At 43.9% G+C, this 72,089-nt stretch overlaps 1 pseudogene; it reads right to left on the bottom strand.

Moving 5' to 3' along the window:
* Positions 1 to 49,260: 49,260 nt before the first annotated feature.
* Positions 49,261 to 49,355, bottom strand: LOC120094527 (U2 spliceosomal RNA; annotated as a pseudogene).
* Between the last annotated feature and the right edge of the window lie 22,734 nt (positions 49,356 to 72,089).

The following is a 72,089-nucleotide window of genomic DNA, read 5'->3' as shown; positions in this document are numbered from 1 at the left end:
GACACACAGAAGAGGGCATCGGATCCCATTACAGATGGTTGTGAGTCACCATGTGGTTGCTGGGAATTGAACTCAGGACCTCTGGAAGAGCAGTCAGTGATCTTAACCTCTGAGCCATCTCTCCAGCCCACAACGTTTTAATAGAGAGCAGAAATTCCTCAGTCTTTTCTTACCCAGAAATGAAGAGGATGTGACTTCACAGGGGTGCAAGTCACTGGTCATTGGAAAGAAGAAGATAAACTCAGCAGACATTATCAAGCATGTACTACCCTCAATGCTCTGTTCCCAAGCCAGCCATATTTTCAGAGCCTGGGAGTGTCTTAAAAATTGGGACAGTCAGCTGACCTTTAATCCTAGCACTCAGGAGGCAGAAACAGGCAGATCTCTGAGTTAGAAACCAGCCTGGTTTACAGATCAAGTTCCAAGATAGCCAAGGCCACACAGAGAAATTCTATCTTGAAATAAACAAAAATTGAAATCTACTACAGGTATAGTAGATTGGTTTGTGAAGCAATTCCTACACTGCCGTTCGAGGAGAGTTCTGTGGGATAGTGTGCTAGGTGTTCACATTTAGTCTTCATTTTGTGACTTATGAATGTAAGTATCTAGAGTTGGGAATGCAGCTCGGTAGATAGAGAGTTTGCCTAGCATACACAAAAACCTGTGTTGGAAGCCCCAGCATAAACCGGGTAACCCCAGAACTCAGGAGGCGGAGGCAGGATGATCAGAAATTCAAGATATGAGTTTGAGGCTAGCCTGGGGTATGTAAGTTGTCATGCTACAATTTAAAATACACTCCTACACTCGTTCCAAAGTACACTACACAAGCAATTACAGTGATGTGAACCAGACATGGGTTATTTCCATAAAGTCCCCGTGGGCCAAGCTGACATAAAGCCTTCCTTCAAAGCAACCAAGGGTGTTTCTTTCACTAACAGAGATCTCCTGTTTAAATTTAGGTTCTTAAAGATTTCTTGAACAACCTCCAGCAAATGCAGCCGTTCTTAACTGACTTGCACCTGGTGAAGAGAGGGGTTAAAAGGAAAATTATCCAATTCATTTAGCTCCCTAATTTATTTAGGTCTTTCTGGTGAGAGTCCCTTTGCATAAGAGACATCACACAAGACAGATCAACATCGGGGATGGGATGTCTCCACTGATGTCACTGAACCATTGTCCAACATTTTATCTTCATTTTCTGCTCTGATAGATGCTGGCGATACCCCTTGATTGGTTGTGAGAGCCACAGATTTCCCAAAGCCAAATGGAAGCGTCTTTAAAGATATTGTAGAAATCAATGAGCCATGTGCCTTGGTCTGTGAACTTTTACCTAGCCTCCCTGGAGCTTCTTTTGGGTCAGTCTTTATTAATGTATCTATTTCCCTGAATCCTATTGTCACATTAAATTGTTTTGAATTGCATTTAAAATTCAAATAGCATAAAATGTATGAAGAAGTGAAAATTTCTCTTTTTCTCTATTTATTAATCACTGCCAACATTGGGATGTGTTTTTCCAAACTGTGTTTTATGAATTATATATACTGTATAGAAGTACACCAAGAGTCAGGCTGCCCACTAGGCACCAAGATGGTCGAATGGAGTAAGAACTTGGTCGCTCTTTGAATTGTATAGACCTGTTAGAGGCATGATACGCAACTTCAGATCCAGTGAAGTCTATCTGCTGTCTGAATCTGTGGTTAGGACCATAGGCTCCTCAAAAGGCTCAAAATAACCTCTGACACCACAGCAGTGTGGACTCTGTGTTCTGTGAACTTTTACTAGCCTCCCTCAAGTTTCTTTCAGGTCAATCTTTATCAACATGTCTATTTCCCATGTCTTATTGTCACATTAAATTGTGACAACTGGATCACCAGGGATCAGAACTCCCCACCCATAGAGGCCTTAGATCAAAAACTCCAGTCTCTCAGAGGCACAGAGCACATTAGAACAAAGCTTGGGTCCTGCATTCACCTCTGAAACCATTTGGCTGGAGTTGGTTGCAGGTGCCCTCTGATCCTACAGAAGTTGGAGGCCTGGTCAGTCAAATGAAAAGGCTGCAGGTCAACTGCAGTAGTTTGAATGAGAGTGACTCCCATAGGTTCATATACTTGAATACTTGGTCATCGGCTGGTAGAAATGTATAGAAATAATTCTAAGCATGGCCTTGTTGGAGGGGGTGTGTCACTAGAAGCAGCCTTTGAAGTTTTAAAGGGTTCATGCAATTGCCAGTGCTGTCTCTCTTTGCCTCAAGGTTCTAGATCAAGATATGAGCTCTCAGCTGTCCCCTTACTCTACTGTCATGGACTATAACCCCCTGAGCCTGTCAGCCAAATAGAACACCTTTGGTCATGGTTCATTATCACAGTCATAGAAAAGTAATGAAGATAGAGCTGGCACCAGGGGAAAGGGATATTGGCTGACAGACCTGACCAGCAGGTTCTGGTTTGGGGGTGTTTTGTTTGTTTGGTTTTGTTTTGTTTTGGAATGTAGAAGAGTGTGGTTTAGGAAAGTGGTTGGTTGCAAAGTGGTAATGGTGGTAAGCAAAGTGTAATGAGCCATTGCAGCAGGAGCATGGCCACCAACAGTGCTGAGAGCTCTGTGGATTGTAGAGGCCCAGCTCATGAGGGTTCAGAGAACAATATTAGCAACCGGGCTAGAGACCATTCTTGGGATATTTTAGCAAAGAGTTTGGCTGCTTTTTTTTTTTTTTTTGTCCTTCTCCTAAGACTCTGCCTAAGGCTAAATTGAAGAGTTTGGGACTAATTTTGTTGACAGAAGAGATTTGAATAGAGCCTAATACTGACTGTTGTGTGGTTATTAGTCGTCATTCCTATGTAGGTCTACAATGAAAAAGGGCAAAGAAGTCAAACAATCAGTTTGAGGAGAAAAAGAGAAATTTTAACCCCTCTCTTCACCAAAGAGGAGAATCAAGAACACTATACCCTGAAACACTTTCATTCAAAAATAGATGGGAAAGTAACAGTATTTTAACACAAACACAAATCAAGAAAATTCATGACAACCAAGGAAACATGGCAGAAAGTTCTTAGTGGGAAAGTTTTTAGTTAGGGTTTCCATTACTACGATGAAACACACTGGCCAAAAGCAAGTTGGGGAAGAAAGGGTCTATTTTGCTTTTGTATTCACATCACTTTTCATCATCAAATGAAGTCAGGACATGAACTCAAACAGGGTAGGAACCTGGAAGCAGGAACTGAGGCAGAGGCCATGAAGTACTGCTGGCTGGCTTTCTCCTCATGGCTTGCTCAGCTTGCTTTCTCATTTCACCCAGGACCACTCCCCCAGGGCTGGCACTACTCACAATGGGCTGGGCTCCCCCCATCAATAACTAATTTAAAAATGCCCTACAGGCTTGCCTGCAGCCCGATGTTATGAAGTCAATTTCTCAATTGAGGTCCCTTCCTCTCAGATGACTCTAGCTGGTGTCAAGTTGACATAAAACCAACCAGCACAAGGGAAGAAGATGAAAAATAGTCTTCTTAGTCGTATACATAAAAGAGCACACTTTATCAAAACTACAGATGAATAAACTAAACGGGAAAGAAGTGCATCAAAATTTTGTTTTACATATTAAATTTATGATACTATTAAAGTCCCACAATTTTCTTTTTTAAAGTTTACTTGCCCTGCCTCCTGGTCTACATAATATTTTTAAAAGTTACAAAATGTTCCATTGAGCAAATTTACTATAGTTAACTGTTGAGTACTCTGTGCATAAAAATTCTATTATCGTATGAGCTTTCAAGGTGACCAGACATAAGACTATAAGAAAATCAAAGATATTAACACATATCATCAACTTAAGAAAAGTAATATAAAAAAATCCCAATTCATAGTCCAAGGTGTACAAGACAAATATGAAAGAAAATCTGTAAACTTTATCTGACTGATATAAAGACAAGACAGGCCTATACGTTATTTCTAGGCAAAAAGAAACCTAAATATTGTGAATTAGTTGCGATGGTTTTCTATAGGAGAGATTTTCTTCCTAAGGAGATGAAACACATACATTATCACTTTAGAGGCAGTGGGACCTGGGAGGATGAAGCTGATATATAAGGTGGACTAAAGTCTCATACAACAGCCAACTTTATTCAGAGCATCAGACAATTTATATTCTGAGGGTTAAGAAAGATCATCTGAGTAAAGTTCTCATGACTTCAAGCTGTCTACAATCACAAGGACAAGCCACACATGGCAAGAACATGTGTGTCCATAAAGGTATATAAAGGGTAGTTAAAACGTTTAATTGAATAAGAGCAGTAAGTAATAATGAGTAATCTGAAGTAAACTCACTCCCTATCTGCTAAATTATAAAAACACATTCCAAGAGCAATTCTGTATTTTGAAGAAACGGAGGGCACAAGACGCTTGTCTTGGTTTTTTAGAGTATTCTTGAAAGCACTGAGAATTCTCCTCGCATGACTCCATTCTTGGACCAGGTCTTGTCTACCGCTCCCCACTGTACAGTCCATGTCTACTCACTCCAGACAGGGAACCCATGACAGGCCAAAGTAGTGACTTTACCAAAATTACAACTTAATGAATTGTTGAGTTTTTACTGGGGTTACTAACAGATATACGGGCAAGGTATCACTTAGAGATGACTCAAACACACACACACACACACACACACACACACACACACACACACCCCAAAAATGGGCAAGGAGGATCTAGCAAAGCTGCAACCCCCAGTGCTCTCTGTGTAGCTTGCAGGCAGCTCCTCAGGTTTGAGATCTTGAACTGTTAAAATGGTCAGAGTCTCCCTCAACCCTGCACCCTCGTCAGTTGCTTGCTCCTTCTATAAAACTAGGGAAGAGACTTCAAGAAACTTCCACATTTCTCCTTTTACCAGACACATCAATTTTGTTGACCTTCCGAGTGTCATGAGCCAATCCCTCCTCCCTGGAGAGAATGTCTCCAATTGGAGGAAGCTGCCCTACCATATAGTAAATCTTCATTTCACCTTGACTAGATTTAGAATCTTATAGGAGCTAGCACCATAGGGCGTGTGTCAGTGAGGTAAACGTGTTAAAGTGTTAAGGTGAAGGAGTGAATGTAGGTGGCCTCATCCATGAGCATGTCAACCTGTTGTCAGTATAGACGGCTCGTTTTAGGCAGCCATATTGTTTTAGGCAGCCATATTGTCGAGATGTTGTGGGTGCAGCTTACCTCTTTTTTTTTTTTTTCCTTTTCTTTTTTTTTGGAGCTGGGGACCGAACCCAGGGCTTTGCGCTTGCTGGGCAAGTGCTCTACCACTACCACTGAGCCAAATCCCCAACCCCTGCAGCTTACCTCTTGTATATAGAAAACACGATCACACAGCAGACTCCTGGTCCTCTGGTTCTTACATTCTTTCTGCTTCTTCTTCCTCAATGCACCCTGACGATTAGGTACAGGGATTTTAGTTCTATCAACTGGGGCTGGGTACATCATGGCTCTGCTTTTAATTAAAATATTTATTTTATTTTCCTATAATATAATTTCTGGTGTTTTGGGCTTTAACTTTTCTCATTGTTTTAATGGTTTAACCACCTGATTGTGTGGCTTTTTCTGTCTCCTGTCATTTGCTGGATGGATTTTTTCCTGTGGTTATTAACAATTTCTCTTCACCTAACGGTATTCATGGTCTTTCATTATTCTTTTTTACTCGTTTCCCTAAGTGTGTGCAGTGAATTCGTGACTTTTCAAATTCCAAAACAGCTTAGTTTTTTTAAAAAGGTACATGCTACAGTAGACAAGACTTTGGAACCCTTTACTTATTACATTTTTGACCGCTGAACTATCACCTCACCTTCATTCCGTATGAATCTGGTATACGAAAAACAACTCCCAGTGTTTCCGTTAGGTTCAAATTATCGGCTTATGTTTTACTTGAAAATATTTTCATTTTAGTCTCATCTTCCTTTTAAAGGATATTTTTGTTGGCTATAGAAGTCTACATTGGCAGTATTTGGGGAAATCTCTCAAAGACTGGGCTTGCTTTCTTCCTGCTTAACTTTCTCTTTGAGATAGGAGGAATGCCTTTAAAATTCAGGGATCCTCAGGCTGGAGAGATGGCTCAGTGATTAAGAGCACTGACTGCTCTTCCAGAGGCCCTGAGTTCAATTCCCAGCAACCACATGGTGGCTCACAATCTATAATGGGATCTGATGCCCTTTTCTGGTATATCTGAAGTTATTTACATTAAATAAATAATCCCTTTTAAAAAAATCAGGGATCCTCAAACTAGAAGACTCAAAGAATGATGGTGCTTATAATTAGTGGATTAACAAAATCTTATCATTTATTATGTAATAATCTGTAGTAGATATTTGAATTATCACATTCTGTGGAAATTCTTAGTTGAACATAGATGAAAATGAATGAAGTATTAAGATTCACCTCTGTAATTTATTTTCAATAATATATCATAAATACTCTCTACATATTTTGCAAAAACATTTACCCCTATTTGATCAAATATTTTCCTGGCCTCTAATTAAATCTGAGCATGCTGTTTTACACTGAAATAATGTCACTTCCTATCTCCTCCCTGAAGTTGGGAGATCACTTGGCTGTCTGAGTAGGTCAAGGTGACCATGACAACTCCAAGGAAACGAGTTCAGATGGTTCAGAATGACTGCCTTTGGGGAAAATTCCAGAGCTGTGCTTAAGTTGGAGGGGAACTGAGCAGAAGCACCAAGGGTTCAACCTCATGTTCTGATGTTCGGGTATTACACTTTGCCCAGTGTGTCCCATACAGCTAGGAGATCTAATTTTAAAACCCGTTATTTCTATGCTTTTCTTTGTAGATGCAATTAGCATTCTTATGAGTGGAACCAGCAAATGCTAAATTCTTAAACTGCTAATGACTTCCCCAGGCTTCTGATCCCTTTGCCATGCAAAACTTCTGAAATACAAAATTATCCTGATGTGTGCTCATCAGTTCCCAATCCCAATGCTTTTCCACTACTGCAAACAACTTCTGGAGTGGGGAGCCAGCCACTGGGGTTCACTTCTGTTACTGTGACAACTATCCTGGCCAAAGCCACATTTGGAAGATACAGGCTCACAATTCCTGATTATGTCACTGAAGGAAGTCATGCAAGTGGGATAGAAATCACGAGGAATACCACTTGCTTGTTGGCAGGCAGGCTTATGCTCAACTACCTCTCTGATACAGTCTAAGGCCATCTGCCTAGGGAATGTGGCTTCCCATGGTGGACTGGTCCTTAATAATGAAGACAAGCCCCCCTACACCTGCCCACCAGCCAATCTGATCTAGGCAACTCCTTGTGATTCTCTTCCCAAATGATTTTAGGTATCAAGTTGTCAGTTAAAGCTACACAGGACAACTTTATGGGAACCTTGAAAATTTCCCAAGAAACATTTCATATTGTAGATGCTTGAACTTACCTTACAACAGAATAAAATGTGGACAAGGAAGATATATTCAAGTTCTGGGATGGTGGATACCTCTAGATATGGGAATAGGTTGTAAGGGCCATTAAACTATATTTATAATATTTGATTTCCAACTATAAAGCAGACATAACCAATGGTATGCTTTGGAGTCTGTTATTTTACTTATCTCTGACTTTTTTATAAATATAAATAAAATTATTTACATATATAAAGAACAATGGGTTTCAACTTTATATAATATATATTGTATGTATATATTATATACATGCCACCTTGTTTTTAACACCACTCAGTGGAAGAAAGGGGGAAGTGACTGAATGAAATGCAGCTCAGTGTATACATGTGCTACAGCAGGAATGTCTGCCTCTGGCTGTCAAACCTCATCAGACAGCAAAGAACACCCTCCCCGGATGTGTTTCTTCCCAGTGGAGCCCTTGGTGAGCCACAGCCTTGGCTTTACCAGTTTTGTGCCTTATCAAGCACTAACTTTACCTGTTAGGTGCGGTGGCTGGAATGTACTCCCAGAGGACCACGGAGCCCCATCAGGTCTGAAATAAGATAACATTCAGATCTCATCTCTCTCTCAAACAAGAAATTTAATCAATCCTCGCTTAAACTCACGGTCGGTTTTCTTTAAATGATGTGTTTGTGTGTGGCCATATGGGATGCAGGCTCCTTTCCTCCTGAATTGCCCAGAAGAAAGTGTCAGATCCCCTTGGGCTGGAGTTATAGGTTGTAAGCTCACCTTAATGGGTTCTTGGAACTGAATGCAAGTCTTCGGCAAGAGCAGTATCTGCTCTCAACCGCTGAACCATCTCTCCAGCCCCAACGTGTGAGTGTTTGTATGAAGCTTCATAAATGCATCAACCAAAGGAAGCTGTTTGGGCAACTCTATGAAATTCTACACAGCCGAGAATACCATAAAGCTTTATGGTACTCTTTTTTTGCTATGTTATCCTCATTGCACTTCATCACCAAATAAACAAGCTTTGGATACCTCAAAGCAGGTGGATAGAATCAAACTGCTCTCTTGCTCATTAACAGAATAACTTTGAAAAACATTCCAGACTCGTAGTAATAGGTCTGGATCTTTCCATGCAGATAGCCCTCCTGTGGCACCGCCCCAATCCCCACCAGGAAGACTAAACTATGCTGTCCTGACCCTCTCATCCATCTGCTCTTCTCTGCCCATGTCCAGACTTCCTGTGATGAGCTAACGAATTACACCTGAACAGTGGTCAGAGCCCGCTGGTGATTCAAGCCCTTGTGATCTAGAACACCTGCCCATAGGACGCTTGAGGGGACGCAATGAACTCTTTCAATGATCCTTCGCTGCTGTTGTTAGGTTCCACTCACTACCCAGGAAACAGCTCCTCCAAAGGGAAGACCCAAGCCTAAGTCTGCCTGAAGCAAACCCTCTTCACCATTCTGAACCTCTGTAATCTCACCTGTGAAGTGGATCACTATACCCAAACAATTTATACCACTGAGCTGGGGCAGGGAAAAATGTAAATATATTTAAGAACAAGGCAGCTAGCCACACTCATGGGCTTGGTGGCATGAGGCTCCCCCATTAATTGTGATGTGGACACAATGAACCATGTCTTTGACGTTCCTTCCACCAGCAGCTTCTCCAATCTGTTCCGTAAAGAGCACCCAATTCATACTGAAAGCATCGGTCAGTGTCCCACTGGTTATTTTAGTGTCTTGGGTAGTACTGCTTTCAATATCAAATATTCTTTTCCTTCATGGAGATATCATTCTCACTAAATACTTGTTTTGTTTTGTTTTGTTTTCACAGTGGTTTCCATCTGAGTTAAAAATATGCCAGTTATCTGCCTTGTGGTTGCCCTACAGTCTGTAGACTGATTACACTAAAGATAGACAACAATAATAGCTATTCATCCAGAAACTCTTGAGAACAAAAGACTCTGAAAAGACTCCACATAATCTCACTTCACTGGTTTCTCGGAATTACCCACCGAGCAAGAACTTCATATGTCAATCTTACAAATAGGGAAGGCAGGTATGAGGGGCTAAGGGATTTGACCTAAGCTTTCCAGCAATAAAAGTAATTGTAATGTAAAGATGTTCCATGTGGAGTCATTTCTTTATTCTTTGCACTTTGCATGAAAGCATACTCGTTGTGCCAGGAGTACTTTTCTAGCACTTTGAAAACTGACCCTATAAAGATAGAAATGGAAATGAATCCATTAGAACACCTCAGGAGCTCCTCAACAGGACAACTGTCATTCAGTTATGGTTTGACCATGAAGAGTCCAAAGAGCTCAAGGACTGGCAGTCGTGCTGGTGAAATTTGGAGAGCTTCTAGAAACTTTGGGAAACAAGGCCTAAGGGAAGGGGTCTGTCACTGGGTGAATGACCTACAAGCCTCCATCTTTTGCTAGGTCCTTTTTCCGTTTCCTTTCTACATTCTGTCTTCCATGAGGTGGGAACTTGGCTCTGCCAGCATTTCCACCCTGATGGACAAAGACTCTGAAGCAGGGAGATGAACAAAGTCCTTCTTCCCTAAATTCTTTTGCTCAGGTATTTTGTTGGAGTGACAAAAAGACCAAACAAGCAAATGGCACAAACACCCCAGGAACAGAGAGAAAAATAACCAATGTGAGTATAAATGAGAAATCTAGAACTGGATAAACTTATGTGGAGTCAGGCATTTTAACAAACCTCCTGAACTTGGTATCCTCTCTAGAGGCTGTGGGAGATTTGCAGACAGTGGGCCAACCAGAAGGACCAAGACTCGAAGCCCAGTCTTCTGTAAGTGGGTATTTTTATTTTGTCTCATCATAGTGTTTTGAAGTATGTATGGATGTGCCCATGGGAGGTGGAGATAGACACCAGCTACTGCCCCCATGGTTGCCACAAGATACCTGCCTCACAGTTCAGGGGTAGAGTCCATTATGGTGGGGGAAGTCACGACGTCAGGAGAAGCAGCTGGCACAGTGTGAATGTGGTCAGGACCCAGACAAGGATGAATACCATTGTTCTCCTTAGTATGTAGAATAAAATTCGGGGCCAACGGAAGGGTGTTCTCACACGAGTGGTGGGTCTTCCTATCTCAGTTTACCTAACCTAGAAAATCCATCCATGTGCAGAGATTCAGCTCCAAGGTGATTCTAGATCTTGCCAAATTGACAAAACATATAAACTTTCAGTGGGAGAAAATGTCTGTCATTTCCCAAGCACATGAACTGGAGAATTGCTCCCCAGATATATCTGAATAAATTAACTTGCTAACTCAACTGTAAGTGCATTGTAATTCTGTGGAGCCCTTCATTTCGGGCATGAGTTCTGTAAGATTCAGAAGCATTAGCTTCCTTCGACTTTGGGAGGAGATCCTGTATCATTCATTCCTCAGCTGTCGTCCATGGACGATGTGAATTTATGGAGTGTTGGTCTGAACAAAAACAGCACTACAACATAAAATGCATCATTAATACCTTAAGACCCAGTATGATTTATATTTATATAAATAACATAAAAGAAGCCAATTAAACCAAAGTCACTGGAGTGTAAATAACATAAAAACTTATTGTTCTGTAAGCTACTGAGAATAAACTAATAATGAATGTATTTATCATATGTCTAAGAACCAAGCAGGTACGAGTGGGTTAAGCAGGGAAATATGCTCTTCTTAAAACAGTTTAAGGTTCTTAAAACACTTTCATCTAATCCAGATCCACTTAAAATGTGACATTTTCTCCGAATGTTACCTTTTGTCCATTTGAGTAATTAATAATTTAAGTGTAACAAAGATGCCTAGATTCAAACACTTTGTAATCTAACTAGGAGGATATTTAAAATTCATTACAGTACATTAAACTTGCAGGGAACAGTTAGCTTCGTTACAAAATAAATAAATAGCCAATTTGCTTTGATCAGCAGAAATTCTGATAAAATCAGCAAAACACCAATTAAAATGTGAAAAATGTCACCTACTGTAGTTATTCTAATGGAACATGGACTCAAAGGAAGAAACTGATTCAATGTTTATTTTCATACCGGCTGTGGCTTTCAAGTGTAAATCATTTCCCTTTGCTAGGGTGTCTAGCTTTTCCACAGCCCAGCCTGAGCCTATGCACAATTACAAAGGCAGCTTTCAGGCTGAGGTTGAATTCTCTTCACTCTTAGCATTGGGGTGTGTGTGTGTGTGTGTGTGTGTGTGTGTGTGTGTGTGTGTGTTGAGACAAGGTTTTACTAGGTATCCCTGTCTACCTTGGAACTAGCTATGTAGACCAGGCTAGCCTCAATCATATAGAGAACCCTTGTCTCTACCTCCCAAGAACTGGGATTAAAGGCAGACCACACCCAACATGTTTGTGTATTTTGATATAGGGTCTCATATAGTCTTATCTAGAACTCAATATGTAGTTGATGATGATCTTGAACTCCTGATCTGCTTGCCCCAGCCTCCCAAGCACTGGGTTTATAGGTGAGATTTATCTGGTGCTGGGCTTCAAACCCATGATCCTTGTGCATTCAAGGTAAGCATTCTACCAACTCAGCCACATCGCCAACACACACCATTTTCTTATTTCAGTAGTCTTAGTTTTCCTTTTGGGAAGTGCTGTTACCTGACTGAATGTGGAAGGAGTGGCCAACAGTCCTTCCATATGACAACCATCCTCTTAGAGGGATCACAAGGCTTTGATCTCAAGTCTTATCATGCCAGTTGTTTTTTAGTTTACTGCCACCACAGTATATCTACCATAAGAAACCCTATAGAATCAACTGACCTGAGCCCATAGGGACTCAGAGATGGAACTGCCGACCAGAGGGCATGCGTGGGATAGACCTAGCCTTTTGTTCGTATGTAACATTTGTGCAGCTTGATCTTCACGTGGGACTCCTAAAGCAGGGAACAGGGGCTGTCTCTGACTACATTGCCTGCCTTTGAATCCCTTTCTTCTAACTGGGCTACTTTTTCTATCTTCAATAGAAGAAGATGTGCCTAGTCTTACAGCAACTTGATATCCCAAGGTTGTTTGATATCCATGGAGACCTTCCCTTTTCTGCCGAGAGGGGGAAGAGGGATGGATGTGGGGAGAGAGTGTGAGAGGGTGGAACGGGGAGGAGGGAGTACAATTGGGATGTAAAGTAAATTAACTTAAACAACAACAACAACAATAATAATAGATTTTCAGGACAAGTTTAAGTTCTCCTAACTCCAGAATGGGATGAATCAATTCCCTATTCCCCAGTGGTTTGGGAACCAAAGAGAGTAATTATAGCATAAGACAAGGTCACTAGGCACCCCACTGTAACACCTTGCTTATTGAGTTAAGAAGAAAACAAAAGGTGGAATTACTTTGAATTGCAAGATGGGTGTCCTTCCCTCAGCTGCCTTTTCTTCAGGGTAGGCAGTTTCTCCCTGACAGAAACCATGAATTCATTTCTAACAAGCCTTGTGGAATGTCTGCCAGTTCTGGCCACTTCAGAGATCAGTAACAGGAAAGAAATGTGCAAGCAGCATGACGGGTGGGTGCTCTGCTTTTGAGTCTTCTCAAAATGCTGTGCCATCATCTTTCAATCCTTAAATACACTGGTCTTTTAAAAAAGTGTTTCCAGTGAGATCCCCTTCCTGGGCCCTGTGCTACCCACAGTTTGCTCATTACCCAACTAGGAACAGCCTAGACTCTTCAGCAAATCCACAATTCCAAAACCCAAACAAACCACAGTTGAGTCTGAAACCTAGGCAACCCATGATGAACTTTAAATGTCAGTTGTAATGAATTTGAAACTACCAAGTGCCTGGGATGGGCTGTCGCTCATTCTATGTGTTGTTGAGCTATTCATTTTGTGGCCCACACCTTGCATTCATTTGTATTTCTAATGTAGTTGAGAGTTTCCTTTTCATAACAAGTCCTTTTGAAACTATGAGCGCTGCGTCTACCTAGGCACATGCTGCCAAACCTCACCATGATTTCATGTCTACATGTGGATCATTCATTCATTCACTCATTTAGAGGCAGAGCCTAGTGTAGCCCAGGCTGGCCTTGAGGTCACCCTACAGCCAAGGACGATCCTGAACTTCTGATCCTCCTGCCTCCACCTCCCAAAAATACCAGGATTATACATTTGCACCACCGTTTTGGTTTTTTTGCATTGCTGAGGATGCAGTCAAGGGTTCCAGCATTCCTTCTGCCAACAGGAGTGTATCCCCGGTCCCTTTATTATGACAGATCTGAAAGAGGACCATGCATAACCTTTTCCTGCAGCTGGCTGTCTCTTCACACTTCCTTAGAAATCATAACTGTGATAGAATCGCAAAAACTTTTGTACGCACCAACACTCATCAGCGTATGATGGCTGATAAGGGCCCTTGAAACGTCACTTCCCTGCGTTTGCGAGGTGAGCAGATAGAACACCCAAGGGACAGGTTGTCGTGAAGCTTGAATGATTGTAAATGGGAATCGTGTAGAACAATGGCCAGTTCACGGGATCACTTGGCACATTCGTGTCCCATTTGGTCATGGTCTTAGAAGTATGAAGAATAGCATGAGGCTCAACAGGAATGCAGAGGTGCTCCCCAAAGGTGCTCCTCAAAGGGTTAAATATGTAGGATACAAGTGTATAAGCCATAACTTGTACTACAAAGATTGTGTGTGTGTGTGTGTGTGTGTGTGTGTGTGTGTGTGTGTGTGTGTGTGTGTGTGTGGTGGGGTATGGTGTGGTGCGTGGCATGCAGACATGTGTGGTCTAGCGCTCATACCTGTAAGTGCGCACAAAGGAGGACCTTGGGTGTCCCACTCTATCCTTGTGCCCCAGAGACAGAGTCTCTTGATAAATCTGGAGCTTGACTGGTGTCCATCAAGCCCAGTGACCATCCCGTTTCTACCTCCCACAGTGCTGTGGTTAAGGGGCACCTAGGCAGCTCAGCTTTTTGACAGGGACAGGAGATTCAAATTCAGGTAGTCATGCTTGGAAAGCAGGCACTAGCACCCGCTGAGGTGTCTCCCAGCCTGATGACTCAGCTACCATCTGAAATTCAAACGTATGGGAACTCACTGTTTAGTGCTGTGTTAGGCTGGACCTTCCGGCCCCGATCTTTTTCAAAGTCTTCCGGAATTCACACCACGGGAAGATCTGGAGTGGAATGTTAAAGTGCCGGTCTCACTGTTGCCCTTCACTTTGGAGAGAGACAGAAAGTTTGCGCTCTCGCTCTGGGTGCCCTTGAGATGCTGTGACATGACATCTGTGCCACCCGCATCGGCTGATAATTCAGGGGTTATGATGCTCTTGTTTATGGCTCCTCCACCTCCACCGACATTTTTACTTGAGTGATTCACTGTTTCAAACCAGCCTGAGGTGGGGGTGGGGGTGGGGGTAGGAAATCATTCAAACTCAATGCTACTTTGAAGTCCGGTTACTTGGCTGGAAAACTGCAGATAAATTGATGGCTGCAAATGGTGTGAGATTTGAATGATTCTTCTTCCACTTCAACTAAATCTATTGAGCACACCCAAATAATTTAAAAGCACTGAAAATAAGCAGCATCGGGATTAATGAAAGCAATATGCTCAGCCCGCTGCGTTTATTATTTTTAAATTATAGGGCTCCCACTTGAAGAAACGCAACGAGGTCGAAACGAAGCAATTTTGTTGTTAAATATTGTCGTTTAGAACAAAATGCCTGGGACCCTGGAACTGAAACTGTCCAGGCCGCTGCTGTTTTCTGTTGATCCCTCGTTATTTTTCAAGTGAAAGAAGAGTGGGAGGGATAGGGAAACTCCCTGGGACCCCCGTGGGCACCTTGGGAGCAAAGCCGTGTGGACCTTGGGGCTCAGGAAAGCTGAGATGAGCTTGTAACTCCATGGCAACCCCTTCAGGGCTCTGTTTATCAGTATGTGAGCTTGAATTTAATACCTCGGAGATGGCAACTCCGATGAAAACTCTAGCTGTGAAACCAAGAAGCCCCAGGCATCTGGAGCTTCCCTGGGACTTAACGTCTAGATTTTTTTGTTGGGGAGATGCTGTAGTTCCATCATTTTACCAAGATGGAAAGCAAATGAGGCGGGGGAAAGGGTGTGGGTGAGCTTACAGGTCACACAGTCCATCACCGGAAGAAGTCAGGGCAAGGAACTCAAGCAGAAATTTGAAGCAGAAACCATGGAGGGACCATGTTTGCTGGCCCACGGACCCATGCTGAGCTAGCTCTCAAAGACATGTCAGGAACCCCTGCTCAGGGAATGGTGCTGCCCACAGTGGGATTCCCCCCCCCCCGCATGCCCCTCCCTGGAATCGCCTGCCACACACATCAGTTGACAATCAAGATAATTATCCCACAAGGAGACATGTCCACAGGCCAATTTGATCTAGACAATTCCTCTCTTAGATAATTCTAAAATAGTGGTTCTCATCCTTCCTAATGCTGTGACCACTTAATATAGTTCTGCATGCTGTGGTGACTCTCAACCATAAAATTCTTTCTTGTTGCTACTTTCTAACTGTCCTTTGGCTACTGTTATGAATCATAATGTAAATAGCTTATATGCAGTGTGTCTGATGGGTGAGCCATGTGAAGGAGTTGTTTGACCCCCTTCCCCTCAAAAGGAGTTGCTACCAACAGGTTGGAAACCATTGTTCTGGGCTGTGTTGAATAGAAGGGTTGGAATTAACCAGAATAGGAAGGTTTAAAGTTTTAAAATAGTTTCTGCCAGATGTTGACAAGGCTGTGGAAGAAGCATGGGCTTTAGAGCTGTGAATTTAAGTCTCGCTAATCCTGATGTTGGGGTCTCCCTCTTCAAACTCAGTGAACAAGAGAGGGCAGGATGCAGCTACTAAGAATGTGTGCAAATGACACCCGGTTCCTGAGGGCAGAGAACACAACTGTAACCTTTGGGGTGATGAGGGGTTCAAGACTGGGTTTTTCTGTGTAACAGCCCTGGCTGTCCTGGAACTCACAGAGATCTGCCTACTGCTACCTCCTAAGTGCTGGGATTCACGTCACGGCATAAGCCACAATCAACGGGCCAACTGTAACAATTTTTTCATTCTTTATTTCATTGTCATTTTCCGCTCTACGTTTTTCTTTAAAGAAATAAAATGAGCAAGTTGAGAGTTGGCATATAGAGTAAAGGATTCCTACTTACATTTCTGGTAAAACCAGTAAGTGTTTTAGGCCTGGGGCAGAGGCTCAGTTGGTAAAGTGCTTGCCAGGCAGGCCTGAGGACCTGAGTTCGATCCCCCACACCCACAGGAGGAAGAGGGGGAAAGCTGTGCACAATGGGGCGAGCCTGTAATCCTCAGACTGGGAAAATAGAGACAAGAGGATCCAAGGGGCTCACTATCCGGGCAGCCTCGTCTAAGCCTCAGCCATGAGAGACCCCATTCCATAAAAGCAAGGCGGGGCCAGCTCACTGAGTAAAGGCAGTTGCAGTCAAGCCTGACAACCTGAGTTCAATCCCCAAGACCCACATTCTGGGCATGGAGGGCAGACTCCCCAAAGTTGTCCTTTGACCTCCACACGTGTGCCATGGCATCTAATAAAATAATAAAAGGTAGATGGTCCCTGAGGAATGACACCAAAGGTTGAATTCTGGTCTCCAAATACACACACACACACACACACACACACACACACACACACACACACACAAACATCTACACAAACATACGTATTCATACATACACACACATACATTCATATACAGACATCAGAAATAGATTTTTGTCACTTATATTTCGCTGATAAATAAGTAATTTTAAGCGTATATTCTATACATTGGGACATACATACACTAATAGTCCTTGTTGCTTAGTTGAAATCCAGTGTTAACTGAGCATCAGCCACAAATGAGTATTCTCCTTGTGACAGACAGCTTTGACTGTCATCTGGCTACAACCTAGATTCACCTGTGAAGAGAGTCTCGGGGAAGGTTTATCTAGATCAGGTTGGCCCATGGGCTTGTCATCTGTGTGGGATTGTGTTCCTTGCCTTAACTGATGTGGGAGGCCCTAGCCTGAGGTGGGCAGCACCATTGGTTTGGAGTCCTGGACTGTGTGAGAGTAGAGAAGCTAGCTGAGCACTAAACATGCATATATTTATTCAATCTCCTCCTGACTGAGGGTCTGATGTGAGCCATGGTCTCAGGCTCCTGCAACTATGACTTCCCTACAATGATGTACTACGGATTGGAATTGAGAGCTAAAATGAGTCCTTTGGTCCCCTAAGCTGTGTATTGTCAAGACAGTCAGTCACAGCCACAGAACTGGAACTAGGTGATGACTAACAAGAACGTTCAGTGTACGTGTGGTGGGAAGAGAAAGGGGAGAGGGTGGAGTATGAGAGTCACTCCCAGCACGGCCCAGCTCATTTGCTCCAACTCTGCTGCTTCATAGGCTCCTGGGTCTCTCAGTCAGGTTTAGCTCCTGCTCTGGCCTGTAGTAAACAGCCACCACAGAATTCCCTCCAAGTGGCTAGGTAGGAGCCGATCGCAGGCACAGATCTGTATTTCCTGTCACCAGGCAGCTCCTGTAACTTGATAAGATGACCTTGAAGAGAAGTGGCAGTTGTTGAAAATGTGTTTAAAATGCAGCTTCACTGATTTTCTTTTAAAATTTCCTTCCCATAGACCTCCTGAAAGTGATCTCAGGAATACAGCAGACTTTTTTTTTTTTTGTTGTTTTTTGAATTATTTGTTCATAGGCCAGCACAATATTATAGCAGTACTTGGTAACTGTATCACACTTTTAGGTAGGGTAACATCTCTTAATTTATCTCTCTCTCTCCCCCTTTCCTGTCCATCTCTTTCTCTCTCTCTCCCTTCCTTCCCTCCTTCCTTCCTTCTGACAGATTCTGACAACCCCCAGGCTGGCTTTGAACTCATTACATAGCTAAGGATGACTTTGAATTTACTATGTAGTCAAGTTGTCCTGACCCCTTTGCCTCTGCCTCCTGAACGCTGGAGCCACAGATGCACAACACCACGCCCGTTTTTCTACTCAGGACGAAACCCGGGCAAGCACTCTACCAACTGAGTCACAGCCCCAAGCCAAGTTTGCATGATTTCCTTTGGTATAAAATAGAAATATTAACTGTAGTATTAATGCATTAGTGTCTATATATTCAATGCTCTACAGGTTCCTGAATTTTTTAAAGTTATCAGTCCAGATAATATTTCATCACCGTGGAGATGAATATAACATATCTGAGGAAGTTGTTCCTGCTTCTGTCTCTACCAGAAGTATCTGCGGTGTCCCCAAGATCCTGGGGTATAACAACTTCTCTGTCACAGAGTTTCTGAAAGTTTGCAGTAACGAGCAAAGAGCTAGAAACAAAGGTTCCTGGAACTTGCTAACCAAGACTTGAGAGTTCCATGTTGATGACTTTTAAGAAGTTCCCAAGCCATTTTTCCAAACTACTAGACAAGCAAGAGTCCGCAAATGGGAGAGACTCATGAAAGTTCCTCACGCTGATCTGCTGAGCGTCGAGATCAGAAAGGTTGTCCTTCAGTTTTGGTCACTAGCTAAGAGCTATGTATGCTTGGATCATAAATGTCCCCTAAAGGCCTGAGGGCCAAAAGCAGGTTGCTAGGACGACACTACCTGAAGAAGAGCTGAGATTTGGGACAGGTCTTCAGGGCGTTGAGAGCTTTCCTTTAAAGGGAACTAGAGGAGCCTGAAACTCCTGATTTTGCTTCCTGACCATGGGCTCCTTTGTGAGCTTCTTCCTGCTGTGTGCCTGAAGCAGCATGGTCAGTCATGGGGGCTAGACCTGAATCTATGAGCCACAAGAAACCTGCTCTCTCTGTGAGTTAATCCCCTTGGGTAATGTGAGAGGAGGTAATCAACACAGGCAGGTAGGCCTGCTTTTCATCTAAGAGCTGCACTTTTACCTCCATTCCATTGGATCCTTGGCTCCGGCTTCTGTCATCCCTGGAGGAGTAAAACCTGCGTTATAGACATCTTCATTCAAAGGAACAATGGAACTTGTAGGTCTAATCTAGCAGGCCAGAGACTCAGCTCAGCAAAAAACAAACAAACAAACAAACAAACAAACAAAAAACAACAAACAACAACAAAAACAAAAACACAAACACAAAAAAACAAAAACCATACCTTCAACTGCTCTACAGAACCACTATATTAAATATCCAACGATTTCTCATTGTAATTATCTACGTTAAATTTTCTGATGGTAAAACTCCCACCAAATGCTACACTTATATGATATTGAGAAGAAACCCCAACGTCTCAGAAGTCTTGGGGGAAAGCAACATCAACAAGAAAAAAAAAAAAAACAGTAATGGTCACATTGGCCCCAAGAAAACTAACTCAGAATTTTAAAAGGGTAATTTCCTAAGAACGAACACCTCGAAAGAAAAATTCTTCATTGGTAAAGAAAAATCAGCTTCCTCTCTGCGCCGTTCAGTTATCCTTCCCTTTCTTAATAGTCCTACATTCAAAAGAGGCCAAAGGACTCCGACCTTGCCAAGCTAACTGAGCAGGAAAAGGCGATCATGTGTATAAGGTTGTCACCCAGCCCACAAATTATGATAAAATACGCCTCGGCACTGGGGGAAAGACTCACATTTCTCCGGGTGACATCCACAGTGGTACGTTTAAGGATTTGAATAGAACAGCAATTTATTTCACACTAACGTGTTTTATGGTTATCATCAAGCATGATGTCTTCAGAGACTGAAGGCTGATGTTTTTATGAACTCGGGGCTCCTGGATGCATTGTCTCGGTGGCTCAGAACTGATCTTTCCATCTCTTTAAAACGTCCCCTCCTCAGCCCCTGCCTCTGCTCATTTTTTTAAGTAAAAGGAAAATTGGGGAGGGGTGTTAATAAAACGATTCCACACCAGACAAAGGGCACCCGAACAGCTCTCCAGCCCCGCATAGTTTCAGAATGAATGATTATCTGGCTAATTAGTGAAATAAATAATAATAATTGCCTGTCCCTCCTCATTAGAGTCCTTAATGGCAAATGGAACCCCAGTGCAGAGCTCCAGAGCGCTGGTTTAAAACACAGGACTTGATTCTGAGTTGAGAAAAAGAGACACAACTCTATATTGCAGAAATTCACGTGGGAATGTCAAACTTGGGGTTGGGGCGGGGGGCAGAAATATCCGAGACCTTCCAGATCTGCAAGGCTTGGCTACAGAGGGAGTGTCGCCGTGCTCCTTCCCAATAAGAATTCCACTATGTTCTGAACCTGCAGGAAGTGACGGACCACAATCTGTCATCCCGGCAGAATGTGAGCAGACTCTCGGTCGTCTAAGATACAACCTACAAAGTCTGTGCTCTTAGAGTCTGGTTTAGCATTTCCAGCATTTCCTTCCCTTGAACTTCCAGAGCCGATGACATACACATCTGGATTCTCTGGGACAGCTCCAAGTACCGACTACCAAAGACATTCTGCTGTGCCTAAGAACATGTAAGGCTGAGCAATTCCATGCAGCAAGCCTACCTTTGCTCAGCGGAGAAGATGCAAAAAAAAAAAAAAAAAAAATCATCATCACATCAACACATATACCCATAACCAAAATGTAAAACTTTAAAATACCAGGACAACCAGGGCTAAAACAGAGAACCTCTGCTTAACAAAAAACAAACAAACAAACAAACAAAAAAACCATTCAAAATAGTTACTAATGTTCCTTTGGAACTAAAGACCAGTTTCAACTCAGGACCAGGACCTACTTGATTAAAAGGACGTGTGTACACCCAGACACTTGTTTTCAGAACAAAGTTTTCAAAGTTGTAGGAGTTTCAAATAAGAATGCAGGGTGCATAGGGAGAGGACAGCTGTACACAGACAGGTACAGCAAGGACAACGGAGGTGACTCTAAAAGAAGAAATTCAGAGAGGGTGAAAGGCTGGACAGCGGCCCGCATCTTCTGAAAAAGTAATGGATGGTGTTGGTAGATCCAGTGGCATACCGTCTCCCCTTCCATTGAAGTCATGAATGAAGATTTATGGGAAGCTCCGTCCACTCACAGTCCCATGTGGGCCTCAGCGTACCTTCATTTTCTCTTGTCACGCACTTGAGAAAGATGGGAAAGGGAAGATATTTTTCTACCTTGGTTTGCCTTGACGTGGTCCCTTGGGAGGGAAAGCAAGACAGCTCGCTAGGAAGAAAGACCTGACAGCGGCCTAAAGCTTTGGTATAGGCTGGGCAAAGGTGTGAGAGACAGAGTGGGTTGAAGACCTTTTTCTTTTTTGTACTTCTAAAGTCTGTGAGGTCCAAGATGCAGGTGCTGGAAGGATCTGGTGCCTGGTGAGGACTGTTCTCGGCTCCAGGGATGGTGCCTTGTCTCTGGTTGCCCTGTTCTCACACTGTGAAGGAACAAAAAGCTCTTTTCAACTCCGAGTGTGTACACCTGTGTGCATATGTGTGTGCAAGTGTGTGTGAGCATGTGTGCAGATGTTGTAAATGTGTGTGCAAGTTTGTGTGAGAGTGTGTGCATGTGTGTGCACATGCATTTATGTGTGTGTATGTGCAAGTGTGTACACATGTATGTGAGTGTGTGTGTGTGTGTGTGTGTGTGTGTGCACTCATGCATGTGCCACGGCTTACAGGACAATTTTCAGGAGTTGGCTCTTCTTGCTTGAAGCAAGCTCTCTTGTTTCTTGCTAGTGCACGGCATACTCAAAGCAAGCAGCTGGTTCTCCTGTCTCTGTTCCCATCTTGCTATTAGAGTGTTGAAATTACAGGTACATGCCACTGCCTCTGACTTTTTATGGGGGGTGGAAGCATGGAACTCCAGTTCATCAGCCTTACATGACAAGAGGTCTTACCTACTGAGCTATATCTTTCTCTCCTGCCCTACCAGAAGGTTTTATTCTTGGTATTCTCTCTGGTCTCTGCCTCTGAGATCCACCTCCCTCTGAGTGGAACTGCTTCCTTTTCTGACTTGACCTTTGGCCTTGGCCAGACCTCCAACTTCTCATCTGCCCTGGCATTGGTTTGGAGTTCCTCCCACCTGCAACAATTTCTTTGGGGGTTTGCCCCAGCTCTGGGCTAGCCCAGCCATGGATCAAGTTTAAGTTTTCTGCAGCTTGAGCAATTAAAACATTGTCTCCCCCCTTCCCAACCAGTATTAGAAATTTAGCCATGGTGAATTTATGAACCAAAATGCAAACAAGTTTGAGGAAAGACCTTCCAACCTTAAGGGAGTGAAGAGGAGCTCCTGCCTTTGCACGACATGCTAATTACTGACTCAGGAACATCTATTTAGAGAGAAAGCAAGATACTACATTGATTATATTAAGCATGAATTTTATGAATATTAAGGACATCTAGGGACTGGGGCTGCAGCTCAGTTGATAAAATGCCTGTCTAGCATGCTTTCAGCCATGAGTTGGATCCCCAGAACACATAAATCAGGCATGGAAATGCACGTCTGCTTTCCCAGTACTCAGGATCAGAAGTCTAAGGTAATTCTGAGCTACTCAGTAAATAGGAGGCTAGCCTGGGGTACATTACATCATACCTATAATTAATTAACTTATTGATTAATTTAAGACGCTGAAATTGGGGCTGGAGAGATGGTCAGTTGTCAAGGGATTGGCTACTCTTCCAGAGGACCCATGTTTGATTCCCAACACCCACCTGATGACTCCCGACCATCTGTAACTTCAGCTCCGGGGATCTGACGCCCTCTCCTGGCCTCCTCATGTACCAGGAACACAAGCAGTGCACAGACATGCAGGCAAAGAACATAAAATAAAATAAAATAAAATAATGTTTTTAATTTTTTTAAAAAAATTGAATCATTTTACTTTGTTGTATAAGACAATGTTTGCTAAGTAACCGAGGTTGACTTTAAACTTAATGGTCTTCCTAACCTCAGTATCCAAAGTGTTGGGGTTGCACGCCTATGTCTCCATGTCTAGCTTGTCTTAATGTTCATTTTTTTTAAATTAGGAAAATATACCAGTGTCCCTCACTTACTTTTGCTGAAGTGAACTAAGATTCTCATCCCTTCCTTTTGGTGCAGCCTGCCCACTATATTGTATTAAATAGCTGTGACCTTAAGAGACGAACAGCTTCAAATATTACATACTTAACACATGCATGGTGTAAGATGTGGATTGGCCTTACTCACCCGGATGTGTTTCTCCAGCACATACACTCCTTAGCCACAACGAGTCTGTCTGGGGTACCTTTTTCATGAGGCATTATAGTGCCAAGGAAATATTAATGAACCCCAAAAGACCAGTCAGGAGCGGATCCGATGCAATCGCACCGAGGTCTTTATTCAAACTAGTTCAGGCTCAGCCCACCGCCAACAAGTACGGAGGGTTTGGTGGAAAGGAGTCTCGAACATCTATCCCAGCAAGGTTTTATAGAAAGCAACAGGCGCGGGTGGGGGTGGGGTGGGGGCGGGGTGGGGGCGGGGTGAGTGTCTCTAGCCTAGCAAGCATCTAATTGGAGGGCTACTGTGGCCTTTAGCATCATTGGCTGGTGCTGGGAGCCAAACCGTAAACGTAATATCTGCTTCCCTCTGCATTGGTGGTTGTTAGGCAGGGGACAGGCTTGTTGGGGATTAACCTGGAAACATTGGTGGAGACTAACCCGGAGATATAGGTCTTGTTGAAGTTACCCTAGAAACTGAAGTTAGGCTCCAGTTTTGTTTGGAGGTTGGGGGACAGGGTAACTTGGAAACTGATGCTAGATACTGGCCTGTTAGTTTACCTGAGTTCAAACTTATGTCAGGTTCTCTAAGACGGTGTTTGAACCCCAAAATTTGGTCTCTCAGCATCCTGTCCATGGACCTCTAGACTTAAATCATAACTGCAGGTGATTCTTCTAACCATGGTTATAGTCAAAGCATGAGCTTTAGAGACAAGGCTGGAGGTGGGTGATAGGAATTGAATCTAACCAAAACCCAGCCTCTCTTGGTGTATGGACCCTCCCTGGTATGGAGTCAGTTCCTTACAGAACATAACAAAACATGGATACAGTGCCTAATTAAATATTTCAGAGAATCTAATTAGACGCTTCCGATGTTTGCCCTGATTACCATGTTGCTGCACTTACAGACTTTCCGAAATCTGAAGGCAATAAGTTCTCAGGCTTTCACTGTGGTTATTTTCTTCTCCCTGTGTGGACTTGCCCAGGAAATGAGACTTAATGAGTCTCAGTCCTCTCTGGGAATCACAGGAGAGCTCATTAGCCTTTCCTCAGGTTCCTATCTACTGTCTGCCCACCATCTGACTAGGCTTTCCTTTGAGTTAAATATATTACCAAAAGGGAGAGTCCCAAACAGCTTTGTGTGCAAATGCTGTGGACCCAGGGCTGGATAAACATGTTTGCATATGTCAGGAGGCCTCGGAGATGAAAGGTGAGGGAACAAGGAAATAGCTTTCTTCGTCAATGTCATTGTGATGCAGATGACACAGAAATGGGGTTAACATTTACACATCCACAGTCCTTCCATATTCCAGATGCCCAGACTAAGGCAAGAGGGGAAGGAGAGAAGGAAAGAGAGTCATGATTCCCAAACAAGCATCCACAGGTTTCACCAAGACCCCCTGATCTCCCGGGAAGAGGACAGTCTACACTCTCGGATAGAAACTGGATCCCTAGTCTTTCCACAGGTCATCATAGAAGTCAGGAGGCTCACCTGGCAATGATGTCACCCAGGGAAGAAGAATGGCATTAGTGGCCTTTGGTAGAAATTATCACGCGACCTTCTGGATTTTCTTAATGAGCACGGTTTCTTCCGTACAAATGTGGAAGTGCCACTCCAGTATGGCTGAGTTACAGCCAGGGACAAATGCCAGCTCCTGAGGAACACCGTTTGAACTGTACCTGAGCTCTGAGACCTATTTGGACTGCGCTGAATTCCAAAAGAATCTTAATTTAAACAAATATTGTTTCACACATACACACAATTTGGGATACAATCTCACATAATTCTCAAATACTCCAATCTTATTTTGGACTTTCTCTGGGGTCCCTGAATGTAAAACCGGTGTTCACATATGGTGTCCGGTCTCACTGAGGGTGTGAGTGGTGGATGTGCTTCTGTCTCATTCAAGGCCTTGGACCACAAGTGCATCTGTTGTTACTTCCCTCAATAAAGGAGGGAACACACAGTCCCGGTAGCGAAGGATGGTTGGACTAGACCTCCAAACACAGTGTGGCTGTGGAATCTCTGCTCTGACCCAGGACCTTGCTCCGACTACTGGATATGACACATTATAAACAGATTCCCAGAAAAACGGTCACACCCGTGTAAAGATTCTACACGAGTGATTGAGTTTGTCTTCTGTGCTTCTGTAGAATTAGAATGCAGCGTATCCGGAGCTGGCTTGGCTACAGCTTCGCTTAGCCCCATTCGTTGCCCACCTCTGAGTGAGACCCAGCATCTATTCTCATGCCCACTTGGTTATTTCTTGGAATGTATGCATAGACCTCTCGGCTTCCACCATCACCAAGGCTGAGAATGGAAACAGCTAGCAACTGAGCCCTATAGCAGAGACTTCCCACTTGGCCTCCCTACCTCCCTACCTGATGTTTCCACCAATATAGTTTTAAAGTACCTTGAGGGTCACTGTGACAGTTTACCAGATGAAGGAGCCAGCCACCAAGCTTGACAGCCTAAGTTCAATCCTCAGTACTCCCTTGAACCCACCCCTAGATAGATAGATAGATAGACAGACAGACAGACAGACAGACAGATAGAGACAGACAGACAGATAGATACATGTATGTAATAAAAATTTTAAAAACTTTGGTTGATAGTTTTCTTGTACCATTACTATACAGACTTCATGAACTGTTACCACACTGGGACATGGCATTAGGGATAGCCTAAATCTGTGTCCCCTTGCTATGACTACTCATATTTGACTCGAGAATAAACTATGTTTTACTCCCTTTGAGGTGAAAGTAGTCTTTTTGTTCAGCAATGTTTTTACTTTAAAGCACATTTGGTCCTGGCTTTTTGTTTAATCCTGTAACTAGCTCCCAGGACTTAAGAAAGGGTATCTTGTTCTTTGGTGGGTGTCAAGGGCATTTCCAATGTGGAACAAGAGACTTACCTTCTGAGCTGTTCAGACAATGAAATCACAGTTGATAAAATTAAAAATTAAAAGCCACAATTCTGACTCGAGCCTCTTCCCTCTGTTCACCACAGTTTGGAACTCCCTGGGAGCATGTCTGATCCTTTCTTCACAACAGTCCGCTGCCTTGAGGGTGAAGCCAGCGTGGACGTGTTTTGAAGCCACGTGCCATTTCCTGCAGACACCTGGCCTCCCGTGGTTCACAGAGCAGAGTTTTGCTTCTACAAAGAAAAAGGCATGGAGGGAAGAGTGGGAAGGAAAGTTGAACATCCATCTGCAGAGAATAAAAGTGCAGTGTGCATGTGACTATGCCAGACATTGGATGCAATGCCTCATCCTTCCACAGTGCTCTAAATCTGACTAACATGTAAAATAATGAACATCTTTCTCTGAAGTCTACCTCATTCTCCAGGGTTTGACCAGCTGTTGCTAATTCATAGTGAAGGTGTCCCTCCTTACGGCCCCTGTCATCCTCCACAACCGAGTTTTGGGTACTAGTCCTAGCTAACTGTCCCAGAGAAATCAGGCAACCCAGACCACTTCTAAAATGGCACCAAACTACTCAAACTTTTCTGAGACGCAGCCAATCTTGTAAGAAATAACAAAGAAAGGTGCTTCCCCGGCCCCAGATGCTAGAAATGAAGAGGCGCACGTGGCTACCACCTTGTCCGACAAACAAGGTGGGAAGATAGAGATTCTGATGGGAAAAGGCTGGGCCAAAGAAGATGGGGCAGGGCCTGCAAGGGGAAGTTGCCGACCAACAGGAAGTGAAGATTCTAGAAGATACACGGAAGGGAGGTATGATGGTTTGAAGGAGAATGCCCCCATAAGCTCATAGATTTGAATGCTTGGTCCCTGAGGGGCAGCACTATTTGAAAGGATTAAGGGGCGTGGCCTTGTTGGAAATAGTGTGTCACTGGGGGCGGGCTTTGACGTTTCCGGAGCACAGGCCCAGCCCAGCTGCTCTCTCTTACTGCCTGCAGGTCCAGATCCAGTACTGTTCACTACTTCCTCAGCACACAGTCTGCCTGCGTGCTGCCATGCTCCCCACCATGATGATACTGGACTAAACCTCTGAAACTGTAAGCCGGCCCCAATGAAATGCTTTAAAAACAAAAAATAAGAGTTGCTTGGTCGTGGTTTCTCTTCATAGCAATAGAGCACTACCTAATACAGGAAGACATAAGTAACCTCAGCCTCCTCCAGCTCCGGGTGGTAAAAAATATGCTACGGGAAACCCAATCCCAAATTTTCTGGTTCAATTCCCAAACCCACATGGTACCTCACAACTCTCTGTGACTCCAATTCCAGGAGATCTGGCTCCCTCACACAGCACACATGCAGGCAAAACACCAATGCATGTAAAGATAAATAAATCTTAGAAACCAGAGAGGCTAAGAACAGAAGCTAGTAGAAAGGTCTGAAGAAGGCAGTGAAGGAGTGCTTGTCTAAGTCTGGAAAGACAACTCTGCAGTAAGCATGCCTGATGTTAGAGTGGGCCAATGGCACAATGGATAATGCGTCTGACGACGGATCAGAAGGGTGCCTACCGCTCTCCCAAAGGATCCGAGTTTAGTTTCCAGCACCAATGGCAGGTGGCTTACAGCCCTAGGAGGACCTGACATAACTTCTGGCCTCTGAGGGCAGTCCTGCTTCTGGAAAATTCTGGAAAAACAAAACCGAAATGGAAAAAAAAAGATCCAAGTTGCTATAACAAAATACCACAAGCAGGGAGGGTACCATCTAGCTCTAGAGGCTACTAATCGAAATTGAGGTAGTGGCAGCTGACATCCCCTGTGGCCCCCTCACTGGGTGTCTATGTTTAAACTTCTCTTGGTGATAAGGACAGCAGTCACAGTTGGTGAAGGCCCACGCCAACAACCTCACTTTAATTTGATTACCTCTATGAAGACCCCATTTCCGAGTGAGGCCACGTTCTGAGGGACCGAGGGTTAGGTCTTCATTATGTCTTCTTTTGAAAGATACAACTTGATCCATAACCCATGCTGTAGGGAAAAAAAATGTGGCATTTTGAACAAACTATTATTCAGTCATGAAAAGAATGACATCTTGTCATCTGTGACAAGCAGATGGGTCCTCTGGAAGAGCAGCCACTACCCTTAACCCTGAGCCATCTCTGGTAAGATGAAATTTTGTCTTAGAGACGCTATATTAAAATGTAATGATCTTTCAGAGATAAGTGATAGAATGTATAACTTTACCGTAAATGGGGAGAAGGGTCACAGACTATAACAAGCAGCTCTTTGAAATGAAGCCAAAAACCGGGATGATGGTGGGTGGCGAGAAATAATGGGCCAGCATGGTGGCTCACGCCTTTGATTCGGGCACTGGGGAGACAGAAGCAGGCAGATCTTTGTGAGTTTGAGACCAATTTGGCTACATAATGAGTTCTGGGACAGCCAGAACTACACAGACCTTGTCTCCAATCAATTAATCAATCATCAATCAATATCAATCACATTTTAAGTCATAGAATTCAATTGAACTAAAGAAGTCAATTAAAGGCAAATATTCAGAAGGTTTTAATAATTCAGTTTATGTGCCCATCAGAAGAGTCAAGTATTGAAATATAATACCACACAAAGTTAAGATGAAAGGGTGAAAAGACGGTTTACTGTCAAATAGAAGCCCAAAGAAAGCTTAAAAGTATTAATCTATAGCTGGAGGTGCTGACTGTGGTGGCTCATGCCTTTAATCCCAGCACTCGGGAGCCAGAGTCAGGCAGATCTCTGTGAGTTCAAGGCCAGCCTGGTCTACATAGCAGTTTCAGACCATCCTGAGGCGCATCGTGAAACCTTGTTTCAGAACTTAATTTAATTTAAAAATTATTAAAGCTGTTGGGGACAGCTCTTTGGGGGAGTTGAGAAGGGTCATTCGTGTTCAGAGATGGGATGAACCAAAGGACATTTCCTCACCCTGCACAAGGCAAAGCACAAGGCAAATCATGTAGGAAACAGATAAACTCATCACAATGCCAGGAGGGGTTAAACATTCCGTTTTAGACGGGTACAGGTAACCAGGGTCCATACTTTGTCTCGACAAACGAAGTGTACGACCCACAGATGTCCGTCCTTTGCCAATCTGAACATTAGATAAGATGTATGACCCCTTCCAGAAAAATACCAATATTCAGCTAAATGGATGGGAAGCTAAGTGCTCCGGGCAAGTCCACAGCCCAGAAAGCATGTGCTAATAATTCATTACAGATAGTGGAGACTTCCCTTTTAACAAGCACAACTATTACAAATAGAATAATTAATGAAGACATAAAATAATGGATTGAGAAAAACAGAAAAAGAAAACTATGTCACTGTCCTTCCTCTGCAGTATTTATGAGAGGCCAGATCCATTTCTTAAATTATTAACTTACTGTGTAAGATAACTGGAAGATTACTTATATTCATCCTAAATGAGGGGGGAAATGCACCTAAAAAGATTAAGAATCGTACGTAAATAGAACTTGCTTTGACTCCCATAAGACGATAGCGGCAATGCTGCCCCCTAGTGGCAGTCCCCAGAAACCTAACATGACCTGGAGGGAAAAGTTTTCGGAACCATGGGTCATTTTCCTAACAAAAGCTTAAAATATAGGCTACAGAGTTGATGATTGTGTAAGTGTCCGGCCAGTGTCCGTTATTAATGTCACCCCATCATTATCATTTGTATTATGCTCAAGCAATAGCTAAGTGTCTCTGTGATGGGTAGCTCTTTCCAGGTTGAAGGTCAGACCATACAGGAAGGACAATGCTTATCTAAGGAACAGTCTTCAGTCACTTTTCTCAGGAGACAGTAGGACACTTAGCCACTGTCTTCCTGGCCTTGCTAGCGCACTGCACAAAGAACACCTTGGAGCTCAATAGTGATGCCCTGGAGAATAGCCATGGGTACCCACCGAGAACTCAATGGGACAGCCACATGGCCACCTGTCTCAGGTACAGTGATAGCACGTGTGTGTGTGCGTGCGCGCTTTCATATTAAAAACAAGCTCAAGCCTGATTTCATCATCAGGGGTTCTCTTAAATTGAGTATTATCATCTATAGGGGTCATGAAGCAATTTTACTATTTCTAGGTTTTAAAAGTTTGTGTCTCAAACTGAACTTGCTGAGAAGGCTTGGCATTCACTGTCCGAGCTTGAATCTCAACTTGAGGTAGAACCGCGGGTGATCACCACTCAGTCTCTTTATAGAATGGCAGTTGCAGGACCTTGCATATCTTAGCTTGTACATGAATTACCACGGTGTGTAGGCGGGGGCTGTTTCCACTTTGATTTTGTGACACAATTGTGTGGCTTTTAGGCCACCAATCAGGAATGCTTAACTAGAGAGATGGCATCTCCTTTCTGGAGAATTATGACTAAACTAAGGAACTGGAGTTGGGGGAGACAGTGAGAGAATGTGAACCAAGCCTCCTGGAGATGACTCGGTGGTCCGAAACGCACGGACCTTACATTTCTTGCTACTTTCACAAAAGGGAAGTTGTGGATGGTCATTCACAGCTCAGCACAAGTCAAAGCCGCCATCCCTCTACCAATTAGGCTGTTGTAGTGTTTTTGTTTCTGTTTCTGTTTTTAATATCATTGATACCTGAAACCAATGTGAGCCACCTGCTCCAACCTATCAGAGTCCAAATTTGAAGGAATGTGCTCCACTGAGTGTTGACAAGTGTACGGAGCTTCTGAACTCACAACTGCTTGTAGGACCATCTGGAAGTTTCTTAAACACTTACCCTACGACCTGGTAAGCTCACTTCTGAGCACTCGTCAAGAAAAATAAAAAGGTCCCCACAACAAAACACTTACCTAGGGAACGTCTTGGAACAGAGGGTAATACGCTGTAAGGGCCAGAGGTCGGTGTGCACCGCACCCACGGGCGTGCTGCAGTCATAGCCTCCTGCACTAGTGGCACACAAGTCAGCAAGGGCCGTCAACATTCCAGCAGGGAGCATGAGGTCAGTGAGCTACGGAAAGGATTGGGGTGGGGAGAGTTTTGAAAAGGGGGGTGTGTTGGAGAGATGTCCAATATGAGAGGCACAAAGGAGTTGGGGTTTAGATAAACTGGATAAGATTGTCTGCATGGATGAAATTGTCAAGGAATAAATAAAAGGTTTTTTAAAAAAGTAAAACCCAGTACACTGTTCCACTCATCTAAAGTTTAAGAGGTAGGTGCAGTGGCAGACGCATGAAGGTTGGGGACTAGGGCTGAGAACGGGGCTTCACACCAGAGTGAGTTCAGACAGCAGCTGAGAAGATGAAAATGTACGACCAGGGCTGGTCACACAGAACTTCTCCTGTAGCGGCTCTACATACTCCATGCCCCTTTGTAAAGCACGCCTCAGACCAGGAGCAACTGCTAATTCCAGCTCTCAAGTTTGCCGTGATAAACATTTGGTTTTTTTTAAATTATCATGTCAGTGTGGGAGTGTGCACTCCACAGCTTGTGTGTGTGTGTGTGTGTGTGTGAGAGAGAGAGAGAGAGAGAGACAGACAGAGACAGAGACAGAGAAATAGACAGAGAGAAAGAGAGAGATGGAGAGAGAGACAGAGACAGAGAGATAGACAGACAGACAGACAGAGAGAAAGAGAGAGGGGGTGGAGACAGAGAGAGAGAGAGAGAGAGAGAGAGAGAGAGAGAGAGCAGTTTTTCAGGAATGGGCTCTTAACCTTCCAGCTCGAGGCAGGTCTCTCTTTTTGTTGTACTGCCAACCTGTGTGCTTCCCAGGGAATCTCTGGCTCCGTCTCCCATCTCACTGCAGGAGTCCGGAGGTTACAGATGTTAGCCATCACATCTGGCCTTTGGCGGGTCACCCTCAGGTCACTTTTGCATACTAAGCCACCTCATCAGGCATGCCAGGAAAAATGTAACCCACTGAAAAACAATCCAGGCACAAGGCTAATCTAGAAAGGAAGTGAAGGTCTTTAAAGGGGTGGTCTTATCCCTGTACTGTGTCCTCAGACACTGTAGAACAGCAAGACAAAAATCAAGGTGGGGGCAGTCACAAGATAAGGGAGGGACACGACGTTTGAGAAATGACTACTAGGCAGTCCCGAGTCTCGCCACTTGCCCTCGATAGGAATAGTTAAATGATAACAAGCAGGGTCCATATTCTTAATTAACTCAACACTAAATGGTTTTAGTTTCAAAGCAGGGGCACCAGCCAGATCCCAGATCTCATTTTGAATTCTGTATTCTCAATTCATTCTTTATCCACACACTCTCAGTTTATGATTTTACTAAACTTCTTCATTTGAATGATGGCCTTGTGGTCAACAGCGGGCGATATATTTTTCTTATATAAATTTTAAATACAAAGGCAAATGGCATGGAAAAATTAGAATTGATGGCTTGGGGACCCCAGCACCGGGAAGCCATAGGCAAACACTGTGCTCTTGACTTTAACCTGCAGGTTCCACTTCCTGTGGGTTGTGCTTTTCATACATCATGGGTTTTTATAAATTTACTATTCAATCCAGCAGCCCTACTTTGTTCACAAAATATAAGCAAAACAAATATGTCAGGGTAATGATGCTGGGAGTCTCCCTTATTGAAAAGAGCCGTTTATTAATACCTTATTGCTACAAGCTAGATCTTATTATCATCTTGGGTCATTTAGAATCTTATTAGGTATTCTGCTGGTGGATGGGTAATCCTGTGATAAATTCTTTGGCATGTCCTTCACAGTTGTCATAGCAGGACCATAAACGGCATTTATAACTATCTCGCCTAGAGGAAGTGCCTGACAATTGTCTGCTTAGCATGCAGGAAATATTCAGATAGTCTGTGCCTGGAAAGACACCAGCCCATGAGAGAGCTCTCAAAGTTTACGCAGTACGGGTTTTCCTGAAGACTCTCTCCTTTAAGAAAAGGCTCCAGGTCAACAATTATGGGGACCAAAACCGATTTGGAAGCCACCCATGGTTTCTTCCTGTCCAGTCAAGCAAGGCCAAGACAAGGTTGTTTCCTTCCTGAGAGGCCGTTCGAGGCTTTTCTCTCGAACACCAGGCCAAAGTACCTGTTTGTTTCTATTGAGTGACCTATTTTTAGACATTTGATTTCAAAAATGAAATTGTGATTTTTTTCCCCCTGAATTAGTGTTTGGCATCTAATTAGTACATCAGATGGGAAGATGATCTAAAGGGGCATTAGGACTAAGGACGTAATTCCCACCATAAGCTACTCTTGCTGTGTACAAAATTATAAGATTTCAACACTCATGCAAATCCTCTCTCTCTTTCTCTCTCTCTCTCTCTCTCTCTCTCTCTCTCTCTCTCTCTCTCTCTGTGTGTGTGTGTGTGTGTGTGTGTGTGTGTGTATGTACATGCACACGCGCATGTGTTCCTAGGGAACTGTGAATGTGGATGCATAATACAAACCACTACAATCCTCCCGGGGCAAACAAGACCCTTCTCACCTCAGCTAGTGCTGTGTGCCACAATTTTTTTTTAATTCTTTAGCAACTCTGGGTGTTTATTAAAAATGGCTGGCTTTGTCTACAATGTTTTCACTGCCCCCCACTATACCCAGGATGTCTTAAGTTAGGTCCTTATACAAGGGAACCGAACCAAGGATTTCTAAAGTAATTTTCAAACACAGAAGAGGGAGTGGATGGGAGTCAGGGTGAAGGAAGGTCAGGCGAAGGGACTGAGCTGTTGAGCCGCTTGTTTTGCCAGCTGATGGTCAAGCCTCTGGGAATCTGTGAGAGGGGGAGATGGGAATCTGGGTCTTTATCTGTTCACTCTCCCTGGTCATTGCTTGTGAGCTGATCCTAAAAGGCAACATGTGCCTAGCTAGAACAGAAGAAACCCTGAGTTATGAAGACAGCTGGGTTGGCCCACCATAGAAGCCAAGGTGCCGTAGGAGGGGCACTGTTGGCCTCCACTCTGCAGATCGAGTCCCCCATCCTTCAAGTTTAAGCAATGTGCTGTTTTCTCTGCAAAAGCTGATCATCCAGGTCCAAGCTAGATGGTCCTTCGTGCTTTATTATAGCCCGTCTTTGCCTCTAACCTGTACACTCCTCTGGGGAAGGGGTGACTCCTGCCTTGTGCTTGCAGCCCCGGTAGAAGTCTCTGCATATTGAAAAAGCCTTCACATTCATATATTCCACAAGTGCTGGGAATAAAACATGTCCATTGCCCTTAATTTGTGAGCCACCTCTCCAGCCCTATTAATATCATCATCATCGTCGTCGTCGTCGTCGTCATCATCATCATCATCATCATCATCATCATGTTTAAACACATTCCAAAATTTATACAACAGAATTGCCAAGGTGGCTGCCATAAGACTATCTGTGTGCACCATGATGCTATCTGTACATTGGGTTTGTTCCCAGCTGGATTGCGTTTGCCTGAGGACATCATTAAGAATGAAGATTATGGGCTTGGGAGATGGTTCAGCTGCTAATGCCCTTGCCTTACAAGTGTGAAGACCCGAGTTCAGATCCCAAATAGAAAACCCAAGCTCACTGGAATTCCAGCAACAGCAAGATGGGGTGTAGACCCCTGAAAACTCAAAGGCTAACTGACTTGGCCCACATGGCAAAAGTGCAGGACAAGGAGAGACCCTCCCTCAAACAGAAGGTAGAAGACACCCAAGACAGCCCAAGGCTGTCTTCTGATTCCCACATGCAACCATGTATGTATACATACACCCACGCCCGCCCCTACCTGCTACACAAAAAGTAAGTTAAAGGGGGTGAAAGTTAGAGAATAAGGGAAATGAATATTCATATAACAAATATTAAGTTCTGGGTAAATATATGCTTTGAGCAATGTCGGTCCTCTGTTAGAAGAAGTGTTTTATTTATTTGTTCAGTAAATGTGGCATACAAGAGCCGGATCTCTTGATGCAGGAGTGAGGGAGACCCTGTTCCTTCCTTAGGGATCTTTTAGCTGAACAGGTTTGGAACTGACCTGCCACTCATATGTCCAGGGGGGTTGGTTGCCCGGCAGCCATATTGTTGTTCTTCTGTGTTCCCATGAACCCCTGCTTCCCTCTGCAAGGCAACTTTTGTTTTAGTTGACATGACCTGTATCCATCTTGACTAGCAAGCACATGGAATTCAAATACATTTCTGTCCGAAACACAAGGACAATCTACTTTTTCTTACACTGCGTACAAAAAACGCCTACTGCACTTGTTCAAAAGTCTTTAGACATGCTCACCACCCCAGCCCTACATAGTGTGCTGGCCAAGCTGAATGAGTAGTTCTGCGAGTGTCTACTTCTGCTGAGAAGATCAACTGCACCTACAATTCCCAGAGAGCCAAAGAGCACTCTTGTTGAGTGATTGGCTTCATAGTGGCCAATCAGAGCTTAAGGTGTCTAATTAAAGCCCAAGAAGGAGCCATTGACTCCCTGAATTCCAAGGCCTGCTAACTTTACCTAGACAACAAAATGAGGTCAGGCGCACATCTGCCCCAGAGTAACTACTAACAGCGAGTGAAGCACAGAGCCAATACAGCAGCTCAGGGAATACTAACAAGAGTAAGCAAAGGATGTGTCTGCAAGGAGGAAAGGCAAGACCTGTCCACATTAGCACGCAGCCTCTCCACACAGTCTCACGTGTACACTCAGAATATCCCTCTCTGTGTCAGTGACAGAGCTAAGCCTGTGTCACACAGAGCGCTCACGAGAAGCACATTGTTGTTTTATGTAGGAGTGTGTGTGTGTGTGTGTGTGTGTGTGTGTGTGAGAGAGAGAGAGAGAGAGAGAGAGAGAGAGAGAGAGAGAGAGAGAATGGCAGGGAGGGAAGGAAGGAGGATGGATCACATCAGATGCTCATTGGGTTTTTGTTACTCTGCTATAAGCATGAGTCATCCAGGAGAGAGAATCTCAGGTGAGAAGACACCTCCATCAGATTGGCCTGTGACAAGTCTGGGGGACATTTTCCTGACTAAAGATTGAGATGGGAGGGTGAAGCTGGTGCCATACCTGGCCTCCCAAGGTGTTTACGAAAGGTAGCTGGATAAGCCATGCAGGGGGAGCCAGTAAGTAAGAGTTCCTCCACGGCCTCTGCTTCACCTCCTGCCTTGCTTGAGTTTGCACCCTCAGTGACAGACTATACCTGGGACATGTAAACCAAGTAACCCCTTTCCTCCACAAGTTGCTTTGGTCGTGGTATTTTGTCACAGCAAGAGAAACACCAGGTTTGCAGACTACACCACAGATGCTGGTGCAGCTCAGGTGTCCCGGTTTAGGCAATTTACAGCTTCTCCAAGTCTTCTCGGCACTCTTACAGAAACACCATACTCAACCCCATTTGTTTCCTTCTTTATAGACAACACAGCTTCTCCCCTCTGAAGCCCATAGTAGCCATTCTCCTGAGGGAACAATGACAGAATCATGTACTGATTTTCTTTAAGACCAGGGAGCTCATTTCTGACCACATTAAAACTCACTTACCCCCAAACACTCTTTCTGCACTGTGTAACCATAAATCTTGCAGAAAAGAGGATGTGTGTGCACTTTATGCCCGTGATTTCAGTACTTGGGAGGCTGAAGCAGGAGGATTGTTGTGAGTCTGAGGCTAGCACAGGCTACATCGTGAGTTGTAGGCCAGCCTGGGGTACAATATGTAGACCCTGTTCCAGAAAAGAAAACAAATAAAACAAGTGAGAAACAATGTAGAAAAAGAAAGAAAAAGGGAGGGAAAGAAAAAGGGAGGAAAAGAGAAATAAAGGCTACACAAAATGCACAGCATTGGAACCAGCGTGCTCTCTACAGAGTGTCCGAACCATCAAACACAGCCGAGCACAATGCTTTGGGCCCCACTGCACAGAGACATCGCCCCAGTCTGTTCCTATAGCTGTGGCTGCACTGATTACTGAGCTCGCATTTAGCAAAGGGACATTTTAAGAAAGTCAGCATGAGGAGAAAGAGAGAGGAAAAAAGCTTTCTCGAGTATGTGTGTGTTATTAATCATAATTAAGGGAGATCTGACAGCTTCGGAGCCGAGGAGTTCCTTCCTCTGACACCAGAATCCTAAAGGAATACTTGTGCTATCAGCCTCCCTGACTCTACCTGTAATACCCACATCTAGATGAGGTCTTAGAGAGAACCTGAGCTTTCACTGTTCCTATTTGCCTAGTACATAAGCCCGACCTTGGACAAAGCTCAGGGAGCCAGCGTGCACCCCGGGAACACACCGGGCCCGCTCCACATTTCCACCGAAGGGCCATCCTTTGAAGTGGTTCGTTTTTGACAGTGAGGCCATCTCTGCCCTTGTGTTTTCAGCTAAGCTGGGAAGGGAGCACTCGGTCCATGATGCGGTGGCCTCCTCATCTGAGGAGCAGGGAATGGGAATGGATTCTTATCAGGATATGGACTCATTTCCCCAAAGCCAAATCGCACCCCGTTTTACAAACTCACTTGCCAAGATGACACTTGCTCAGAAGGAGCAGGTCCTGGGCAGGGCTTGATGCCTTCGAAGGTGACTCCAAACATCCAACAGGATGATCATCTAGTGGCTACGGGCATCAACGGCTGTTCTCTTACTCTCTAGGAGAAATTTGGCGTGGGGTGGGGAATCCTCCAGCTATTGGCTTCCAGGGAAGATCTTTGTCTGTTTGGGGCCCTCTTTCACAGCAAGGATGTCTGGATGGTTCTCACAGTCCGTTCCACTCTGAAGACCATCAACATGGACGTTCCCATCTCTTTCTCTCTGTTTCTTTCCGTTTTTCTAATCATGTCTCTTCTCCCATCTCCCCTCTCTTCTTCATGCTAGTCCTCTCTTCCTGCTCTTGCCTTTCTCAGTCTCTTCCTGTCTCATTGGTTTTCTGTCTGGAGTCATTTATATTAGCCAGGACTTGCTCTGGGAAGCAGTGTTCCTAGGGCTCCAATTCTCTGCAATCCATAGACCTGAATGAAGGAAGTGGAGGAGAGCTCCCTTACTGGAGGTGATGGGAAGGCTCTGTAGGCAGAGGGGCTTGCTACCAAGGGCCTGACAACCCAATCCTTGTGACCCACATGGTAGAAGGAGAGAACTGAATCATGAACCTAAAAGCTGGCCTTCCCTGTCCACCAACTACAGAAAGGAGGACCCCTTGGGAAATATTTTCCCAATAGATTTACAAACTCAACATCATTTTGAACTTCAAAATGAGGAGCAGGGAGATGGCTTACCTTAGGTAAGAGAGCTTACCATGTAAGCATAAAGACTTCAGTTTGAGCATGCATGCCTAATCCCTATGTCCATTCACATGTATCACACAAAAGCAGAACACACACACACACACACACACACACACACACTAAATGAATGAATGAATGAATGACTAAACAAATAAATAAATCACCTGAAGGAAGCAGAGGCATGAAATGAACCAGTGTTACCATGTGAGGACATACAGTAAAGATATTTTTCATTCTTTATTTAAAAAATCATTTATCACACATTAATTCTTCTTTGTGCAAGTGTGCGTGTACAAATTTGCACCCATGACACAGGCTGCATGTTCAGATCAGGTACAACTGTAGGAATCAATTCTCTCCTCCACCTGAGTGTCCTGGAGACAGAGCTCGGATTTTCAGGCTTGGTGGCAAGCACTTTTACCCACTGAGCCATCTTGCTGGACCCAGAAAACAAAATTTTTCATCTGTAATATCATGGGAAGAATGGGAAATCATTTTGTTTCTATAAATATAGCCAGGCCAAGAAAAATATCGATCTTATGGTCCCACTAACACATGAAAAAATCTCCCTTTATTTTTCTTTTATAAAAAGTAGGTTTTTAAATACAATATATTCTGACTATGACTTCTCCTTTCATCAGCTCCTCTGAGATCCTCCTTCTTTCTCTCCTACCTAAATCCACATCCTCTCTGTCTCCACTTAGAAAACAAACAGACATCTAAAGAATAAAATAATAAATAAAAATATTTTATAAATATAAAAATATAATTTAAAAAGAATAATAAATAGTAAAATAAATAACAGGGCTGGAAAAATGGCTTAGCGGTTAAGAGCACTGGCTGCTCTTCCAGAGGTCCTGAGTTCAATTCCCAGCAACCACATGGTGGCTCACAACCATCTGTGATGGGATCTGATGCCCTCTTCTGGTGTGTCTGAAGATAGTTACAGTATACTCATATAAATAATATAAATAAATATTTAAAAAAATAAATAACAAACAAACTGTAATAGGACAAAACAAAGAAACACATAGATACAGAAACAACACACGTGTACAAATAGGAATCCCATATTATATATGAGAGACTTAGAAAAAATGCTCTGACCAACCATTACAAGACAAAGAACTTCTGTGTTGGCCACCTACTGCTGGGTATGGGGCCTGCCCTTAAATAAAAAAAAAAGTTGCTGTCCTTTAAAAACCATGTGACATATAGAAAGAAGGAGGTAATCATTTTATTAATATACAGACAAGCAGCTTGAATGGAAAAGGACTGGATATTCTGCTGTGTGGAGATGACAGTATAAGAGAAGTGAACCTGTGATTGTCAGACAAAGCTAAATCTAATAAATACCTAGTATAGAAAGAAAAATATTTTTTATCTTTATTAACTTGGGTATTTCTTATTTACATTTCGATTGTTATACCGTTTCCCGGCCAACACTCCCCTATCCCCTCCCCCTCCCCTTCTTTATGGGTGTTCCCCTCCCCATCCTCCCCCCATTACCACCCTCCCCCCAACAATCATGTTCACTGGGGGTTCAGTCTTGGCAGGACCAAGGGCTTCTCCTTCCATTGGTGATCTTACTAGGCTATTCATTGCTACCTATGAGGTTGGAGCCCATGGTCAGTCTTTGGGTAGTGGCTTAGTCCCTGGAGAAAAATAAATTTAACACAAATTTTCTAATAAAAATTACTATTATTTTACTTAAAAAAACAAAACTGAACCATAAAGAATGGTTTGCATTGATACTCCATTAGAGAGCCAACCTTTTCATTTGCCAGTAGTTATCAATTGGAGAGAACTTCCAGGTCAGACACAGGAAACTTTACAAGTTAGTTCTGGAAAACTGGTGCCTGGTGGGTAGTTGTCACAGACTGTGGAGGAGAGGGTATGGGAGGACCTGGAGGCCAGGTTCACTTTGATATGCCCAATGGGCATCTCAGCCATTTGTCCCAGAGTTTGACACTTAAAACACACAAGGCTAGCACTCTTCCAACAGTCACATGCTCAGCTCTTGTGTGTGAGTTTTAAAAAATTAATGTAAATAATGACAGGAGACAGTAGGACCAGAGGTCGAATGATGGCTGTTAAAGGAATGCAGCAGATTGAAAGTTCTGTAGTGACAGGAAGTCTGCCCACTAGTACTGGCAGCTAGAGGCACCAAGAGCTCACCCTGGGCTAGGAAAGGTTGGTGCGTGGGGAAGACAGGTAGCTCTGTTTCCATCCTGTCCTGCTGGAAAGAAAATGGTCTTTAAAAGTCTGAATTGCTAACTTTCCGGCTTAATTTTGCCCACAGCAATCTAAAGGTAGAACCTGGGTGTGCTGGGATTAGCCGTGACCTCAGGTGGAGACGAGTCCGTTTCTTTCATCCTGGTAGGAACTGCGCTCAAATCAATCATCCACCTATGACCAGTTTCTGCCTCGACCAACTTGACGCAGAGATGACTGCAGACATTCAGTAGCTCTTCGATGCGTTAAAGCAGCCACCTCTGCTGATTTTGGGTTTTATTGTTTATTCTTGGCCATAGCTCATCTTAGTGAGACCCCCTGGGACTCAGCAATTAGCTTGGAGACGGCACTTTGATAAGCAGCAGTAATTAATGATATAAAACACAGTTAGCTGGCTTCTGAGGGCTCGCCTCATGCATCTAGGTCTTTCTGCTTAAAATTCACGTTTAAAATGCAGATGTTACTTCTTTTAGAAAAATCACTGATCACAAACCGTTAATGTTAACCCTCTACCACACAATAGGAAGCGATGGATCTCGGTGACTTTGTGAGTGGCGGGGCCTGAGGCAATCTTTCCAACCACACAGAGGCAATGTGCAACTCGAGAATTCACACCCTTCCTTCACAACAAGTGAAACTGTAAGGCAGGACTCCATCCAGCCCTGAATGGAAAGTTAAAGGAAATTGTCATTATTGTTTCTTCTTTCAGAGACCTCATTTAAACATAGTGGAGGAAAGGGAGAAGAAAGGATACATTATTGCACGTGTTCAATTTGCCATGAATCAAGTGGAAAAAACAATTTAAAGTTCTCAGGCAGAAGAGATTTCAATGTGAGTTTCCTTTTAAACAGACCGTGACATTTCCTTTCTTTCATAAGCCGGGCCTCACCTTAGTTAGTGTTGATAACTGATCCCCGGTCTCCGTATAGGAAAGGTGTGGGGAGTGAAGGTTGACAAAGAGGAATGAGATTCCCAACAGTCACACCTCTCCTCCAGGAGGAAATTGTATCTTTTATTTGTGCTGGGGTGGGGGTGGGTACAGGCAAGTGGTGGCTCATCGCCCCACTGAAATCCTGCGCTCAGAGTTCAGTCATCACTCTGAAAGATTCTTTAAAGAACCGAATGGTTTTCTTTTCCTTAAGCCTGCCCTCCCTCCTGCCCTCCTCCCCTCCCTCCTGCCCTCCCACCCTCCCTCTTGCCCTCCCTTTCTTCCTTCCTTTTCTTTTTAAAATTCTTTCGAAGTTACAGTTTTGATACAGGGTCTATTATGAAGCTCAACTGGCTTTCAACTTGCTTCATGGCCCAGGATGGGCTTGAACCCCCAACCCTCTGTCTCCGCCACAGGAAAAGCTGGGATGATAGGCACACACCACCACACATGGCTCTAATACATGTCCTAAGGCATGCTTTTCCAGTTTCTTTCCCCATCACTTCATAACGCCATTCAACTGCCACCCACATTCCTTTTCCTACGAGGACCCAGATGAGCCTCAAACTCAGTTGGAAAACTTCCTCTTCTTTTTCACAGTTGCTATGGCCAAACTAAGAAAGAGATGGTGCAAAATGCAGAGAAGAACTGGCTGTGGGGCGCCCAGCCTCAAACAACAGATCTATGACCCAACCCCTACACTCAAGACTCAGGGAACATCAGAGAAGAAAGGGTGGGAAGATTTTAAGAGCCAGAGGACCAGGACGTCTGTTGTGTCTTCTATATATGACAGGAAATCTGCATGGGTAAAATCTCAACACTCTGGATGCTTAAACAAGACATGCACAATGACAGCACCAGTTGACATGTGAGCATGTGTAGGGGAATCTTACAAGGCACCACCTCTGGATGAAGAGCTGCAGGCATTTAATGGCTTCTGAGAAAGGGAGAATCAGACTTCTCCAGGAATATGCCCCCAATAGGTTATCCAATCTCAGATAGTCAGCCCTAAACACACACATACAAATGGGCCACACTAACTGGGTTAAGCATGTTGTGATGATGTATGCATTTCATATGTGTATGTGAGGATAATTAGAGGCCATGAATTTGAGAGAGAAGGGAAACCCAGAAGAGTTGGGGTGAGAAGGAAGGTATAAATACACGATGTAAATACTTTACTCTTGCATAACAGTCTCAAATATATATTTTTTAATTAAAAAAAAAAGAAGCAGAAAACAAAGTATCAGTTAAAAAATGCAAAAGTCTGACTAAAGTATACCACTGGCTGTTTTCTGGAGCTAGTCTACTTCCCAGGAACTCCCAACCCTCACTTATTACTAAGAGCAACACCATAGGTCAGCCCAAAGGATGTCCTGTTTTCTATTCTTCTTGTTGCAATGCAATACTCGACAGAATAACCTAAGGTAGGAAGGTTCCTTCTGGATCACAGTTCAAGGGACAGTCTGTCCTGTGAGGCATCAAGGCAGCAGGAGCTTGAAGCCCTGGTCACACTGCCTCTATGGTCAAGAATAGGAGAGCCATGACCTCATCCTGCTGCTTGGCTTCCCTTCTGCATATATACAGCCCAGGATCTCCACCAGGTAATGGATACTATCCACAGTGGGAGGCACTTTCCACCACAGCTAATGTAATTAAAATGGTCCTCCATAGGCAGGCTCCAGGCCCATCACCCAGAGTATTCTAGGGCCTTCCTAGTTGACAAGCAGGCGTCCAATTTTCTCTTCCCTCTTATTTTCAAACTAGTGGTTGCCAGTAGAAGAGTGAGAGAAGTGAACAAAGGACCCTCCAAAGAAACTTTAAGACATTCATTCATTCATTCAACAAACAATTACTGGGCTCCTGTTAAGCAGTCAGTTTCTGGGTCCATAGGAGATATGTTGGGGAACAAGTGATTTCCATTTCCAAGTAAGCTGCCTAAGAATAAAAGATCAGCATGATACAAGGCAATTACCCAAATCAGACAATCAGAGACTGATGACTGCTTGGAAGGAGGGGTAGAAACCCAAAAGAGATACTGTAAAAGAGAGCAGATGTTGTGAAGGGCTCAAAACGAAAGGATAAAAAGAAAGATAGGCCCAGGGATGAGGGTGCAGGGATGAGGGATGGTACCAAGGGCAGCTCTTTTGTTTCAGAACATCAAGGGTTAATGGGCAGGACCCTAACCAAGCAGGACCAGCCTTGCTGGCCATTTTAGAGATCTTATTCTTAAGGCAAATGTGAAGCCATGGAAACCCTGTAATTAGCCATGTTCAGGGCCTAATTGAATTTTCAGACTAGTCTGACTATGGAGGGAAATGTAAGCATGGGTGTGGCAAGGCCAGTGGGAACACTGCCTCATGTGTAGTCTTTCAAACCACTGGCTACCATGGGAGAGTGAGTAGAGGGAGGTCACAGAGGCGTGAGTTTATTGGCAGGTGTCTCATCCATAGGAAGGAGGGTAGAAGGGGCCAGCCCACTGTGGCGTAGGAGCCGGCTTGCCCATTCTCTCTGTGTCCTGGAGGAGGTCTCCCTACAAGATGCCAGTGACTATGGAGAGACGCTTTATGAATGAAGATTCCCAAGGATATAGCAGTTTGGGATATTGAGGTCAAAGACCTACTTTAGCCCCACTTTAGCCACCACTTTGCGATGCTGTCAGCAGTTATGATTCCCTTATGCTGGTGGAGAAACGTCTTTCACAAGCACACGGTGTCCCCCTCATCACAGCTAAACAGAGCCCTCCTCTCAGCATAGCCTCCCTCTCCTCACCCTCTCTTCCTTTCGACACGTCTGTTTCAGAGAGTAAGCGTGAGTTTTGACATTAAGTGATGCTGCTTGACACTTGCTAGGATACTCCAGGAAGTTATTATAATGAGTTATTTATTATTTAAGTAATTTAACATTTATTTAAACCATGATTCACACTCATTGCAGAAATTTTGTGAAACACAGGCAAGCTCAAAGAAAATAAAAACAATGCGTAGTCCCAATGTGGTGAGGGGATATTAGTTAACATTTTGGTCTGTGGTTTTTCTATTAGTTTGATACCTGTCATCTTTCAATATTTTCCAAAAAAAAGTGTGTGTGTGTGTGTGTGTGTGTGTGTGTGTGTGTGTGTGTATGCAATTCTATGAGTTTTTAAGGTCCACTTTTGAATAATGAACAAAATGGATAGAAAACTGATTTCCAAAGCTGGGTGTGGAGGCAGGCAGATCTCTGAGTTCAAGATGAGTTTCAGGACATCCAGGATACAGAGAGAAACCCTGTCTCAAAAGAAAAAAATCAAGCAAAAAATTGATTTAAAGATAGTAGATAATAGATGATAGATTGATAGATCATAAATAGAAGATGCAAATTATAAACCTGATGACGATAAATAGGTAGCCCAATAGATGATAGATTATATGTAAATAGTAAACAGATAAAAATAAATAGTAAACAGTTTGATAGATGATAATTAGACAAATGATCTATTGATAGATGATAGTAGATATTAACAAATAATCAATGATAGATGATAGATACAGATTGATCAATTTTTCCATGAGTTCTCAGCATTAAATAATTTAAATCCAAAGCTGCACTTTTGACAGTCTCAAAATTGTTTCTTTCCAACCATTTCTATCAGTAAATAATGTTCTTGATTACGCAGTCAGAAGCAGTTGTTTGGTCAAGTGATGGGTGATGCCCCAGAGGTCCTGGGACCCTCTCCTTCCATCTTCTATCCTGAGAGATTCCAGGTGATGGAAGACTGGCCACAGGTACAGAATCAGCATTCCACATGGTCATGCCACATCAGCACACAGTACATTATATTCTATATTGTTTATACATCAACACAGCCAATTGGAAATAATGAATCTCTCAACTTTCCTGTTTCTAGTAGCAATCAGAAATAATAATAATAATAATAATAATGAGAAGAAGAAGAAGAAAGAGAGGGAGGGAGGGAAGAAGGAAGAAAAGAAAGAAAGGAAAGAGAGAAAGAAAGAAAAAGAAAGAAAGAAAGAAAGGAAGGAAGGAAGGAAGGAAGGAAGAAAGAAAGAAAGAAAGAAAGAAAGAAAGAAAGAAAGAAAGAAAGAAAGAAAGAAAGAAACTCATCCCTGGTTAGAAAAAGACAGAGTCTGTGCACCTTTAATTGCAAACTAACCCTGCTCCAGTTATCAATGCAAAACTGTGGTCAAGAGCTATGATCCTTGGGAATGCCCAGAGTTAGACCCTCTCACAGTCATGCCTAGACCAGGTGCCACACAGTCCTTGTCAATAAAAACCATGACAAAGAAATTTATTTTAAAATAATTATTTGGTATACACGTACTTTTACCATTTTTTGCAGAAGAAAGCAAGTTCTTCCTTTAAGCATCCTGAGGTGACCTATTGTGATGGTTTATATATGCTTGGCCCAGGAAGTAGCACGATTAAAAGGTGTGGCCCCGTTACAGTAGGTGTATCACTGTGGGTGTGAGCTCTTATCCTAGCTGCCTGGAAGCCAGTATTCTGCTAGCATCCTTCAGGTGAAGATGTAGAACTCTCAGCTCCTCCTGCACCAGGCCTGCCTGGATGCTGCCATGATCCTGCCTTGATGATTATGAACTGAACCTCTGAACCTGTAAGCCAGCCCCAATCAAATGTTGTCCTTAATAAGAGTTGCCTTGGTCATGATGTCTGTTCACAGCAGTAACCCTAAGACACCTATGAAGTTGGTTCACTACTCTCTTGACTCAGAAAACCCTACAAAAATCATGCAAATCAAGAGGTTCAACTATTCATATTCACTTTAAGAACACTCAAAGGGTATGCATATCTGAAAATCCACTAAATGCCTGAAAGATGTCACTTTCAAAAAGCCATGTGTGTGCCATTCTGGCCAAACAGTGGGGCTGGACACTGGTGCTGAATTTTTTGCTGCACATAATTAAAGATGTGGAGAATAGTGGCAAACCTAAGGGATTGGATGTAGAGTCTCTAGTGGTCGAGCATATCCAGGTGAACAAGGCACCTAAACTGCCCGACAAACAGAGCTCATGGCTGGATTAATCCGTACACGACTCCCCCTGCCACATCGAGATGATCCTCACCGAAAAGGAACAGACTGTTCCAAAGCCAGAAGAGGAGGTCGTACAGAAGAAAAAGATAACCCAGAAGAAACTGAAGAAACAAAAGCTTACGGCATGGGAAGAAATTCCGCAAAAAGTAAATGCAGATAAAAGTAAAGTTCTTGTAGACATCTTAATTTATACGTAGATTGTCCCAAGGATTACCCATTAACGTTAACCGGCCCTGTCTGATAAGCCCTGCTGGGAGGGGTGTGTTTCAACATGCGGAAAAGGTTTATTAAAGCAGTCAAGCAGGGAAACAGACTGTTGACAACCACTTAACTAAGCTGTGTAAAAGTGACCATGTCTAGCTTCATTGAATTAGCATTTACCGGGGAACTACTGTACAGAAGCCTATAGGTCTAAGCTCTGTTCATCCAGGAGCTGTGGATATAGGATAAACCTGCCCTTAGGGGGAAGGAATTCTTTACAGTTGATCCTAATTAAGCAACAGTATAGCTTAGAATAAACTTTGCAGTGCTTTGTTAGAAAGAGTAATACCCACATAGGCAGATTTTTTTAAGTCTTGCATCTACTAACTGAAAACCTTGAAATGGTTGCCTGTCAGTACCTTCCCCTCAACTACTAAGCTGTTTCCTATTTCATTTGCCTATTTAATAAAAAGCCATTTAGTGTGCAAAAAAGTTAAAGCAAATTAGCATATGAGTAAGATGGATATGCTTGTTTATTCTTGCATAAAAAAATTAAACCTTGCAGCTCGGCGGCTTAGTGAACCAACTGCTTTTCTGGAGGACTCGGTTCAGCAGTTGCTTTTCTGGAGGACTCGATTCAGCTTTCAGCACCCATGTCACGTGACTCACATGTAACTCCAACTCTGGGAGACTTGATACCCCTTTCTGGCCTCTGTTGGCATCACCCTCCCATGTGCATAAACCCACACCCTTCTGACACACGAATAAAAACATATTTAAAAATTAAACCTTGGGCGAATGTTTGATATTGCAGTACTCGGCCCACCTTTCATTTTTCGAAGTTGACAGATAGTTTGGTTTATAATAGTCACTGCTGGGAAGTGCCACTTTAATAAACACGTAGTACAAGATGAAAGGTGCACGTTTAGGACTATTTCAGAAACTGGAAATTCTGTCCTAATCCCAAGTCAAGGTTCATTTAACATTTGAAATGAAACTTTCCCGCAACTCAAACATCAACTTTTGCAGTCAAGCGTTCTACATGACACAATCCAGAGACATACTTGTTTGTGTGGAGAAGAATTTGACTGTGTAGGAATATTGGAAATTTGTCTTCTGTCATTAAACCACCATGTTTCTGTAAAGAGAAGAAACATGTGGATGTGTGTGTAGTGGGGGCATACAGTGCATAACATAATGAAGATCTGAATCTGAGCAGAGCGTTTTCAGGCAGCGTCGGTTTGCCTGGAATGGTGGATATCATTTGTGATGTGTGTGCTGTGCTTTTAGAAGCGAGGCTGTGGTAACAATGCAAAATGCAAGCTGCACTGGCGCTGCCAGAAGCACCTCAGAGTCACTCCCTGTTGGCTTCTTCGGTTACACCCACAGACTGTTTAGATACTTCCTACTGTTGGCAAATTTCCCGCTAACCCCACATAACTTACTCCACCCATGGGTCAATACTCTCCCAAGTCCCACATCCCGCCCTACAGAGTCAGATCCTAACAAACCCCATGTCTTAGTTAGGGTTTTACTGCTGTGAAGAGACACCATGACAGAGGCAATATTATAAGGACAACATTTAACTGAGGCTGGCTTACAGGTTCAGAGGTTCAGTCCAGTATCATCAAGGCAGGAACATGGCAGCGTCCATGGTGCAGGCAGAGCTGAGAGTTCTACATCTTCATCTGAAGGCTGCTAGGAGAATATTGGCTTCCAGACAGCTAGGATGAGAGTCTTAAAGCCCACACCCACAGTGATACACCTACTCCAACAAAGCCACACCTACTCCAACAGGGCCACACTTTCTAATAGTGCCACTCCCTGGGCCAAGCATATACAAACCATCATGCCCCACATTCTACCCTACAGAGTCACACCCTAACAAACCTCACACCCCACCCTACAGAGTCACACACTCACACCAGCAAACCCACATTCAGTGACACCAGCTCTGTGGTCTCACCCTCACAGTGTAAAAGGATGTGGTTTAGCAAATACCTCATAAATCTTAATTGGAATAGAATGTGCCATAGTCTGATTAGCTGCAATTTGAGGGTTTAGTTTCACACATAAGCATGGTGGATTGCGAGGTCTTTCTGATTAATGGGACCTGTTGCTTTCTAAGGAATCCCCTATGTGGATACCTCTGATGATAGCCAGATGCACGCGGCTGCTTTTAGAAGCACCTACCTAGTCTCCTGATTCCTTTCCAGCAGCCCATATGCTTACGAGTGCTCCTTTAAAAGGACTAATGCATTTAAGCTGATAAGAACAGATACTACACTTGATCTTAGCCAAAAAGCCGAGAAGAGATTGACTAATGCACTTAACAGGTAGATGGACAACTGAGAATGTTGTCACAGGGCTTCAAGGTGTGCCTCTTCTTAAGATTTAAATACAAATTTCAGACTCAAAGCCTCAAGAATTGAAATGGAGATTTTAATGAATGGGTCACCATAATATTAGACATAGCAAAAGAGAAAACTAGAGAAGTGGAAAAACCATCCACAAAAATAACATCAGAAAGTAGATTAAAGGTCAAAGTTAGAAAAATCAAAAATATTATATATGTGCAATAATTGTACAGATGAAATCATGAAGCTATTAAAAGACAATGAAAGAATAAAAATCAAAAGATAGTAAATGGATAAGGGGGAAATTCAATATCATAACTGTGCCACTTTTTGCAAATTTCTTTAATCTCAAAGTCCCAACAAATGTGTACCTATATGTGTGTGTGTACGTCTATGTGTGTTTGTGTGTCTGCATGTGCAAGTATGCATGATCATGTGTGTATATGTTTGTTCATGTGTCTATGTGTGATGTATGTGCATGCATGTGTGTATGATCTCAGAGGTTGACTCTACATGGATGTGAGAAGTATGAATCAGGTAAAGAGATCTCAAAGACTGAAGTCTGGGCAATTTACCTTACCAATTCGGAAACTTATTAGAAGTTGAGGCTTGGAGGATTTCTGTAACTCTGCAATAAATAAAAATGTGATGTGGCTCAGGGAGAAATAAATAGTGCAATGAAGTATGGCAGCCACACAGCTGAGAACCTGAGGTATAAATAAGAGCTGAGAAAGACTAGACACTGAATGGTTAGCACACACAGCCAGACACATGGGAAACAAAATATTTGTTTATATCATGAGTAGTGCTATGCATGAAATTAAGTTCATTAAAAACTAAATATAAAAATCAAGCTTTCAGGCCGGATACAGTAGAACATGCCTTTAATCCCAGTACGAGGCAGAGGCAGAGGCAGAGGCAGAGGCAGAGGCAGAGGCAGAGGCAGAGGCAGAGGCAGAGGCAGAGGCAGAGGCAGAGGCAGAGGCAGAGGCAGAGGCAGAGGCAGAGGCAGAGGCAGAGGCAGAGGCAGAGGCAGAGGCAGAGGCAGAGGCAGAGGCAGAGGCAGAGGCAGATGGATCTCTATGCATTCAAGGTCAGTCTGATCTACAGAGTGAGTTCCAAGACAGCCAGTAACTACATACTGAGATGCTGTCTTGGAAAGGGGGGGAGGAGGAGGAGGAAGAGAAAGAGGAGGAGGAGGAGGAGGAGGAGGAGGAAGAGGAAGAAGAGGAGGAAGAAGAGGAGGAGGAGGAGGAGGAGACAGATAGGAAAACTTCCAGATATTTAGGGGGGAAACACATAGTAGAAAAGCCCTTTTTAGGATCTAAAGGTATAGAAGGAATTGTTTAATAATGAAAGAAAATGAATTATTTTGACAGAGATTGATAAATTTGAGTATAGGTAAACTTCTGTGTAGTAGAAATATCATCAGCAAAATGAAAAGGCCCAACCAATAAGAAGGAAATTCTTAGAAGGCACAGAGCGGATACAAAATGAACATACAGAGCTACAGATGGGTCTCAGTGGGAGAGCACTCACCCAGCCTGTGCAAGACAGTTAACAAGTGGACGTGATTGTCACAAAGAAAATGACTGTGGATACTGGCACGGGTGAGCAGCACGCAGATCTAAGCTATGACCTCTTTAATGGCACTATGTTTTAAAGAAAATGAATGAGGGGTTAATGCTGATCATCAGTACAGTGCTTGCCTGGTCCTCGTGGCCCTGAGTTTAAATCCCAGCATTGCAAAGAGCGGGCAGAAAACACCTACAATGACAGTAGTTGGGATGACATCTGCCTTTTCTGAAAAGCTGGATGCAGATCTATTTTTATGAAAGAGACGCAGTTAAGCTGAGATCACAGGTTAGAGAGCTTTGTACACTGTAAAACAGTAAGACGTGCTGTACAGCTTACAGACTGGCGGCCTGCATTTAATCACCAGGACTCAGAATGTCAATACTATTTCCTAACATTACTGGGTGCTCAGTATGCATCAGGTCTTCTCTGGTTTTATCTCATTTAAAACTTCCTGTAAAGATTTAATCAAGGTATTGTTATCACTTTGCATAGATGATTAAATATGGGACTTTTTGAGACAGGGTCTCATGATGAGGCCCTGTCTGTTCTGGAACTTGCTATGCAGACCAGGCTCGCCTTGAACTCAGAGACCTGTCTATAATGTGTCGGACGCCTTTCTCTGTTCACTGAAACACCAAGAGTCCAGGTATACAATGTTGCAATGACAGCGGTAGCTGAGACTGCTACTAACAATTATTAAAGGAACATTCCAATTTTTCAGAAATTTCCTGCCATGACTAATCTTGATTTGAGGGGAACAACATGGACCACCGCATACAGACTTGTAGCCTCTAACTTAAATTTCAATTCAGATTGCATGCTGCGTCTTCTAAAATTAGAACTCAGAAGGTCCACTTTCATATCCATCTGTGGATTCATTTACATAAAGCATTATAAAATGCTTCACTTTAAATATTTATTTATTTATATTTTAGGTGTGAGTGTTTTGCCTATATATATATGTGTGTGTGTGTGTGTGTGTGTGTGTGTGTGTGTGTGTGTGTGTGTGTGTGTCCCATGTGTGTGTGATTACTACACAGGGCAAAAGAGGGCTCCAGGTTCCCTGGAACTGGAGTTGCAGACAATTATGAGCTGCCATGTGGATGCTGGGAACTGACCTTGGGTCCTTTGCAAGAACAGCTATGCACTTAACCATTCTCCATGCCCCATCTCGCCAACCCCCAAATGCCACAATTTTAATCAGAAAACTTTAGCACTGAAATCATGAGGTCTTTTCAATTCATAAATTTGACAACCATGTTTGCATGAAGCAGGGGCTGAGTCATGAGCTGGTGATTGACAGGAGGACATATTCTACTCCTGCTGCCTCGTCCTGCTGGCATCCATTAGAAACAGCTAAAAGGAAGTGGTGAAGTGAGGCACTTGGGAGAGTCCTACAACAAAACCATGTGAGGGGATCTTTACATGGGACCTAGGATAAGTATATTTTCCCATTTTATTACATAACTAATTGACACAGACTCTCACATAGTCTACACTGGCATCAACTTGCTATATAATGGAGGATGGCGTTGTGTCTCTTATCCTTCTCCCTCCAACTCTTGAGTGATAGGATTACAGGCCTGGAACACTATCCCTGGTTTTTTGCAGCTCTGGGAATGGAACCAATGCATCCTAGGCATGTACTCTACAACTGGAATCATATCTCATATGGGTCCCATGTACATGAACTTGAAGAAGAAGAAGAAGAAGAAGAAGAAAAGGGGGAGGAGGAGGAGGAAGAGGAAGAGGAGGATGAGGATGAGGAGGATGAGAAGGAGGAAGAGGGGGAAGAGGGGGAAGAGGAGGAGGAGGAAGAGGAGGAGAACGAGGAGGAGGAGGAAGAGGAGGAGGAAGAGGGGGAAGAGGGGGAAGAGGGGGAAGAGGGGGAAGAGGGGGAAGAGGGGAAGAGGGGGAAGAGGGGAAAGAGGAGGAGGGGAAGAGGAGGAAGAGGAAGGGAGGAGGAGGAAGAGGGGGAAGAGGGGGGAAAGGGGAAGAGGGGGAGGAGGAGGAGAAGGAGGAGGGGGAGGAGGAGGAGGAGGAGAAGGAGGAAGAAGAAGAAGAAGAAGAAGAAGAAGAAGAAGAAGAAGAAGAAGAAGAAGAAGAAGAAGAAGAAGAAGAAGAAGAAGAAGAAGAAGAAAACAGTCCAGATTCATGGGAGACCATGTTGTTTCTCTCCCAAAGCCTCTGAAGGAGTTTTAAATCACAATCTCCATATGGCAAATGAGGTGGTAGCAGAGATTTTTGGTGAAGAAGAAAGAAAGTCAGATGGAAATTTCCTGCTGGACCGCACGCACAGGGAGTGCTCAGTGCCCCCGCCACAGGCTCCTGATGATGGAACTTTAGCTGCTGAACATGAAGATAATTTCAGCACCCTACAATTATGTGCCTAATTAAAATTAAGAAATTAGAACACAGTTAAAAGGAATAATATTTTGCTCACAGCTAATTTCATTAAAGTATTAATGAATGGGGCTCTTCTTATGGCCAGAGGGCAACCACTTTCTGCAGAGTACTTCCAGGCGAGCTAATTTATTCATGCATGTGAAACAGTCCAATGAGAAATGAGGGAGCCGACAACTGCTGGTCCTAATTAAAATATTTAAAACATCATGTCTATTTTCTTCCATCTAGCCAAATACGTAAGCGGGAACCAGCATGGTGCCAATTAACATGGAGAAAGCAAACACAAACACCCACGGTTTCTGATTAAAATGCACATTATTGCACGGTGCAATATATTGTTCAGCACATATATGTAAATGTTTAATTAACCTGCATCTAAATCTCGGCCACATTCAAAAATCGATACTTTAATCCCCAAACAAGTGGCAGTCTGTGTAGGGAGACACTTACTTATTTATCATGGTCTTTTATTCAGACCTAATTTGAAGCTGCGTGTCGAAGCATCTCTTAAGGGGAAGGAAGGGTGGGGAGAAAAGTCACTTGGCAGCCTCCTCTTCAGACGCCAGTGAGATTGTTAGTCGCCAAAGACTTGTGAGAGGAACGAGGTTAGCCTCAGGTGATATGAAATTTTTCATTAATAATGCAGGGGGAAATCTGGACCCAAAACCGTTTGTCAGCCTGGTCATCGTCAACAGTAACCACACACACACACACACACACACACACACACACACACACACACACACACACACTCACAAACCGTTGTTCTTCCCTTTGTTAACCTGAGACCTATCTGTCAAGGCAACTCCAGAGACATCCTCCTCGCTGTGGGTCCATGGTGGAGGGAAATGCTGGGACGCCTGAGGAGTCAGTTTTGAAAGCATGACGGTATTCATTTCAAACTCTCTCCATACGTCATGCTACCTCAAGGGCCAGCACTCTCTCGCTGCTTATGTCTCCAAGGGTTTGTACATGGGTTATTTTTAACTTCACAATCCTGTGAAACAAGATGGGGAAGTGACACAGGACGATCCAGACCTTGAACCCATTTTCTTTAGCTCTAGAATCATTCCAACAACCACCTTGATTAAAATAGATTAATTTCCCACTTACATAGAACAAGAACAAAACTGTTTTTAAGACGGGTCTCAAGTACCCTGGACTGGTTCAACTCACTATATAGCTGAGGATGTGTTGAAATTTGATCATCCTGCTTCCATCTCGCAAGTCACAGGTGGCGCGCACCCCCCACCTCATTCATGCGGTGCTGGGGACTGAACCCAGGGCTGCATCATGCTTGCCCTCTTCTCACAGAGATCCATAATAAATTCTTAAGAAAACTACTCACTGGCCCATTTAGCTAGTAAAATAACTTCTTCTTGGCCTTGTGAGCATTTTTTTCAAAGTAGGTGGGATGAGAACATATTCTACAGAATATTTTCTTCGTGGGTTTTCTTCTTGAACTACTTTTTTCCTTTTCTCAAGATAAGGTGTTTTCTGTGTAGCCCAGGCTGGCCTCAAACTCAGGGATCCACCCGTCTCTGCCTAAGTGCTGGGGCTAAGGGCATGCACCAGCACCGCCCACTGCAGTCTTCATCACATCTGTAGTAATGTTCCGATGCAGACTATTAGCAAACCTGGAGCATGTCATGTGACCTTGAGCCTCCACTCAGTGTTCTTGGAGGGCATCATGGTCCCTGATTGCCAACTTTGACAGTACAGGGATGGTTACAAGTCCAAACAGGTGAGAGTGTTTCTGCAACTACCAGCAACAACTCAGGGCAGAAAGGTCAGGAGCTAGGCTGATGGTGCCACCAAGTAGAACAGAAATCAGAAAGGGAGATCTTTGAGGGAAGGCTGTAGGTTCTCTTCCCCAGTCTTCCACAGAAAGGGTATTGATGTGTATGTGTGTGTGTGTGTGTGTGTGTGTGTGTGTGTGTGTGTGAGAGAGAGAGAGAGAGAGAGAGAGAGAGAGAGAGAGAGAGAGAGAGAGAGAGAACTATCTACCTTGTTTATTAAGACCTGGAGCTCACTGACTAGACTAGGCTGGCTGGACAGTGAGCCCCAGATCTGCCCGTCTCCACCTCTCTAGTATTAGAATGACAAGAATTTGCCACCAGCAATTTGCTTTATTTCATTTTTTTTTTTATGTATGTGGGTGTCTTGACTGCCTGCGTGTCTGTTTACCAAGTGCATCCCTGGTGTCCTCGAAGACCAGAAGAAGGCGCTGGGTCCCCTGGAACTAGAGTTACAGGTGGTTGTGAGCTGTCACATGGGTGCTGGGAATCAAACCAGGATCCTCTGAAAGAGCATCCATAGCTTTTACCCACTAAGCCATCTCTCTAGCTTCCCCTCCTACTGTATTCTTATAGCTCCTTTATTTATTTATTTTGTTATTTCTGTCACTAAGTTGAGCTTCATTGTCTGGTAATAATTGATGTTCAACGTCTGTTCATTCTCTGTGTCTGTCTGGAGTTGGTGCTCAGCTAGCATGGGATAACAATGTTAGTCACATGACAGTGAAAATGTTTGCTACTCACTGTGTTAGACACAGATATGCATGGGTACTGATTATTTAATACTTGACAAGTACATAAGGCTGATGCTGTTGTTGACCACACCAAAGAGCTACATTGTAAAAACGACTCTCTTCGGAACTCAGAGTTACAAACTAATAAATTACAGAGAAAGGATAGGCCTCTGTAGTCAAAGCTAAGCTCAGGCCATAACTACTGTTCTTGTACAAAGCAGTACAAAAAGAGTTCTCAGTTAGGGAGGAGGCAAGTTTAACAGGTGAGCAACCATACAAAACACACTGGATGAGCTCTAGAGAGATGGCTCTGTGGGTAAGAATATTTTCTCTTCTTTCAGAGGACCTGAGTTCAAGTCCCAGGACCCCCACATCAGACAGCTCACAATCCCCTTGTAACTCCAGCTCCAGGGGATCCAATTCAACCAGCCTCTTTGGGCACCTGCACTAACACACACACACACACACACACACACACGTGCGCACGCACGTGCGCACGCACACACATGCACACACTAGGTATCTATTGAGGGGTTAGAAGTACAAGTTCCAAGAAGAATTTTGTTCTTGATCACTATTTTAACAAGCACTGGAAGCCAGACAGCATCCCAGATTGGGATGTAGAGACATTCGACATTCAACTCTGAGGAAATTTGATCTGAGTCATTGTATGTAGGAGAAATATAGACTCTCTCCTGTTGAAAAGATGGGCAGGAAGAAGGAAAGGCAAGAATAAGTGCACCCCTGGGGTCAACAACCTTCTTGTTCTCATTTGTAAGTATATGTGCACCCAGAAAGGCTAGCCAGCCAAGGGGTCAAGGTATATATCAGAAGATGGAATGATGAGAGTCTGTGGATAGACGCTGGTGCTCTCTCACACGCCCTTTCAGTGGTGTCTAAGTCTTCAGTAGAATCAGCCAGACATGTAGCTTGCTAGTGAAGGAGAGCTGTGTGTATCTGGGCTCACATCACTTTGTTATGTGCATACAGGTGTACATGTACATGTGTGAGGATGCATGTGGAGACCAGAGGTCCATCCTGGGTGTCCTCCTGCATGGCCCTCCATTTCACATTTTTGAGAGAGTCCTTCAATGAACCTGCCCAATTCAGCTAGACTAGCTAGCTATTGAACTCCTAGGATTCTCCTACCTCCCCTTCCCAGCACTGGGAGTCCAGGGCCAAGCTGCCACACCCGGCTTTTTACATGGGTTCCAGGAATCTGAACTCAGGTCCTCATGCTTGCTCGGGAAGCAGGTGGCTGATCGAAGCCCTCTCTGGTCTCTCTACCTCTGTGGCAGGTGTTGAACCCAAGGCCTCGCACAGGCTAAGCATCCATTCATTCTGCCACCAAACTACATCTCAGCACCAATGATCTCAAAGTGTCCTGCACCTTTGTGGGTTGTTAATGTCAGCCTGTGTTGTAAGAAGTGTCAAGGCTTTTATTTTCCTATTATTGAGATCATTTCAAAGAGATAGCTAATAGCCCATTATTTTTAATCCCTTCTGTCTTATTGGCTCTATATTCAATTTCTCAGTTTCTTTCATTTGATGTTGTTCAATAATGTAACTATAAACACATTCTTTCATAATGCATGAACATGTAAATCAGGGTTTAAGACATTCGACATAGTCAGAGCCAGCATGAAATAATTTGGTATTTCAAAAGATTTGTTTTTCTTTTTGTAAATTTTGTTCAAAAGGTCCACCCCTTCATTGAAAATCAATTTTTTCCCTCTGTAATAGATCTTGATTATGGTTTCCCCTCCCTCTGCTCCTCCCAACCCTCCTCCCGTCCAGATCCACCTGCTCTCTGGTTCCCATAAGAAAACAAGCAGGCTTCTAAGGGATAATAATAAAATATAATATAACAGGATAGAAGAAAAACTAATACATCACAATAAGACAAAACAGAAAGACAAGAGCCCAAGAAAAGGCACAGGAAACTGACGCAGGTACAGAGACCCACTGTTTACACACTCAGGAATCCCATAACAACACTGAACTGGAAGCCATTTTGTATAGATGCAAAGGACCTACAGAATAAAAAGAGAGAAAAATATATGTACATAAAATAAAATTTAAAAATAAGAGAAAAGTAAAATAAAAAGAAAGTCCTGTCATTATGGAACAAGGGGCCTCCAAGATACCACTGGGCTTGTTTTCTGATGGTCATCCACATGTACCACGTGGTCTACCCTAAAGAGTAGTTTGTTCCCTCACTGAGACTCCCTTAGAGAAAACTAAATCCTCATTTACAACTGGTATCAATCGGACATAGCTTCTGGGTTAGGGATGGGGGCTTGCGTCTGCTTCTCTTTTCCATTCTGGACTCCCCAAAAGATTTGTTTTTTATTCTCTCTCCATATGTGAGTTAGACTTCTGAAGTTTTAATTTTCAGGGTAGAAAAAATATATACGAAATGTGACAAAAGAGATCTCTAAGACAAAGCCTGTATTTGTATGCATCTTTAGCCAGGCAAACATTAGTCCTGGGGAACTGGAGTCACTATTGTACAGAATAGAAGCCTACTGTTTTCCTAGTATGCAGATAGGTTGTTGTCATAGATCCCCACAGTAATGAACAACTCCTCAATATTTAATAAGGCTGGCATTCCTGTCCCCAGGCAGAGAGCTGAGACAGTTGGTAGCCAGCTACTAACTGACCATTAAAATACAGAATCTCCCTTTAAAATGTACTTCCCAAACAGGTTGTGTCACCTACAGTGGAGCCTGAGTGCCACCCTCTGCAGGGAGGCCTGAGGAAAATGCGCAAGAACCGTCAGCCAGCTGGCTTAATAGTCAAACCTGGTTTCAACACAATCCAGTTTTGTGGCAGGGTTTTTAAAAAATCGAGGAGCAAAAGCCCTTCTCTCCGCTGTGCCTTCAGCACATGTAGAAGTGAGGGGGGGTGCCGAGTTCTGCAGATGCAGGAAGACTCTGTGGGCTGGGGTAGCGGTGTAGCTGCTAGGATGCTTTCCGGCATGTCGGAGAGCCTGAGTGGGCTCTCCCCACATCACACAAACTGGACATGGTGACCCATACCTGTAATCTCAGCACCAAGGTGGTGGAAGCAGGAAGCTCAGAAGTTCAAGGTCATCCTGAGCTACAAAGCTAGTTCGGAGGCCAATTTGGAAATCTATGAACTTTTTCTCAAATAAACAGTAACTCTTCTGGAATTGCTGGGTTCCCTTCTGTCTGTGTTTATTTTCTCAGAGCAGTGTTTGGAGCCGTCCTCTGTGTAGTTGAAGATAAATACATTGTAACAATCACCCTCCCTAACTGGACCTCACTGACTCAGAACAGTAATAGCGGAGCATTTTAGGCTTTAGTGGATTTTTTATTTTTTAATTTAAGGAACAAAAGAAAAGATGCTAATGCTAATGGTACTGCATGGAGATCGAGGGAATCACTAATACAATTAGATCGTTTTCTGAACAACAAAGGCTATCATAATGAGTTCTCCTGGTCTGATTAGCCATTAGGAAGAAATGTTTGGCTATAACTATAATTCCAGGTTAATACAAATATTCCCACGGTCTCATTAAGCATACAGTTTAAAAATAATTTTTAATTAAAATTTTTAAATATCCTTTTTATTTATTCATGGGATGCAACATGCACACGTTCCTCGAGTGTACGCATGTCAGAGAACAACAGAAGGGAATTGGCTCTCTCCTCCTACAGTGTGGGTCCCAGGGACCGGAATTCACGTCTCCAGGCTTCCAGCAAGTGCCCTTACCTACTGAGCCACCTCGCCAGTATCCGTTCATAGACTCCTGAGTAGGCTTCCCACCCTTGCTACCGTCCCTTCACAAGACCTACGTGTTGTTGTTGTTGTTTTTTTTGTTTTGTTTTGTTTTTGTTTTGTTTTGTTTTTTGTTTTTTCTCTTTTGACAAGAGTAGAAAGTCTTGCTTTTTCTTGTTGGGGGCAGGGCTGCCTTTCACAAAGAAACTGCAGGAAACCAAGCACCGCCCGTTGTGGGTTGCCCTGGTGCTGTTTGTATTTTGAAGTTAGTTCTGCTTCCTCAAGAGGGGCTGCCCCCCAAGGAGTACATCTCAGTAGTACTCAGGTGATCAAGCTGAACCTTCTCTCCATTCTGACTGGTCAAATAAAGGTGAGAGCCGATGATTGGGCAGGGGGGGAGGGGGTGGGACTAGAGGTCTCGGGAAGAGGAAAGAGAGGAGGACAGAGGAGGAGGAGGCGGAAGGGAGATGAAGTAGAACCACGTGGGCTGGAGAAGCTGCTAGAGGAGAGTGGTCTCATAGCTCAGGAATGGATTAGGATAGTGTTAGACCTGCCCAGCCTAGGCTTATAAATACAGTAACTGAGGTGTGTGGTTTTCCTACGGGCTCACTGGGGCAAGAAATCACCACAACACCCGCCTTCAGCCTTCGAGTAGGAACTCCAAGCCGTGTAGTTTCTGTTTTTAATTTTTAAAAAACGTTATTTTCTTAAATGATGTGTACGCACGTCTGTGGATGTACGCGCACTACCTGGTGCTGGGATCCAAACTCCTCATGTCTTCTGCCAGAACAGCACAGGCTCTTACCCACCGAAGAATCTCTCCAGTCCCTGCTTTTAATTCTTTGAAGAAACCCCATCATGTTTTTTAATAAAGCCTACACTAATTTACGTTCCTGCCAACATGGTACACAGCTTCCAACATTTCTGTCTTTTCCTCAGTTCTTATCCTCGTCTGCCCTTTAGGGGCCAGACAGACACCAGTGGCCGTGAGGTAATAGCTTGCTGTGGCTTGGTCTCCACAGCCCTGGTGATTAGTGAGACAACTTGCCATCGACCCTAGTGATCACTTGAATGTTGTCGCTGAGAAATGTCTGTTCAAGTCTCTTGGCAGGTTTTGAAAGATATATTTATTATTTTTATATGCATGTGTGCCTGTACGAATGTATGTGCGCCACATGCACGCAGGAACCCTCAGAGGCCACAAGAGGGCACTGATTTCTCTAGAACTGGAGTTACAGATGGCTTTGACTCTCCATGTGGGTGCTGGGAACCAAGCGTGTGGGTCTTCTGTAAGAACAGTAAGTGTTTTAAACTGCATATCACTCCAGTATCTTTGCTCAAAAAAAAAAAATCATGTTTAAAACGTTTTACAGGAAAATCTTAGATATTTTACATGTTGGTCTCCTGTGAGGTAAATTGTTGGCCAATGCTTTCTCCCAGGCTAATCTGCCTTTTGGCTCCTCCAAGTGTTTCCTTTGCTGGACAAGAGCGCTGCCCTTTGAGGTGGTCCCACTTCTCTAGCTTGGGTTGTATGGTCCACCTTTCTTGTACTCAGATCTCAGAAATCATTGCCAAAGCCAAACTCTAGAAGCTCTTCCTCAGAGGATGTTGAGTTCCTTGAGGACTCTGACCACTTACAGTGAAGTCTTTGGTCCTTCCTGGGGTGATTTTTGTGTGTGGACAAACACATGGAAGCTAGCTGTGGTGCTTTGAATGATGATGGTCCCCCACAGGATCATGTGTGTGAACATTTCATCCCAGGTAGTGTCACTGACTGGGAAAGCTATGTAAACTTAGGACGGGAACATTAGTGGACAACACATGTTGGAGGGGGTAGCCTTTGAGGGTGTCCTGCTCCACCCCACTTGCGCCTCTCATCCTCCCTTCCTCCGTTCCCCCTCCTTCCTGGGCACATTGTTGAGACGTAGAACTTCTATAGCAGTGTCATTTAAACAGCTTCTTGGAGTATTAATGATACAGGCATAATTTTGAAATTTCTATGTGCATTAGCTCATTCACATTTCATGAGACCCCCATGATGTAGGTGTGACTGTCACTCCCATACAGATGTGGAGACTGAAGCCTGTGACTATGCAGTAATGAATCGACAGGGCTGAGATTCAAACCCTAGCAGATCCGAGACTGGAGCCCCATCATTCAAGAAGCTGGAAAAGTCCCACTGTCCAGCATCTTACAGCCTGGTCCTCAGACCTGATACCCAATACCCGCCAGTGTAGTCAGTGTTTTTCGTGTGGGAGGAGTAAGAGTGCAGCTGAGGCGATGGCTAAGCCAGGAAGGGACTTGGCAGGCGGAGCTTGAGAACCAGGGTTCAGATCTCCAGTGTTCATGTAAATGTTGAGTGAGCACCAAGACCCGCCTGCCCTGTAATTTTGGTGAGAGGGAGGCAGAGTTAAGAAATCCAAAAGCAAGATGGCTGGCTGGAGGCAAATAGGAAACCCAGCCTCTGAGTATTGAGGAGAGAGACTGAGGAAGACATTCCACATACAGGCACATCATGTGCGCCCACAAACACGTTCGCCCACACATATGCAAATAAATAAATAAATAAATAAATAAATAAATAAATAAAACCCCACACAGATAAAAGTAAAATTTTTAAAATAAGCAAATCAAATGAAAGAATGAGGCTGAGGAGCAAGAACAGAGAGTGGGGCAGGCCGGCTTCTTACAGCGCAAGAAAAATATGTGGAGAATTCAGATTAGTTCATCAAAAGGTCAAAAGGGACTTTTTCTCCCTTTTGAGAAGATAAAGATGAAATGAGTGAGTAAGCCCCAAGGCTAACGAATAATTAGAGACACGTTCCACAGCTAATTGACGAGTCTAGGCTCAAGACAGGGCTGGAAGTCTCTTGGAGAGCCACCGCAGAGCAAGACACATAGAGGGCCCCTGGCTCACACTCGGTGACTTGTCTGCAACTGACAACCGGAGCAGTGACTTCATTAACCAAAGTCCTAGAGAGTTCTTTCCAGTGGCAAAGGCTTCTGGCTAGAGTTCCATTGAAGTGACCCTGCCAAGCTCCTGTTGTCACTGGTTTCACAGAGGGGGAGGGCTGAGGGTACAGGGGCTCCTGCCACTCTCAGCCTTTTAAATGTTTTAAAATAGTTAGTTAGTTAGTTAGTTAGTTAGTTAGTTAGTTAGTTCTTTCAAGACAGGATCTATCTATATAGCCCTGGCTGTCCTGCAACTCACTTTGTAGACCGTGCTGGCCTCAAACTCACATAGCTCACCCTGCATCTGCCTCCCAAGTGTTGGGACTAAAGGTATGTGCCACCACAACTGGCATATTCAGTTTTTGGGGAAACATCATTTCCAGATAATGTACTTGTTGTTATAGCTGAATTTAAAACTTCTGCTGGGAGGACAGGATCTGTCAGTCAATACCCAGGGTGCACTTTAATCTGTGTTCCTCCTGCATCGGCTTCCCTAGTGCTGAGATGCCGGGGTGTGTCAGCCACTGTGTGATTTAGTTTTATTCGTTATTTGATAATTTCATACATGTTTTGATCATATTCTTCCTCCTCCCCCAATTCTTCCCAGGCTTCCCTACTTCTCTACCCACCCAACTCGGTGTTCTGTTTCCATCAGGATGAATTTGTGCTTCTCGGATATTCTCAGATGTGCGGTCTTTCCCTGGAGTATGGGGCTACACTCAGAGAAAACTGCTTCTCCCTTTCCTAGCAGCTTACAATTGGCCAAGGCTCTATGGCTAGGGGAGGGACTTGGTAACCAACCCCCATCTCCGGGCTGGGAGTTTATATGTGTAGTTCTCCCAGCGTGTCCAAAAGACACAGTTGCCTGGAGTCACCCATTGCCTCTGGTCTTACATTCATCTTGACTTGTCTTTCACAGTGATTGATGAGTCTCAGGGGTGGAGGATGTGGTACAGGCATTCCATTCAGAGGGAACATGGTTTGGGTGGACCGGTTTTGGTGGAGACAGAGTAAGAAGCAGAGGGAAAGACAAGACCAAGAGGGCCTGGAAGAGTATGCTCTCCTGACCTCTCAGCAAATGGGGAGCACAAGGAAAGGCTCGCCTTGGGCCTGTAGACACTGCCCTCTGCTGATTCCCACTTTGCCAGCTTATAAAATGCAGCCGGCCACCTTGATTGTGCTACTCCAAGCACCCCGTGCTCTTATGACGACACAGCAGTCTTTGTTTCTCACATTCAGCTCTCCCAGTCTCTGTTTTCCAAGCAAAAACATCGGAATTATTAACAGCCACCCCTCATAAGCCAGGGCTAGATGCTCCAAGAGAGTTGGTTCTTAGCAGAAACAGAATAAGTTCATGTGTATAAAGAATGAAGCAGGGCTGGGGAGATGCTCAGCAGTTAAGAGCACTGGCTGCTCTAGCAGGAGGACCTCGGTGTGGTTCCCAGCATGGACCCAGCAGTGCCTGTCTCTGTAACTCTAGTTACAGGGGATCTGATGCCCTATTCTAGCATCTTCAGGCATAGCATACGTAGGATCCGTGTAGGGAAACTACTCACATACAGAACGTTAATGTATGCACATACATATTTAAGGAATGAAACAATGAGAACAAGTATCTCACTCTGGAGGAAGTCTAATCAGGCATTTGTTCTGTGCCAGGCACACACAGGGCAAGCCTTGCCCTAGAGATTACAAACTTGCTCTTGGGAAATAAATACATACCCTGACATAGCAAACAGGAAAGGAAGAAAAAGTGGCGAGTTGAAGGACAGAGACCATGACAGCATACTAAAGGACTTTCTCTCTAGAGTAGCCAGGGTTAGGTGTTCCAAGAGAGTTTGTTCTTTCACTTGTTTGTTTGTTTGTTTGTTTGTTTGTTTGTTTGTTTGTTTGTTTGGAGAGAGGCCTCACTGTGCAGCCGTGGCCCCCTCAAACTCTCAGAGATCTACCTGCCTCTGCCTCCCAAATGCTGTGATTAGGCACAAGCCACCATGCCTGTGTGTTATGAACCCTCCAAAAACATTTATAAAGTTAAATCTTGGGGACTTGGGGTGCAGTTCAAATGTCAGTGCACTTGCTGGGCACACATGAAGCCTTGGATTTGCTCTTCAGGACATATTAACTTCACTATTAATTACTTTATTTCTATTAAAATTCTTTAAGTGTCAGAGCAGATGTTACAGGTTTAAACATAGCTCCAAATTAAATATCAGTGGCATACTATTTTACAAAAGCAGACAAAACACTGAAACATGGAATTAAAGCTCCTGAAGAAAAGATACCTAGAATGTACAAGTTCCTAGGTTTCGTCCCAAGCCCCAACTTGTTTACTTGTTTTTATTAATTAAGTAAACAAGTTTCGAGTACATGCCCACCAATGATGTGATTTAGTCATTTAATTTCTGCGGACCCCAGTTTATTCATCTCTAAAATGGTGGCATCATTACTATTACTATTACTATTTCATTTCGGAGGCAAGGTCTTACTGTGTAGCCCAGGCTAGCTTCCAACTCACACTCCTTGAACCTTCCAGGAGCTGGCATTCCAGGTGTGCGCCACCTTGTCTGATAAACACTGGAATAACACAGCAATACGTTTCATATGGTTGTTATGGAGAAGAAATGATGGGTTACCCATAAAAGGGCTCTGCAAGCTTTAAAACTGTCATCATAATTATTACTAATTATGGGGTGTGGAGGGAGACTAAAGAAGTAGAGGAGAAAAACGGGGCAGATAGAAGACTACACATGCTCAAGCATTTGCTGAGGTGTTTGGCAGTCAGGAAAAGCAGCCACAAGGCTGGAGAAGAAGTTCGGGTTCCAAAGCCTGAACTATGCAAGCTGCTGCTGCTGCTGCTGCTAGCTGGCCAGGTGTGGCAGGATGAGCAGGGTGTGATGGTTATCACTGTCAACATGTCAGGGTTCAAAATCACCATGGAAACAGGCCTTTGGACATATCTGTGAGTGAGATTTTTAAAATGGGTCTGCTGAGTTGAGAAGGCTGTCACTGTGGGATCCAGGACTGAATAAAGAAAAGAAAGAGAGTTGCATAAAGGCCCTCATTTTTCTTTCCTTCTTTATTGCGAACCCTGTATGATCAATCGTCTCAAGCCCCTGCTGCCATGGTGGACCCTCAAGCCCTTGCTTACTTCAGTCATTCTTGTCAGGTATTTTGTGATGGCAACATATAAAATGATGCTCACACAGACATTTGGGAGAATTCCAGGTCTCTCCAGTGAGTCTCTTCCTCAGTTTCCTTTTGTCTCTGGTTTTGTGTCCTCATCCAAGCTCTAGGCGTTTTATTTAGGAAAAAGTATTTGTGGTAGTTTACATAGGGATGGCCTCCACAGTTTACATATTTGAATGCCTAGTCATCAAAGAATGGCACTACTTGAGAAGGATTAGCAAGTGTGGCCTTGTTAAAGGAACTCTGTTAGTGGGCATGGGCTTTGAGGCTTCAAAAGCCCAAGCCAGGCCCAGCAGCTCTCTCTTCCTGATGCCTGTGGATCCAGATATAGAACTCTCAGCTACTTCTCCAGCACCATTGTCTGCCTGTGTGCTGCCATGCTCCCCACCATGATGATAATGGACTAACCTTTTGAAACTGCAAGCCAGCCACAACTGAATGCTTTCTTTTTATGAGTTGCCATGTTCATGGTGTCTCTTCACAGTATAGAACAGTGGCTAAGATAGTATCCTTCCTGCCTGTGATTACTGTCACCAGAATCATCTGTCCCTTCAGTCTCATCCCGCAGCTGCAGAGACTGTCTACTATAGTCCTGGAGGACCACACATAGGCAACCCACCCCCAATGTCTGCAACCTGTTGTCTTTCTTTACCACAACCCCACCAGGGGAGGTCCATCCAAGCAGCACCAACCAAGCCACAAGAGGGGCACTTTGAGCTTGCCAGCGGACAAAGAAAAGGAGTGGCATCTGCAAAGCCGTAACATGGGAAGACAGTGCCAACAAGGAAGTCAGGCACTGGAAAAGGCAGAAATGGAGCATTGGGTGAGCATGGAGGTTGGGATCTGGACAGAGAAGAGCTGACAGCAGCTGGGAAAGGAGGCTGGCCTTGGTCCTGGACACCAAGAGACCCATAGCGGCTAGTGATGTAGGATCATGACCTGTCAAGAAATCACCCCTGATGAAAAATAGTAGAGGGCAATGTGAAAGCTAGGGCGGTAAGGCCAGGTCATCTGAAGAGCCTGTTAAGAGGACTGAACCAGTGTAGCTTGTAAGAGACTCAAGAGCCTTGTAAGAGAAGAAGCCAGCAAGACTCAGAGACTAGATAGCTATAGGAAAAAGAACCAAGGAACATATGCACAGAGCTGTAGAAATAGCCACACCATCGAACCTGGAACATTTTCATCTTCTGCCCAGGGAACCCATCCCCTTTCCCGGTCACTCCTCATCCTTTCAATGCCCCTCAGCCGCAGAAACTCCCTAACCCTAAGTGCATGCCTGTCTTAGGAGTTTTGAACCAATAGACTCACACACAATCTAGGGGCCTATGCCTGGCTTCTCTCACTTAACATGTTCTCTAAGTTCACCCACGGTGCAGCCCGGGTTGGTATCCGACTCCTCTCGCTGCTCAGTGAGGGATAGGCTATGTCCTACTTAGTGGACTTTTGAGCTGTTCCCATCTTTGGGCTCTTTGGAAGCCTGTCTCTGTGAAGTTTCTGGAACGTGCTTTTGATCTCTTGTTTTCAGTTCTTTGTTTTGTTTGTTTTTTAAATAAGTGAATATAATTGTACAAAGTAATGTTTGGTTGTGATGGCCTCACTCACGTACAATGTACTCGGGTCACTTTTGCCCAAAGGTCCTTTCACCTTTCTTTCCTCACGTCCCAGTTTCATTGTTTTCCTCTGATAGCTCCACACTTCTGCTCTCACAATGGCTTCACGTTTTTTTCCTCTAGATTTCACATACAAGAGATAACATACAAGCCCCTGTATTTTCAACTTTGGCCTATCTCACTTAATACAATGATCTCCAGTTCCATCCGTTCAACCGCAAAGGACCTGGCTTTGTCCTCAGGGGCCAAGTATGGTGGTCGGAACAGGAACCGGCTCATATTTGAATGCTTAGCCACCAGGGAGTGGCACTCTTTGAGAGGATTAGAAAGACTGGAAGGTGTGGCCTTGTTGGAGGAAGTTTATCACTAGGAATGGGCTTTGAGGCTTCAAAAGCCCAGGCCAGGTCTGTGGATAAGGATGCAGCTCTCAGCTCCTGCTCCAGCACCATGCACCTTGCCATGCTCCCTGCTGGGACAGTGACTAAACCCTTGAAACAGTAAGCAAACCTCCAACTAGGTGCTTTCTTTTATGGGAGTTGCTATGGTCATGGGGTCCATTCACAGCAATAGGTCAGCGACTAAGACACCAAGCAACACTCCCACTGTGTACATAAATCATTTTCTTTTCCATTCATCCACTGGCAGAACCTGGCTGCCATGAACAAGCCTCAGTAAGCAAAGATGAGCTATGCCTCAGGTGTGCTGACTTAGCTCCCTTCGGGGAGACGCCCTGGAATTAGGCAGCTAGAGTCACCCTGGTGATTGTTACCTGTGCCGTGCAGAAGCTTCTTCACAATCCTGTTCATCAGGTCTTGCTATGATATCCTGACCTGGTGTTTTAAAGACTTGTTATTATGTGTGTGAGAGCATGTCTGCATGAGTGCGAGAGCATGTCTACGTATGTGTGAGAGCGCATACATACATGTATGTGAGAGCATGTCTGCACGTGTGTGAGAGCATGTATGCATGTGTCTGTGCACATGTTCAGGGGCCAGAGGAGAACTCCCATGGTCTCTCTCTTAGAACCTAAAGCTCCTGTTTTCTCAGTCACACTGGAAACCAGAAAGCAATAGCAGTCCCCTTATCTCTACCCTTCTTGGAGCTGGGGTTACCGACATTTGAAGGATGCTTGGCTTCCTGCATGGCTGTGGGAGCTAAACTCCCACAGGACCAAGAAACAAGCCCTGTTAAATGCTCAGCCATTTCTCCAACTTTCCCTCCTTCAAGCTTACATATAAGGATTATTTAAACTACTTCATGTTGAGACCAATATCTTCTTACATAACACCAGAAACCCCATTTAGAAATCACACATTTAAGCAAAAAAAGAAACCACTACTCACTAGGCCCCGGGTACCTATTGAACAGGGCGCAGGGCATGATATGGTTGCAGGGAACAAATGAAGAAGGCTCACACATATAACTTATGACTTATTGAGGCAATGTGATGAGCCAAGGGACTTCATTCAAACATCACGGTTAACAATGTGTCATTAAGGACTCACAGCCACGCAGAGGGATCAGGTGACACCATTTGCTTAAGTGACACACATGTGGAGAGTTTTTAGACAAAACAGGAGGCGACTGCTATTGTTCTTCTTTATTGTTTGCTTCCTCACAAGATGCACACGTGAAACACACACACACACACACACACACACACACACACACACACACGTCAAGAGATCGAACCTGAAGCCTCATGCATGCCAGGCAAGTGCAACACATTGAGCCACACCCAGCCCCAAGCTTCTGGAAACTGAGTATCATAGTTGAAGACAACATCCCCACATACTATGAAATATTTCCCCCTACTGGGAACATTTTCACTGGAATTTACTCAAAAGGGAGAAGATCCCTGTTCTTATGAAGAACCTGATTATTAAAATTTTCAGTGGAGCAAGAGAGATGGCTCGGCAGTTAAGAGCACTTGCTGCTTTTTCACAGGCCTCAGGTTCAGTTCCCAGCACCGGAATGGTAGCTCATAACCATCTACAACTCCGGTTGCAGCCTGACTTCTGTGGGCAGTGCATGCACATGGTGCACATACAAGCAAAACACACACACACACACACACACACACACACACACACACACACACACACACACCTAAGGGTATGAGTTGACTTCCTGTGCATGCAGCTGTGGTGACCAGGAGCCAACACCCCCTGTCTTCGTCTACTGCCCTACCTTATTTTTTGAGGCAGGGCCTCTCACTGAAGCTCTTAGTTTTGACTAGACTAGGTGACCAGCGAGCCTCTCATGATCCTCCTTTTCTCTGCCGGCTCCCAGCACTGGGGGTGTGACCATAGGCCGCCATGCCTGCCTTTCACATGGGTGCTGGGGGATCCAACTCAGAGAGCCCCCATGCTCACAATGCCAGCACTTTACCCACTGGACCCTCTCCCTGCCCCCACCCCGCCTCTTCACTCTGCACTGTTCAGCCACTTCCCCCAACCCCCCAAGCCGAGTTCTTGTTACAACTTGGACCAACTTTCTCTTGAGACTCCTCCGTTCCTGGACTCCTGGGTAAAAAAAGCATTGCTTTACCAAACCCCACTCAGCCATCACTAAACAAAAATCTATCAGAAAATCTTCTCCCTCAGAACAAAAGGGCCACTACCACGTTTCCCACTCTCTCCTCTGCGGGTTTGAAATTATACACAGCGGTGCCAAAGGTAAGGCATTTCTGGAGGTCCCCCCCCCCTTTTTTTACAGTTCTGAGTGTTTTGTGTTGTTTTATTTTTTATTTTTCCTTGTCAGCTTCCTTTGCTGCTGTGGCTCCATTTCTGTGGCCTACAGCGATCACTTTAGACTTTTTAGACGCGTCCGGATAGAGATAGATGACACAAGCGATCTACTTATCTTCCTTTCCCATCACCAATAAAAGTGACAGCCCACCTAATTAGGCCTAATAAAGTCGCTGCGGGAAGACTGGTGCTGCAGCATCTAAGGAGGGGTGATATTGACCTGAAGACACGGGGGCTGCCTTAAGGCCTAGTTGCTGTTACCTCAGCCACAGCACCCTCCATCTCTGCTCCTGCCGTATTCAAATGCGAGGAACATGTTTTCCCCTTCAATTCTCAGATCAAGAACAAAAAAAAAAAAAAAAAGTCCTATCTAATCAAAAAAGGCACTGACAATTTTTCAACCCCACATTAAAAGCAGAGAGTCATTGGGAGCCCTGCACTCCGTATTCTACTTTATAATATTACTTTAAGCTATTGCTTTGAATCTCCGACATTTCTTTGTTAAGAAGGAAAATCAAAAATTCATCAGAAGAAGTTCTTTTTTTTTCTTCTTCTTCCGACCCTTCTCGTTTTTTTTCTTTCTTTGAAGGTTAGCATGGGGCTTGGAGATGGAACCAACATTTGTAGAAGTTAGGGGTCCTTAAGCAATTATTAGCGATGAGAGTTTGACATGCCTGAGAGTTGTCAACAACCGGCGTTAAACAAAGTGGAGGGAAGAGAAATAAACGGTGCTCTCAGCAAAATTAATATACAGGCCTGCAAATTAATGATGCCGCGTATCTCTTCAGCAAGGGGAGAAATCTGAACTTTGCATGAAACGGCATTTTAAGTACCGTCTTCGCAAAAATTATCGGATTGTCAAAGGGCATCAAAGTGAACCAAGAGCCAACTATTCATAATATTTCCACATATGCTAAATACAAAATTTATCTGACTTTACCTGGCTGCTCTCTAGCAATTATGTAAAGCCATTAGGACTGGGACATCCCGGATCTGAGGAACCAGTGCTGCTCTGCAGCTTTTGTTGTAAGAAACATCAGCCCCAACCCCCAACCTTGTTCGCGTGCATTCTCTCTCTCCCTCTCCACCCTCTCTCTCCAATATTTAACACTACTACTTCTTAGCTCATTCATTCTACCTCACTCTCTCTAAACTTATTACTGAAAATAATTTATCCATCCAGGTCATTTGTGTGTAGGGGGCATAGGGCACATGTACTACATGTGTGAATGTGTTTGAGTGTGTCTGAGAGTATATGTGTGTGTGTGTGTGTGTGTGTGTCTGTGTAGCTGTGTGTGTGTCTGTGTGAGTGTGTGTGTAATAGCGTATGTGTGTATGTGTGTGAGTGTATGTGTGTGTATCCGTGTGTGAGTCTATGTGATCATGTGTGTGTATCTGTGTGTGAGTGTGTGTGTCTGTGTGATCGTGTAGGTATGTGCGTGTTTGTGTGAGTATGTGTGTCTATGTATCTGTGTGATCATGTGTGTGTGTGAGATCGTGTGTGTGTGTGTGATAGTTTATGTGTGTATGTGTGAGTGTATGTGTGTGAGTCTTTGTATCTGTGTGTGTGTGTGTGATAGTTTATGTGTGTATGTGTGAGTGTATGTGTGTGAGTCTTTGTATCTGTGTGTGAGTGTGTGTGTCTGTGTGATAGTGTATATATGTGTGTGAGTGTATGTATGAGTGTGTGTGTCTAGGTATCTGTGAGATCTTGTGCATCTGTGAGATCGTGTGTGTGCGTGTGTGTGTGCATGTGTGTGTATGTGTGAGTGTATATGTGTGTGTGTCTGTGTGTGAGTGTGTGAGTGTGTGGGAGTGTGTGTGTGAGTGTGTGTGTGTAAGCCAGAGATTTATATAGGTGTCTTCCTCAATTGCTCACCACTTTATTTTTGGAGACACAATCTCTCACTGAACCTGGACTTTGCCAATTGCCTAGGT

This window comes from Rattus norvegicus, chromosome 8, assembly GCF_036323735.1.
Source record: "Rattus norvegicus strain BN/NHsdMcwi chromosome 8, GRCr8, whole genome shotgun sequence".
NCBI lineage: Eukaryota > Metazoa > Chordata > Mammalia > Rodentia > Muridae > Rattus > Rattus norvegicus.
This window is presented reverse-complemented; position numbering and strand designations above follow the sequence as displayed.